Genomic DNA, 72089 nt, shown 5'->3' with positions numbered 1-72089 from the left:
AAAAAAGGATGGTGGCGCATATAATGGTTCATGTATAATGTAAATACATATGAAATTAGTTGAGTTTTTTTTAATGGTTATATGCTATATGTTATGGAATGTATATAATCATCATATAAGTCATATTATGGAGCCATCATATAATATATATGTGACGAGTGGAAGTTTATAGCTTTACATTAAAGTATTGACTTTGTATAGTGGAGAGTGAAGTTTTTAAATTAATTTTGTAAGAAGGCAAAAAGTAAGGTTCTAGTTATTTTGGAAATCAAAATCACATAGTTCTTTTTGATGATTCATTCACTAATCTCCATTGTGAGAGTATTCCTCTTTGTCAAAGAGAGCTATCATGAGTGGTCGAGGGAGATAAAACACACCCTCATATTCAATGAACTTTAGAAAGGAATTTGTGAAGGAGAAGGAGACAATGCACCTGAACAGCCTACTTTAGATAAGAAGCTTGCCATTTGGGAAAACAAGAACAACAAGGTCTATGCCTTGATTTAAATGTCAATAAATGAAGAGGTGAGTCATCATATTTCTACATTATTAAATGCTTTTGAAGCTTTAAATAAGTTGAAAGAATTATATGACTCACACTCTGAGCTTGAATTTGTTCAACTGATGATCAAGTTGTTCAATCTTAAGTTGAAAAATGATTACCCTCTTACCTTAGCATTAGAAATAAGATCCATTATGCATGCCATAGATGTTCCTCTCACAAAATATGTCAAGGAACTATATCCACTTATTCATATTATATTGAGTCATTTTAGACAAGTGGAAAGGAGATTTCTTTTGACTCCCTTGAGAAGATGTTTGTTGAAAGAGAAAAGGATTTTCAGAAAAAGATAGCAGCTCGATCTTCTGAATAAGTTGTGTGCCTCACACATAAAGAGAAGAATCATCCAAAAGATTCTTCTAGAGAAAGAGGTGGTTGAAGAGGAAGAGGAAAGAAGGATTTTAGAGGTAGGGGGGATAAACATTTCCAAGGAGAAAGGTCTAATCTTCATTACATAGTGTGACAAAAATGGACATGATTCTTCCACATGTAAGATGCCTTGGGAAAAAATTGAGTTGGAAAGAAATGAAGAAAAAGGTAAAACACATACTAAATGGAAAGGAAAAGCACCCGATTCTGCTCATTACATTGTGGTACATTGCAACATTGGAGTAACTGAAGACTTATTCAATGCTTCACTTGCTTCATGGAAATATTATTGGGTTCTTGGTTGAGGAGCATCTTCCCACATAAATTTAAGAAGAGATTTCTTTGACGAATTATTGAAAATGTTGATGGAGTAGTCTACTTTGCAGACAAGTCAAACTCAAGCCATCAGGGCTTGGCACCATCAGGCTCAAACTGCCCAATCTTGCATACTTTCTTCTACATGATTTTTTATACCTCCCAGAGTTGAGGAGAAACTTGTTGTATTTGGTTCACATCTGCTAGTAAGGACACTCCATTCACATATTTGATGGCAAGGTTGAGGTCAGAAAAGCATAAGATCACTCACTTGTCATGACTGAGATAGAAGAAGAAATACTATTGAACTGCAAGGAACCTCTACTCATGCAAAAAAAAATTCATACAACTCTCACTATGATGAAGGAACACTTCCATCAAGTCTTTTATGACATGCTAGATTTGGACACTTGAACTATGACAACCCGCATTTGTTGAAGAAAAATGGTGTTACTAGTTTGCCAACTATTCCTAGGAAACTTAAGCAATGTGATTCTTGTATCTTAGGAAAGCACAATAAAAAATATTTTCATGATTCCCATTCCAGAGCACATAGAAAGATTGAACTCATTCATTCTAATCTATGTGGACCAATTCCTATTCCTTCTGCAAATGGTAAAAAATATATGGTGACATTTATTGATGACTACACTAGAATTTGTTAGTTTTATTTATTGAAGAACAAATCTAAAGCCTTTGAAACATTCAAGAACTTTCATACATGGATTGAAAATGATGCACAATCTCATATTGGATCCACTCGTACTGATAATGGAGAAGAGTACACTTCAAATTAATTTGAAAACTATCTTCACCAACATAGAATCAAACATCAAGAAACTGTGCCTTATAGTCACCAACAAAACATAATAGTTGAAAGAATGAATAGGGAAATCTTAAATATGGTACGCTCAATGATGTTTTTCAAGAATGTTAAGATTTTGAACCAATTTCCTTCAAAGAAGTTTCTTCTCATGATGCATGGAAAGAAGCGATGCCGAAAGAATACAATGCTTTGATAAAGAATGGAACTTGGAAGTTGGTTGATCCCCCATTGGGAACCAAACCAAGTGGGTCTTCAAGAACACGTATAAAGTAGACGACTCATTTAACAAGCACAAATCTAGGATTTTGGAAAAATGTTTTGCACAGAAGGAAGGGGTTGATAATGAGGAGAATTTTTCCCCCACAACAAAATGGGCTACCATTCAGACCCTCTTTTATTTGGCAGCTCAGAACGGTTGGATATTCCATCAAATGGATGTAAATTTTTTTTTCTTGAATGGAGATCTGAAAGAGAATGTTTTTATGTCCCAACCAAAAAGATTTTTTGTGAAATGTCAGGAACACAAAGTATGCAAGCTTGTAAAATTTTTGTATGGCCTCAAGTAAGCACCGCGAGCTTGGTATGAGAAATTGACTCAGCATATTCTGAAACTCAATTTCAAACACTAAGATCTTGATGATGCAACTTTCTTTGTCAAGAAAGTTGGTAAAACAATTGTATATCATGTGGTGTATGTAGATTATCTTCCAATGATAGGGAATAATGAGAAATAAATTGCATCAATAAAGAAATATCTGAGGAAACGTTTTGAAATGATAGATTTGGTCTATGTTCACTACTATCTTGGTATTGAAGTAACTCAACATCTGAAGTTTATATTCCTCTCTCAGAAGAAATACATTGGAGATATGTTGAACAAGTTTAGCATGGATGAGGGAAATCCTTTGATTACCCTAATGGAACAAAACTTAAAGCTCACATCCATTGAAGGAAAATAATTTGAGGATGCAACAAAGTACAAACAAATCTTAGGAAGTCTCAACTACTTGACTACTACCAGACCAAACATTTCATTTGTTGTTGGAATCCTCTCCAATTTTATGCAAAAGCCTTGTGAGGGTCATTGGTATGCTACAAAAAGAATTCTAAAGTAATTTAAGGGAACTCAAGACTTTGGACTTAAGTATACACAGGTGGGTGACTTCATCTTGATTGGATACTCTGATTCATATTTTGATGGAGATAAATAAACTAGAGTGTCTACTTCAGGCTATGTTATGAGTCTTGGATTTGGAGTTGTAACCCGGAGGTCACACAAACAAATAAGTTCGAACAGATTCCACAATTGAGGAAAAATATGTGGAAGCAGCTGAAGCAATGAATGAAATTGTGTGGATCATGAAAATTCTCGAAGATTTTCATGAGAAACAAGTGCATCAACTCATCTTTTGATTGAAAACACTTCAACAATAAAGTTGGCGAAGAACCAAAAGTTTGATGATCAATAGTGCAACGGTTAATGGAGGGAAAAGAAATAATAAGTTTTTCCATCTCTCTTTGATCTAATATAGGAAATATAATAGGATTTCTTGTGTCAAAGATCCACAAGGAAAAAAGTTAGAAAATCATCAAGATATGGAAGAAGAACTTATATCCCTTTATAAGTAGCTACTCACTAAGCTAGTTATAGATTGAAGACCTACAATAGAAAAATCATTCAAAATATCCCACCCTAGTCACTCTTGAAAAAAACATGTTCTTACTTACTAAAACATCCCCAATGGAAGATGAGATTGAAATGAAAAATGGAAAGTCCCTAGGGTCGGATGTATTCATGGCATATTTCTTAAACGTGTGGTAAATCATAGGAAAATATGTGTGGGACCAAGTTGAAACTTAAATAAGGTTAGCTTCAATATACTTGGCTTTGGATGCAATCTTATTAACTCTTGTTCCTAAAGAAAACAAAAGTGAGAACCATTCTTCTTATAGAACCATTATATCATGTAATGTCATTTATATAATTATATCGAATGCCATAGCAAATAAGTTTAAACCAATATTATCTACAATTAGATCTCTTGAGTGAATCAAGTGTGTTGAAGGAAGGCATATCTTAGACAATGTTATGCTTTCCCATGAGCTCATCCACTTTATGAAGACTACCAAAAAATCTGGAATGTTTATTAAGCTATACCTTTCCAAATATTTGATAATATTCTAAGTTGGAAATATATGTATCATATTCTCAATGCCTTTGGCTTTGCATAAAAATGGATCCATTGGGTTCTTGCTCTAGTCTCAATTTTTTTCTCAATTCTCATTAACGGTTATCCTTTAACAACTTTCTCCCCTTCTAGAGGATAAAGACAAGGGGGTCCACTCTCCCCTTTCTTATTTCTTTTAATGGTTTAAGTTCTAGTATATGCCATCACATATACGATAGTTATTTAGAAAATAAAGGGACTCAATCTCCACAATGAAGATTCAACCTTAACCCACTAGTGATTCAATAATGATATCCTTCTTTTAGGATACCTCTTGGCAAGAGAAGCCTCATATTTCAAATGAATCCTAGAATACTTTCAAGAAACATCAAGTAGTGAGAGAAAAATCTTAGTTCTTATTTTTAATACCCCTAAAGCAGTTCATTTGCATATTTCCCACACTCTGAATATTCAAATGAGTTCCTTTTGTCCAAATATCTCGGTGCTCCTTTATTAGAGAACTCTCTTAGACATGCCTCCTAAGAGGAACTATTGCTTAATTTTGAGAAAAGAAACTTTTCAGTTGGAGCTTTGGAACATTGCAAAAATGTTGACTGCTCTTAAATCAATTTTGCAAGAAATGCCTCTATTCTTATTTTTCATCCCTTTTGACCCCAAAATAAATTATCAAGAAAATCCATAATATTTAGAGAACATTTGTTTGGGAAGGAGCTAAGATGGAAATGAAATGGGCACTCATGACCTACGACAAAATCTACGGAGAAAAAATGAAGGGGGGCTGGGTTATGAGAGATCTAGAGGTTCTAAGTAAAATATTAGATGCCAAACTTGGTGAACATGGATAAACCATCCTAGGTATATCTAGAGAAAATTATGGAGGATGAAATATACTCCCAACATAGAAGAGCAGAACTTAATAAAAATAGAGGGAGACATCAAAGGTTCATAGAAATGGAATATTGCATGGAAAAAACTACTTCCTAATATAGGAACACAACTTGTGGGAGGTAAGGGAAGGCCAAAATGACTATTTTTGGGAAGATTCATGGAATAAAATTCCAAAATGTTAGGATGAGGAAAATATTCAAGAAATTAAAAATAGCCTAATCCGACAAAGAAAATTTTACGTTGCAGACTAATGGTAGTCTCAAGCTGAATAATAGAGGTGGAGATCCCTATTTCCTAAAGAATTATGGTATAATTAGGTATAGATGACATAATGGATAATCTCTATATTATGTTCCAAGAATGAAAAATATAATTCCAATATGGTATAGATAAGTTAATATGGTGGCATACACAGAGTGGAATCTACAACTTGAAGGAGGCTTACAACATAGTCATTGCGGCCTCTTGACTTCCAAATGATAAAATATGGAGAAAATTTTGGAAATTGGACATATGGATAAACGTCTCTTAGTTTCTTTGGTGGGTAAAATGTAAAAATACTAACTTGAGACAAGTTACAAAAAAGAGGCTTTCAATGCCCCACTCTTTATCACCTTTGTCCACAATATTCTAAAAATTCATAGCATTTACTCACCACTCCTCCTTTGTTTCAACTCAATCGGATAAATGGGATATTATATTTCATGAATTAGATGAAATAATAAAAAACATTATCTATACAATTTTAGAATGGAGAAGCTTTTCTTTCCCTCATGCCATAATCAATAGGGCCTAGAAATTACTTCCATACTTCATTCTATGGGAAACATGGAAGGGATGGAACACGGGTATTTTCAAAAAAATCATGCAATCTGAGGAAGATTTATGGATCAATATCATCAAATGTACTAACACAACTATTTTATCCTCCAATTTGACCACGAAAAAATTTAGGAATCCCCCTCCACCCCCCCAACCCCCACGACAAAAAAAAATTAAAATTATATGTATAATAAATGGGAGAATCCCATGGTATATTGAAAAATGTTTAGGTTACGTTTTAAATAATATAATATGCATATATAATTTTTTGGCAAATATTTTGTTGAGTTATAAAATTTTGTTAATTCTCGACTTTTTTTCTCTAAGTTATAAAACATTACAAATTGTCGGCTAATATTTTACAAAATTAGAAAACATACTAAAGTATTGGCTAATCCTTTGTATACAAACATATGTAATAATAAGAAAAAAAAATATTTAAACTATAATATACTCTTTTTCCATGTTTGAGAATAGAAACATCATGGGTTATGTCGATTGAGGTTCTAACTATACACTGTTGCAAATAATTTTGCATGTTTTTAGCATATTTTACCACAAAGGTATTATTACTTGTGTCCTAGGGGAAGCTATTAGGAGAGGCACCCCGAAAGGGCTGTGATGTTGAATTAAGGAGTTTCCTTTACTTAAACTTGGTTTTGACACATCCAAATAGCTCTATCATATGTAATTCATATTCTAGAGGCTTCACATGAAAATAAGGTCTATGAATAACTATACCAAAATCATGAATATTTACATCAAATTATTTTGGTTTCTTATACATTGCTTCTCTAAAAGGTAGATACTTCTCTAATTCCTTGGCTTTAGATAAAACAACTTCTTTAATAATTGGTGCTTCCTCACCCTCTATAGGTATTTCACCTCTATTTCATATCGTAACCATTGTAGTATCTATTGCACTGTATTCTATAGTTCACAACTCTAATAATGTTCAATTGACAAACAATTCCTTGAAATTGCACAAAATGAAAAATGAGATTGAATGGAAGATAAATCTACATTGAAACTTAATTTCCTACATGATAAACAAAAAGGTAATAACACAAACTTATGAAGAATATATAATTGGTGATTTAAAAATATAACGCATAAATTTAAACAATAGTCTCTGCATGTTCATTACTTGGAAAAACATGTCACAAAGCAATCATCATCAAGGGATTTTTCACTTCAAGAATGATAATGCACTAAACAATCTATCATTCTCAACTGATTAAATGTGATGCTCTTTTAGTCTTGGAATCAAAGGTATAACTACATTAGAGGAATGTTAGTCTCATGATAATAGGTCTCCTACAATGAAAACATAGGAACCTAGTGCATAGACCAATTTTCTCCACTTAGCTAAGAAGAACTAATTTTCCCTTCTTAATAACCAATTTCAAATAAAATATAAAATACACATAGTATATTCTAACAGGTGAAGATTATTTAGTCACGTGATAAAGTGAAAAGGAATTAGAAAGAGAAAAAACACAACTTTCCTTGAATAACCAAATATATAAAGAAAATAATGATTATTGTGGAAAACATATTGAATGCCCAAAGAATAATTGAAGTCATTCATTAAGCCTGATACCATATCTTTCTCAAATAAACATGACAAAAATATAAACAAAAAGATTTCTTACTCAACAAAGCTCTTTAACTTTAACCAAAACCCTTAAATAAATAAAACTAAGATGAAACAAATCATGCCACCAATAAAAGGTTCAATTAAACATCAAATGGGAACTAGATGCATTCAAAGATCATAATTATTAACCAAAATAAACCCAAAAATTTAAAACTTGGAAGAATGCCCCAAATGCAACAAATAAAAAATCCATTAAGAGTGACCAAGATATTAGATATGAACATATAAAAGAAATCATTTAATTCAAATGAGCCCATTCTTACGTAGAAAAAGTCTTGTTAAATTAGTTATTTATCCTTTAATACTAGGACACTATCTATATGAAACTTTATAGATCCCCACATCATCAAATTCTAGCTTCATTTGCTATCACAGATAAGAAAGAGATAAAGTAATATTTAACTATCAAGATTGTATCAATCATAAAATATTTTGCATCAAGGAAATGTGGCTTTAATGTTACAATGAAAAATACAAACTATAGAACATGTTATTACCTCAAATGCAATGTTAAATTGGCATATAGTAATATTGTTGTGATAAATAACTTTGAACCTACATCATAAATAGAGGAACAACAAATTCAATCAGATAAAATTAATTACATCATTCGTAATATTCCATTCATTATTTCTTACATTACCAATGGAACATGTGTACAAAAATGAGTGTCCCATGGGCCTTCATATATATTGGATTAGATAAAAGCTTGCAATATAACAATTTCCTAGTTTTCATTTTGGTCCTCATTTTCTTCATTCTGAATATAACATTTTGTAGATGGACTATCATTTTGACCCTCCAAACTATTATGTTCCATGTCAAGTTCATTAGAGAAATTTGTTATATCATTTTCACTCTTTCTATCACAAACTAATCGTCAAAGGGCTAGTGCTCTTTAATATGAAAAATTGTTAATGCCATACTTTGTTACAAATAATATTAACATATATCCATATGTTTATCAATATTATTCCTCAACTTTGACTTTAAAAATGATAGTGCACTAAACATCCTCTCATCCTCCACAAATCCCAAAATAATGGTTTGACACAAATGTACTAATTTGAAATATTCTAATATATTTTCTTGGAAGTATCGGCTAGCACCTAAAATAGGGGCCATAATATTGTATTATACCATATTATATAAGGTTCTCCAAAACAATAAATTGCTTCCACATTCTTTCAGTGAAGCGTGTTTCTCGTTGAAACAAATTTGATGAATTAAAAATAGCTTGAATTTATTCTCCATGGATTTGGACCTTATGGAAAATGAGGTGCACCACAATTTTTAATTTAATCAAAAAGTCATATTTTAAAGTATTTCGACATTGTTGATTATTCCAATATTGAGGATAAACCATAGATATGGTCTCCAATAATTCATCTTGAGGAAATTGTTCTCTTACCTCTGGTGCTAGTGCCTATGCAATTTTTGTCAAGTTGTGTCTCATTGAAATGTCAAAATTATTGAATATATCTCTTGAAACAAAGAATTCTTTGGTGAACCATCCCATGTTATCAATATCTTGAAACAAAACCATTTACCCATGCACTGCCATACATAATATCACTTTTTCAGCAAAATTTAAAAAAAAAAATAGTATTTTTTATATTGTTGATTTTATTCCAATTTGTAAATCGTGGACCTGTCAAGGAATCCAACATCATATACAAATTATTCAATGAAAGACATGTTAATTTTCTTGCATTTGTCTATTCCATAATGTACATTGCATGACCTTGAGATATTTTCACAATATTATTCATTTCATCTAGCATAGGAAGAATTCCACTCAATTTTAATAATGTCTCTATGTTAGTTAATCGAAAGAGAAGATCTTGAGCTTTGTCTACACTGAAGTGATGTTCATACATCACCCCTACCAATGATTGGTACTCACTACATAGTCTTTGAGTTGGTCCATTCAATGAGATCCATCTTGTATCAACATATTTTAATAGCTTGTTTCATTCATAACATCGTTAGCAAATTTTAGAAACTTTAAAAATCATTTGGGACTATGAAAACATTACGCATAAGCCTCTCTTTCAAGATATTCAACTTTTGAAATCAATGAAAAACTGCTTACTATTTTAAATGCAAGATTCATCCTATGAGTCATACAATGAATACTTAGCATATAAAGTGAACCTTATAGTTGTAATCTAACAAAAATGCAATTTCTTTATCCTTGCATTACTAATTCTCCATCTGCTCTAACCCATACCAAACTTTTTGCAATCATTAAATTATCCATACCACCAATTTCCTTCAAACTATTAATAACAAGTTTATAAATATTTTTAGCTATAGAATTCTCCCTCGTTATATGTATCCCAAGTAGATACAAATGCCTAATATGGTCATTAACCATATAGATACTCATGCAGATCCATGAAGTATTATCAATTATTGCAATCTCACCAATAACATTGAAAAAAACATAGCACTTGAAATCTTCTATTTTATATCTTCCCTTTCTAATTGAGCTAAATATATTTTCCATACTCAAACGTTTATTATAGGCCAATGTGAAGATGGAAAATTTGACACCTTAAGAAAAGATAGGTATTTCATGTAATGTGCATAATCTATCATTAGACGACCTTTCGATAAGATGTGAAGTACAATTCTTAATTATGTCATCTTGGATAATAAATTTCTTTTCGTTATCTTTCCAAATAGAGATTTGATGGTTCCTCCACCTTTATCAAGCTTTCTTTTATTAAATATTTCTTATATTCATATTCAAATTTGACTTGTCAGAGTTCCACAGAATGTTTCTGTCTAATAATTCTCACTATTTAATTTTATTCTCATACACCTTTCCTGCATGCTTCTCTATTGTATCTAGCTTATTTTGAAATTTCACTTCCTTTCCCATTTTTCAACTACATGCATTCCATCTAACTTTTCATGAACTCTCATTCTCATTTTTGGAGGTACTTTTTGAATATATGTAAATCTTGAGACCCAATATTCTTGGAAGTTTCTCCCTATGTCCCACAGGCTTTTTTTCTTTTCCGTGAATATGTTTTTATCCTTCCCTATGGAAAAAGCTTCAACAACTTAATTGTCAATTTCTAGTGAAAATGAATTTATATCATTTTGATCACTAGAGGAGCCTATTCTCTCATCTGTTATTTGAATATTAGATGCATTTTGTAAGACTTGCATTCTCCTTCTGTGATAGGTTGTTTACATGACCTTGAAGCATGAATACATTGTGGATCTTTTAATTGAGGCCTTTGAAAGTATGATAATACATCTTTTTGTTGTAATATTTTCTTCCCACAACTGGTGTTTGACATCTCATTGAAATTTCCAAAATTGAAGTTTCAAATTGATTTAGAAACCAAAGATGTAACTTGCATGAGAAAACAATATAAAATTAGTATGATTCCTACCAACTATGGAGTATTTGTGTCTATTTGTATTTATTATATTTTTCATGAAACCAAATACTATGATAAAATATACATAACAAAATAAAAAACAAAAAATAACTTTGCATCAAGGAAAGTCGTTAAAACAATGGCTTGTTGGTAGATGAATTAAGGAAGGAAAAATCAATTACAAATAATATATACTTGCCTTAAGATACATATTGTTTCTTAAACTCTTGCTGAAGGAAACGTTCAGTCCCATAAGCAATAGTGGAGGGGCAACTACTAGGCAAGCCACCCATTGTCACCCAGGTGGCCTTGCCTCACACATTTAGGTCAAATAAAAGAGCTAAACCTAAAGGGTGAATCCAAACATATTAATAATTCATATATATTGCCTTATATTGAAACTTTTTTACATATAGATTGTTCTTTGAAAAAGTTTTTTTTTTTTTTAAAGATATCTTAAAATAATAATATTTTTTTACTTGAAAATCTAAAATGATATATTTAAAAAAATAATTTGTTTATATACTTAAAAAAATTTGTTAAATAACCATATTAGTCATATTAAAATTATATCTAGATTTGAGGTCACTAGCTAAATTTATTTTAATGACAAAGATTCTAGTGTGAGAAAATAGCGTAGCGTAACAATAAATACAAAAATTAGCTAAATAATAATAATAATAATAAAAAATCCTAAAAACTTAAAAATCATATATATAGTATCTTAACAAACTAATATAATACAGTAATATAATATTATTAATATATAATTAGTATAATAATTTATTTTTAATATATTTATATTATAGTAATAAAATAATATAATATTTCATAATAATATTATTATTAAAATAATGTAAATATAATACATTGCAATAATATCAATGAAGTAATATCACTTATAATAACATTAATATATTATTGATAATATTTTTATACTAGTAATATAATAGTAGTAATATAATAATATAATAATATCAATAGTAATATAATAATATATTTTGATATAATAGTAATATCAATATATTATAATAGTAATAATATTATAAAAAAATATATTAATAATAATGGTATAATAATTTTGTTATTTTTCTTCTAATCAATAATAATATTATTATATAAATATTTATAATAATAAATATTAATAAAATAATAATATCAATATATTTTATGTTATTATTATAATCATTGTAATATTATTATTAGAATAATGTTAAAGTAATAAAGTGTAATAACACAATAATATTAATATTAATATATTATAATATTATTATTAAAAATAATGTTAATGTAATAAATTTTAATAATATTATTAAAATTTTAATATTAGTTTATGAAGTATTATGTAAATTATGAGATTTAATATATATATATATATATATATATATATATATATATATATATATAAAGCTTAGGAGTTGTCTTTAGTATGACTTTTTGGACTTTCCAGTGCTGGAATTGGACGGAAAAATTTGAGGTGAAATCTTGATTTGTGTTATTTAAATTGGTTTGTTTACTGTATATATGGATTCAACACCTTGAAAAACCCTAGGGCACTTGGATGGGTTACCCCTCAAACTTGTGATTTAAATAAATTCCTACCGATTTTAGAGAAATTAGACTGGAAAACCCATATGAGACTAGCGCTCCGTGATGCAAGCAGATCGAGAAAACTTCTCGCAGATGTAGAGCAGGGAGATCTCGTCTCGTCTAAAACTCAAAGAACTCAAACTTCACAATACAGACTATAGAGTTAAACTCCGTGATGCAAGCAGATCGAGAAAACTTCTCGCAGATGCAGAGCAGGGAGACTTCACTCAGACTACAACACTACTCAGACTACTCAGACTCTCTCAAAACTCTCAAGACTCCAATGCCCCTAATGAGCTTACAATGCTAGTATTTATAATATCCTAGCGGGTCATCCGGTGAAAGGTTTTACCGGGAACTTGAAACTTAAAAGATTCGTTAGATCATCATGCAAGATGTCTATCACGAATCACGAAAGAACTTTGTACAAAAGTAATGAATAGTCCTAAAGATTCGGGCAAGTGGGTACAACCACTTGTTAGCTCATCCCTTGGAGGCTAAGCCATATGGGGACCGAATCATGACATCTCTGAAGTGAAAATATGGCCGGAATCTAGGACGTCGGCTCTTATACAAAAGTAATTACACAGTGGAGATTTTATTCGGACCAAATCCCACGCAAACCAAAGAACAACAAGATAAAGTAATTACACGGTGGAGATTTTATTCGGACTAAATCCCACGGAAACCAAAGAGCAGTATATGTACAAATAAAGCAGGATATGAAAGGATTTCATTTGATTGATCCCTTCAATCAGTCGCTGTTAGCCCTGTCGTCATAATCATGTGCATGAGTATCTGGAACAACTGGATTATTATGGCCAAGTCTGATTTGATCTTGTTCTATTAATCCTTCAATTAGTTCTTCATTGTTTGGAGCCAGCACTTCGTATGGGACAGATTCATCTAGCCAATATGGTGCTACATCTCTGGTACAACAAAAGAATGGAAATGTGAACATGAATGTTGGCCTGTCATGTGGGTCCACTGATATCAATCCTCTGAATCTGACAGAAAGCTTAAAGGACTCATCTTCTTCATTAGGAATGACAGTTGTGTGTTTGTGGATGAATTCAAACTCTAAGACGAAATCATTTTGGACAGCTACATGCATTTCCCAATGAAAGATTCTGACAAACTCAGCAAAAGTCCTATCAAAAATGCTTTTAGCTCTAGGCAAATATCTAAACATGAATAGCTTAAACCATGGACTCCACCAATTGTTAGAGGGATCTATAGCATTAGCATAAAATATGACCTTAACCGAACCATGTATCCTAGCTCTTTGGTGAATGGAAAAGTAGTCTGACCATGTCCAGTCAGTATTTTGAATACACCCAAAATAAATAGGATCTGGTTCCCTAGACAATGCATAATAAACACGCCATGGCCTAATCCTATATGGTAACTCCTTTGTATATGACCATCTAGACTCCTCGGAATCAAACCATTTTTGCAAAATGATTTGTCTTAAGCATAATAGCAAGACTCGGACCTGTTTTGATAGACATTCTAGACAAAACTCATAATGACAGTTACTACAGACTGTAACATACTTAACTCTTTTAGACTCGACATGAATGGACTGACTTGTGGAAGCTTCGTGCTGGTTAAGTGGTCTGAACATCTTGATCTCCTTGGTTTCTTGAGCACCCTCTCTGGTAAGCATATCAGCAAGATAATTTTCTGCACCAGATTTGTAAACAATATCAAAATCAAAACATTCTAGCCATAGTGCCCATCTTAGTACTCTGGTACTACCTTCTTCTAACAATCTTTTGTTTGCCAACATCTGTTTCATATGCTTTAGATCTGTTCTGACAATAAATTTAACACTTTTCAAGAACAAGCGAAATATTTTTATTCCTCTCTTTACTGCAAGTATTTCTTTATGAGAAGAAGGATACTTTTTCTCTGTATCATCAAAAGATCTTGAGGAATAGGCACAAACCAATTCTTTTCTTCCATGCTTTTGTAGCAAAACTGCAGCCCAAGTGTGATAAGAAGCATCTGTTTCAAGTATAAAAGGAAGATTAGTATCAGGAAGCTTGAGTTTTGGCAAATCATTAAGCTTACTCTTAATACTAATTACTGCTGCTGTCATTTCATCTGTCCAACTGACACCTTTCTTCTTTAGTCTGTTCTGCAGTATATTTGTATCCTCTGATTGTTTAGCATAAAATTTTCTTATATAATTCAGACATCCAAGAAATCTCTGCAGGGTCTTTACATAGGCAATTATATCAGGAAACTTTAATAGATGGGTTAGCACATGTGGCTGAAGTTCTACATGTCCTTTTTCTATGTGTAAACCCAAGTAATCAATCTTGACTTTTCCAATCTGAAACTTCTCTTCTGAATCTGAAAGTACTAATCCATGCTTATATAAAAGTTGGTAGAATTGTTCTAAATGGATCTTGTGCATATTTACATCTATGCTAAATACAAGCAAATCATCAATATATACAATAATGTACTCTACCCCACCAAAAATGTCTTCCATCCTTTTTTGGAATTCAGATGGAGCATTTTTCAAATCAAAGGGCATCACAGTCCATTGATATTTGCCATGAGGAACAGTGAAGGTTGTTTTATACCTGTCATCAGGAATAATACCAATCTGCCAAAATCCACTTTTAAGATCAAACTTGCTAAACACATTAGCATTAGCAATCTTGGCAAGTAACAATTCTTTGTTAGGCAGAGGATATCGAATAGGAAGAAGAGCATCATTCAAAGCCTTATAATTAATCACAAGCCTTTTCTTGCCTCATTTCTGCTCACTATGCTTATTGACATAAAAAGCTGAGCAGGCCCAAGGGCTCTTGCAGGATTCAATAAGCTTTTGTTCTAACAATTGTTCAATTTCTGCTTTGGATAATTCTTGCTCTTTTGGACTCATATGATTTGCACTGGCTTTTTGTGGCCTAGGAATATATCCTTCTCGGTAAGGTAGTGCAACAAAATACTTTTCTCTTGCCCAAAAGGCATCTGGCCTATTTGAAGTGCAATCTGCACGAAGTTTATCAGAAATTTGTTGCAAAGTTTTGGGACCATGTAACTCTGCATTTTTTACGATCTTATTAATCTTGGTCAGATCTTGCAGACTATACTGGAGAGGATCCTGATCTTCAGGTTGCACATTAATTTTATAGTCACTAGAAGCAGGGACTGTGATAGGACCAGCAGTGGTGGAGAATATAACATAATCTTGTCCAAAAGTGACTGGCAAATATTTCTTCAGAAAATCTTTTCCTAACAGAACATCAGCACCAGTATCAAAACTGTACAAAGTGACAAAAACCTGGACATCATTCAAGAAAATAGGAAATTCAGGAGCTATGTGACTTATTTCCATTAAATCACCAGTGATAGCCCTGAATTGGAGTTTAGTAGGCTGCCAATAATAATGAGGAATAGCTTTATATTTGCAGCAGCTACTCATAGCACCAGAATCTATTTGAGCATCCAAAGTATACGGTTTAATGCTAGGGACTTTAATTCTTATTGGAATAACTACTCTATCTCCGATGCCCATAACATTAAAAAGCTCAACATTTTTCTTTGGGGATATTTCTTCAATAACTGGCACATTTTTCATCAGTAGGCTGGTTAATTTGGAATTACAATCATCATAATCAGAAATAAGTATTTGAAGTTTGGAAGACAACTGTATCATTTCTGACCTTGTATGGTGAATTGACGATTCCAAATCTGTGATCTTCTTTTTAAGAGCATCAATTTGATTCATACTTGGAGATACTGAAATCTGCAAAGGTCTGAACATTGAATCGAACTCTTTTTCGATGAAGTCATCATCATCTATTTCTTCCTCTGAAAATTTTTCTTTCCTTTTGGATGGCAGTTGTTTCTCAAGATTTTCAAGTTTTTCAGTCAATCTTCTTCTTGCCGTAAACTGAACTGGATCTAACTGTGCTAGATCAGCTTTGACTGCTGCAATCTTTGCTTGTATCTCTCCTGAGGAATTCAAACTAAACATTTTAATATCAGGAATGAATGTTTCATCAGAATCAGCTGATTCTGAATCAATTGTTAATTTCCTGATTTCAGGAATTTCACTATCCGAAGATTCTGAAGAAGAACTTGAAACTTCAAAATATTCTCCATCAGAGTGGGATATGAGATCCCAATCTTGTGGATCATGTATTGTAGAAAAGATATTCATTATCTTCATCTGCTTTTTATCCTTTCTTTCTCTGCAAGTGTTAGCATAATGACCTTCTTTACCACAAATAAAACACACACCTTTTTTCGAAGGTTTTGATCTTTTCCTAAATACTACCCTTCGTCCTTTAAATGATCTTTTGGAAGGAAAGTATTTTTTCTTTTTAGGAAAGTATTTATCAGCCTTGCAGGAGCAAGAGTTATCAAACTTTGCCTTTTTAGAAACCTTTCTTTCACTTTTCTTGTGACAACCAAAATTATAGGTTTCTTTGAAATTATTGCAAAGCTTTGTGCTAAAGTGCATCTGTTTTGAAAAATTCTTCTTGGCTTTGCTCTCTGCACATTCTTTCTGCAATATTGTGACAATCAATTGGTGAATAGCTTCAAATGATTGTCCTTCCAAATTTACTTTATGATCTGCTATGTACTGGTTAATTAGATCAGGAATTTTTCCAGGCATAGACTGGATGTAATATCTCAGATAGGCAACATTATGTGGATCACTAGCCTGATACAGAATTTTTTGCATAACACAAAAATACTCTTGCAAGTAATCAATGTCGCATAACTTTTGGGAGAGAAATAGCTGTGAATGATGGGCTAAATCTTCAGGGACTAATCCAACAAATTCATGTTTTAAAGCTTCAAAAAGTGCTCTTAATGGATCAGTACTATGTTCAACTATTTGATCTTTCTCTTCCTCTGCAATCCTTTCCCACCATTGCTTTAGTATGCTAGTAAAAGAGCATACAATCTGAGTAACTACATCAGACCATGACACTTTGGCTTCAACTTTCCTCTGTAATGCCCAAGCATGGACATTATGCAAAACATCAATTACTTCATTATAATCAAGGCAATCAATATTTACTAACAATGAATTTCCATATCCTCTGGAAGCAGGATTGTCTAGCCTTATAGGTACAGATTGCAGATTTTCAGTATATCTGCTGAACGGGCTGGATGTTGATGCTTTATGTGCATTGGTATCACCGGAACCTCTTTTCCCTTTGTTGGAATGGAAAAATGAATCACTTCTGTCTCTTTTAGAACCTGATTCACCTTGTGTTTGCTCACCAGTTACTCCTGACATGGCCATTATTGAAGGAGCAGATGGTTGGCCATTTTGTTTCATCAAAGAACTAAGGCTAACATAGTTCTTTGGTAGTCTTAGACTTTCAATAGAAGGAAGATCAACTAATCTATTCTTCATCAACTCTGTCTTTTCTCTAGCTAGATTGATTCCTTTCTTGATCTTCTTAAGTCTGGCTTTATCTATATTCTCTATCCCTTTAAAAAAAATCTGCTTTGGTTCATCAGAATTGGAGGAGAATTTCAGCTTTGAACTTAAGACATCTACTTCTCTATAATGAGGTGGAGAAGCAGGAGTGGGGAGTGCATTTGTAAGATGTTCCAAAGACTTGGAGTTGATACCCATGTTTGACTGAATATTATTTAACTTTTGTGTGTGTGCATCTTGGATTCCCAATGTCTCAATATAACCAGTATGCATCTTTTTGATGTGCTCTTTAATTTCTAAAACATCTCGGGCTATATCATCAATATTTTGAAGCATACAAACTATTTGGTAGTTTGTATAATTATGCAGCTTTTCATTTTCATTCTGATCTGGATCAGAAGTTGCCCTCATAGATAACCATTGGAAATCTGCTTTCTTCGTTCCATTGCTAAATGTCCTTCTAGAATTTCCAGATTCTAAATATCTTTCTGGTATTTTTGCAGTAACTTCTGACTGAGCTCTAGGAAGTGAGAAACTTTTGATATCAGGTATAAAGACTTCAGAGCTAGGGGATTCATCAGTCTGGAATGTAGAAGATGAAGATGGAACACAAAACTGACACTCATCAGGTTTATGAGAGGTGGATTTTCTATGATCCTCTCTTGGAGCAGATTACTCAGATTGTATGGTCTTTTACTGGCATACTAAAGCAATGGTGGGAAAGGCTTGCAGAGGAAGAGAAATATCAAGCTTAAAACATTAAAGCCATAAAAACTGAATATAAGCATTCAAGAATTCATTGATATAAGGGTCTGTCAACGAAACTTGATACCTAGGGATAACTGATGACCAAACAGGGCCATTATTGAGGGGACTTTGGAATCCTCCCAATAAAGCGTCATCGAAGTTATTCATTCTTGTATCAAGGACACATGTCAAGCATGAAGTATTTAGGCCTGGACGAACTAGAGGATTAATTCCAAATTGTACGATACCGATATGGATATATCTATAACCATTTTCTAAACCCCATTTGATATCTTCTAGTTGTATTAGTGGGATTTGATATACAGACTGGCCAGTGGAAATAGGAATATTCACAGATGTAAATCTAAATAACTGAGCAGCTCAAAACTGGAAAACAGGAATTTTATAAAGCTTATCAATATCAATCTCTGGCAATGTCCAGTTAGGCTATGGTTCAAATTCTTGTACTAATACTTTTTCATCATAGAGAACATCTTCATTTCTGGTTTTATTTAAAAACTTATTCATAAAAACCATCGATTCTTATGAGCTATCTTTCTGTCTTCGGGCTTCTGAAGAGAAAACTCATTCATATAACCAGCCATTGAAAGAAAGTATGAGTAAGCACCTGAATAGAGGAGAATCAAAGCTTTTGTGCGCCAAGAAAGCAAACACAGTAGTCCTTCACCTTCACAGCTCTCTACCAGCGCCTTATCGCAAACTTAGACTCGTGGACAATAGCTCAGACAAATACTACTCAATGGAAGAACCAGACAATTTAAAACAGCTCTTGGACAAAGAACCAGATGGCTCTGATACCATAAATACAAAGAACCAGATGTGCAGCCAAGATATATTTGCTTCTCAGATAATTACAAAATCCAGATATGAGACTAGTATAAATACAAAGAACCAAATGTGCAGACAAGATATATTTGCTTCTCAGATCATTACAGAATCCAAATATGAGACTAGCGCTCCGTGATGCAAGCAGATCGAGAAAACTTCTCGCAGATGCAGAGCAGGGATATCTCGTCTCGTCTAAAACTCAAAGAACTCAAACTTCACAATACAGACTATAGAGTTAAACTCCGTGATGCAAGCAGATCGAGAAAACTTCTCGCAGATGCAGAGCAGGGAGACTTCACTCAGACTACAACACTACTCAGACTACTCAGACTCTCTCAAAACTCTCAAGACTCCAATGCCCCTAATGAGCTTACAATGCTAGTATTTATAATATCCTAGCAGGTCATCCGGTGAAAGGTTTTACCGGGAACTTGAAACTTAAAAGATTCGTTAGATCATCATGCAAGATGTCTATCACGAATCACGAAAGAACTTTGTACAAAAGTAATGAATAGTCCTAAAGATTCGGGCAAGTGGGGACAACCACTTGTTATCTCATCCCTTGGAGGCTAAGCCATATGGGGACCGAATCATGACATCTCTGAAGTGAAAAGATGGCCGGAATCTAGGACGTCGGCTCTTATACAAAAGTAATTACACAGTGGAGATTTTATTCGGACCAAATCCCACGCAAACCAAAGAACAACAAGATAAAGTAATTACACAGTGGAGATTTTATTCGGACTAAATCCCACGGAAACCAAAGAGCAGTATATGTACAAATAAAGCAGGATATGAAAGGATTTCATTTGATTGATCCCTTCAATCAGTCGCTGTTAGCCCTGTCGTCATAATCATGTGCATGAGTATCTGGAACAACTGGATTATTATGGCCAAGTCTGATTTGGTCTTGTTCTATTAATTCTTCAATTAGTTCTTCATTGTTTGGAGCCAGCACTTCGTATGGGACAGATTCATCTAGCCAATATGGTGCTACATCTCTAGTACAACAAAAGAATGGAAATGTGAACATGAATGTTGGCCTGTCATGTGGGTCCACTGATATCAATCCTCTGAATCTGACAGAAAGCTTAAAGGACTCATCTTCTTCATTAGGAATGATAATTGTGTGTTTGTGGATGAATTCAAACTCTAAGACGAAATCATTTTGGACAGCTACATGCATTTCCCAATGAAAGATTCTGACAAACTCAGCAAAAGTCCTATCAAAAATGCTTTTAGCTCTAGGCAAATATCTAAACATGAATAGCTTAAACCATGGACTCCACCAATTGTTAGAGGGATCTATAGCATTAGCATAAAGTATGACCTTAACCGAACCATGTATCCTAGCTCTTTGGTGAATGGAAAAGTAGTCTGACCATGTCCAGTCAGTATTTTGAATACACCCAAAATAAACAGGATCTGGTTCCCTAGACAATGCATAATAAACACGCCATGGCCTAATCCTATATGGTAACTCTTTTGTATATGACCATCTAGACTCCTCAGAATCAAACCATTTTTGCAAAATGATTTGTCTTAAGCATAATGGCAAGACTCGGACCTGTTTTGATAGACATTCTAGACAAAACTCATAATGATAGTTACTACAGACTGTAACATACTTAACTCTTTTAGACTCGACATGACTGGACTGACTTGTGGAAGCTTCGTGCTGGTTAAGTGGTCTGAACATCTTGATCTCCTTGGTTTCTTGAGCATCCTCTCTGGTAAGCATATCAACAAGATAATTTTCAATTCTTTTCTTCCATGCTTTTGTAGCAAAACTACAGCCCAAGTGTGATAAGAAGCATCTGTTTCAAGTATAAAAGGAAGATTAGTATCAGGATTAGTATCAGGAAGCTTGAGTTTTGGCAAATCATTAAGCTTACTCTTAATACTAATTACTGCTGCTGTCATTTCATCTGTCCAATTGACACCTTTCTTCTTTAGTCTGTTCTGCAGTATATTTGTATCCTCTGATTGTTTAGCATAAAATTTTCTTATATAATTCAGACATCCAAGAAATCTCTGCAGGGTCTTTACATCGGCAATTATATCAGGAAACTTTAATAGATGGGTTAGCACATGTGGCTGAAGTTCTACATGTCCTTTTTCTATGTGTAAACCCAAGTAATCAATCTTGACTTTTCCAATCTGAAACTTCTCTTCTGAATCTGAAAGTACTAATCCATGCTTATATACAAGTTGGTAGAATTGTTCTAAATGGATCTTGTGCATATTTACATCTCTGCTAAATACAAGCAAATCATCAATATATACAATAATGTACTCTACCCCACCAAAAATGTCTTCCATCCTTTTTTGGAATTCAGATGGAGCATTTTTCAAACCAAAGGGCATCACAGTCCATTGATATTGGCCATGAGGAACAGTGAAGGCTATTTTATACCTGTCATCAGGAATAATACCAATCTGCCAAAATCCACTTTTAAGATCAAACTTGCTAAACACATTAGTATTAGCAATCTTGGCAAGTAACAATTCTTTGTTAGGCAGAGGATATCGAATAGGAAGAAGAGCATCATTCAAAGCCTTATAATTAATCACAAGCCTTTTCTTGCCTCTTTTCTGCTCACTATGCTTATTGACATAAAAAGCCGGGCAGGCCCAAGGGCTCTTGCAGGATTCAATAAGCTTTTGTTCTAACAATTGTTCAATTTCTGCTTTGCATAATTCTTGCTCTTTTGGACTCATATGATTTGCACTGGCTTTTTGTGGCCTAGGAATATATCCTTCTCGGTAAGGTAGTGCAACAAAATACTTTTCTCTTGCCCAAAAGGCATCTGGCCTATTTGAAGTGCAATCTGCACGAAGTTTATCAGAAATTTGTTGCAAAGTTTTGGGACCATGTAACTCTGCATTTTTTACGATCTTATTAATCTTGGTCAGATCTTGCAGACTATACTGGAGAGGATCCTGATCTTCAGGTTGCACATTAATTTTATAGTCACTAGAAGCAGGGACTGTGATAGGACCAGCAGTGGTGGAGAATATAACATAATCTTGTCCAAAAGTGACTGGAAAATATTTCTTCAGAAAATGTTGTCCTAATAGAACATCAGCACCAGTATCAAAACTGTACAAAGTGACAAAAACCTGGACATCATTCAAGAAAATAGGAAATTCAGAAGCTATGTGACTTATTTCCATTAAATCACCAGTGATAGCCCTGAATTGGAGTTTAGTAGGCTGCCAATAATAATGAGGAATAGCTTTATATTTGCAGCAGCTACTCATAGCACCAGAATCTATTTGAGCATCCAAAGTATACGGTTTAATGCTAGGGACTTTAATTCTTATTGGAATAACTACTCTATCTCTGATGCCCATAACATTTAAAAGCTCAACATTTTTCTTTGGGGATATTTCTTGAATAACTGGCACATTTTTCATCAGTAGGCTGGTTAATTTGGAATTACAATCATCATAATCAGAAATAAGTATTTGAAGTTTGGAAGACAACTGTATCATTTCTGACCTTGTATGGTGAATTGAAGATTCCAAATCTGTGATCTTCTTTTTAAGAGCATCAATTTGATTCATACCTGGAGATACTGAAATCTGCAAAGGTCTGAACATTGAATCGAACTCTTTTTCGATGAAGTCATCATCATCTATTTCTTCCTCTGAAAATTTTTCTTTCCTTTTGGATGGCAGTTGTTTCTCAAGATTTTCAAGTTTTTCAGTCAATCTTCTTCTTGCCGTAAACTGAACTGGATCTAACTGTGCTAGATCAGCTTTGACTGCTGCAATCTTTGCTTGTATCTCTCCTGAGGAATTCAAACTAAACATTTTAATATCAGGAATGAATGTTTCATCAGAATCAGATGATTCTGAATCAATTGTTAATTTCCTGATTTCAGGAATTTCACTATCCGAAGATTCTGAAGAAGAACTTGAAACTTCAAAATATTCTCCATCAGAGTGGGATATGAGATCCCAATCTTGTGGATCATGTATTGTAGAAAAGATATTCATTATCTTCATCTGCTTTTTATCCTTTCTTTCTCTGCAAGTGTTAGCATAATGACCTTCTTTACCACAAATAAAACACACACCTTTTTTCGAAGGTTTTGATCTTTTCCTAAATACTACCCTTCGTCCTTTAAATGATCTTTTGGAAGGAAAGTATTTTTTCTTTTTAGGAAAGTATTTATCAGCCTTGCAGGAGCAAGAGTTATCAAACTTTGCCTTTTTAGAAACCTTTCTTTCACTTTTCTTGTGACAACCAAAATTATAGGTTTCTTTGAAATTATTGCAAAGCTTTGTGCTAATGTGCATCTGTTTTGAAAAATTCTTCTTGGCTTTTCTCTCTGCACATTCTTTCTGCAATATTGTGACAATCAATTGGTGAATAGCTGCAAATGATTGTCCTTCCAAATTTACTTTATGATCTGCTATGTACTGGTTAATTAGATCAAGAATTTTTCCAGGCATAGACTGGATGTAATATCTAAGATAGGCAACATTATGTGGATCACTAGCCTGATACAAAAGTTTTTGCATAACACAAAAATACTCTTGCAAGTAATCAATGTCGCATAACTTCTGGGAGAGAAATAGCTGTGAATGATGGGCTGAATCTTCAGGGACTAATCCAACAAATTCATGTTTTAAAGCTTCAAAAAGTGCTCTTAATGGATCAGTACTATGTTCAACTATTTGATCTTTCTCTTCCTCTGCAAGCCTTTCCCACCATTGCTTTAGTATGCCAGTAAAAGACCATACAATCTGAGTAACTACATCAGACCATGACACTTTGGCTTCAGCTTTCCTCTGTAATGCCCAAGCACGGACATTATGCAAAACAACAATTACTTCATTATAATCAAGGCAATCAATATTGACTAACAATGAATTTCCATATCCTCTGGAAGCAGGATTGTCTAGCCTTATAGGTATAGATTGCAGATTTTCAGTATATCTGCTGAACGGGCTGGATGCTGATGCTTCATGTGCATTGGTATCACCGTCACCTCTTTTCCCTTTGTTGGAATGGAAAAATGAATCACTTCTGTCTCTTTTAGAACCTGATTCACCTTGTGTTTGCTCACCAGTTACTCCTAACATGGCCATTATTGAAGGAGCAGATGGTTGGCCATTTTGTTTCATCAAAGAACTAAGGCTAACATAGTTCTTTGGTAGTCTTAGACTTTCAACAGAAGGAAGATCAGCTAGTCTATTCTTCATCAACTGTGTCTTTTCTCTAGCTAGATTGATTCCTTTCTTGATCTTCTCAAGTCTGGCTTTATCTATATTCTCTATCCCTTTAAAAAAAATCTGCTTTGGTTCATCAGAATTGGAGGAGAATTTCAGCTTTGAACTTAAGACATCTACTTCTCTATAATGAGGTGGAGAAGCAGGAGTGGGGAGTGCATTTGTAAGATGTTCCAAAGACTTGGAGATGATACCCATGTTTGACTGAATATTATTTAACTTTTGTGTGTGTGCATCTTGGATTCCCAATGTCTCAATATAACCAGTATGCATCTTTTTGATGTGCTCTTTAATTTCTAAAACATCTCGGGCTATATCATCAATATTTTGAAGCATACAAACTATTTGGTAGTTTGTATAATTATGCAGCTTTTCATTTTCATTCTGATCTGGATCAGAAGTTGCTCTCATAGATAACCATTGGAAATCTGCTTTCTTCGTTCCATTGCTAAATGTCCTTCTAGAATTTCCAGATTCTAAATATCTTTCTGGTATTTTTGCAGTAACTTCTGACTGAGCTCTAGGAAGTGAGAAACTTTTGATATCAGGTATAAAGACTTCAGAGCTAGGGGATTCATCAGTCTGGAATGTAGAAGATGAAGATGGAACACAGAACTGACAATCATCAGGTTTATGAGAGGTGGATTTTCTATGATCCTCTCTTGGAGCAGATTACTCAGATTGTATGGTCTTTTACTGGCATACTAAAGCAATGGTGGGAAAGGCTTGCAGAGGAAGAGAAAGATCAAATAGTTGAACATAATACTGATCCATTAAGAGCACTTTTTGAAGCTTTAAAACATGAATTTGTTGGATTAGTCCCTGAAGATTCAGCCCATCATTCACAGCTATTTCTCTCCCAAAAGTTATGCGACATTGATTACTTGCAAGAGTATTTTTGTGTTATGCAAAAACTTCTGTATCAGGCTAGTGATCCACATAATGTTGCCTATCTGAGATATTACATCCAGTCTATGCCTGGAAAAATTCCTGATCTAATTAACCAGTACATAGCAGATCATAAAGTAAATTTGGAAGGACAATCATTTGCAGCTGTTCACCAATTGATTGTCACAATATTGCAGAAAGAATGTGCAGAGAGCAAAGCCAAGAAGAATTTTTCAAAACAGATGCACTTTAGCACAAAGCTTTGCAATAATTTCAAAGAAACCTATAATTTTGGTTGTCACAAGAAAAGTGAAAGAAAGGTTTCTAAAAAGGCAAAGTTTGATAACTCTTGCTCCTGCAAGGCTGATAAATACTTTCCTAAAAAGAAAAAATACTTTCCTTCCAAAAGATCATTTAAAGGACGAAGGGTAGTATTTAGGAAAAGATCAAAACCTTCGAAAAAAGGTGTGTGTTTTATTTGTGGTAAAGAAGGTCATTATGCTAACACTTGCAGAGAAAGAAAGGATAAAAAGCAGATGAAGATAATGAATATCTTTTCTACAATACATGATCCACAAGATTGGGATCTCATATCCCACTCTGATGGAGAATATTTTGAAGTTTCAAGTTCTTCTTCAGAATCTTCGGATAGTGAAATTCCTGAAATCAGGAAATTAACAATTGATTCAGAATCATCTGATTCTGATGAAACATTCATTCCTGATATTAAAATGTTTATTTTGAATTCCTCAGGAGAGATACAAGCAAAGATTGCAGCAGTCAAAGCTGATCTAGCACAGTTAGATCCAGTTCAGTTTACGGCAAGAAGAAGATTGACTGAAAAACTTGAAAATCTTGAGAAACAACTGCCATGCAAAAGGAAAGAAAAATTTTCAGAGGAAGAAATAGATGATGATGACTTCATCGAAAAAGAGTTCGATTCAATGTTCAGACCTTTGCAGATTTCAGTATCTCCAGGTATGAATCAAATTGATGCTCTTAAAAAGAAGATCACAGATTTGGAATCTTCAATTCACCATACAAGGTCAGAAATGATATAGTTGTCTTCCAAACTTCAAATACTTATTTCTGATTATGATCATTGTAATTCCAAATTAACCAGCCTACTGATGAAAAATGTGCCAGTTATTGAAGAAATATCCCCAAAGAAAAATGTTGAGCTTTTTAATGTTATGGGCATCGGAGATAGAGTAGTTATTCCAATAAGAATTAAAGTCCCTAGCATTAAACCGTATACTTTGGATGCTCAAATAGATTCTGGTGCTATGAGTAGCTGCTGCAAATATAAAGCTATTCCTCATTATTATTGGCAGCCTACTAAACTCCAATTCAGGGCTATCACTGGTGATTTAATGGAAATAAGTCACATAGCTCCTGAATTTCCTATTTTCTTGAATGATGTCCAGGTTTTTGTCACTTTGTACAGTTTTGATACTGGTGCTGATGTTCTGTTAGGACAAGATTTTCTGAAGAAATATTTGCCAGTCACTTTTGGACAAGATTATGTTATATTCTCCACCACTGCTGGTCCTATCACAGTCCCTGCTTCTAGTGACTATAAAATTAATGTGCAACCTGAAGATCAGGATCCTCTCCAGTATAGTCTGCAAGATCTGACCAAGATTAATAAGATCGTAAAAAATGCAGAGTTACATGGTCCCAAAAGTTTGCAACAAATTTCTGATAAACTTCATGCAGATTGCACTTCAAATAGGCCAGATGCCTTTTGGGTAAGAGAAAAGTATTTTTTTGCACTACCTTACCGAGAAGGATATATTCCTAGGCCACAAAAAGCCAGTGCAAATCATATGAGTCCAAAAGAGCAAGAATTATGCAAAGCGGAAATTGAACAATTGTTAGAACAAAAGCTTACTGAATCTTGCAAGAGCCCTTGGGCCTGCCCGGCTTTTTATGTCACTAAGCATAGTGAGCAGAAAAGAGGCAAGAAAAGGCTTGTGATTAATTATAAGGCTTTGAATGATGCTCTTCTTCCTATTCGATATCCTCTGCCTAACAAAGAATTGTTACTTGCCAAGATTGCTAATGCTAATGTGTTTAGCAAGTTTGATCTTAAAAGTGGATTTTGGCAGATTGGTATTATTCCTGATGACAGGTATAAAACAACATTCACTGTTCCTCATGGCCAATATCAATGGACTGTGATGCCCTTTGGTTTGAAAAATGCTCCATCTGAATTCCAAAAAAGGATGGAAGACATTTTTGGTGGGGTAGAGTACATTATTGTATATATTGATGATTTGCTTGTATTTAGCAGAGATGTAAATATGCACAAGATCCATTTAGAACAATTCTACCAACTTGTATATAAGCATGGATTAGTACTTTCAGATTCAGAAGAGAAGTTTCGGATTGGAAAAGTCAAGATTGATTACTTGGGTTTACACATAGAAAAAGGACATGTACAACTTCAACCACATGTGCTAACCCATCTATTAAAGTTTCCTGATATAATTGCCGATGTAAATACCCTGCAGAGATTTCTTGGATGTCTGAATTATATAAGAAAAATTTATGCTAAACAATCAGAGGATACAAATATACTGCAGAACAGACTAAAGAAGAAAGGTGTCAGTTGGACAGATGAAATGACAGCAGCAGTAATTAGTATTAAGAGTAAGCTTAATGATTTGCCAAAACTCAAGCTTCCTGATACTAATCTTCCTTTTATACTTGAAACAGATGCTTCTTATCACACTTGGGCTGCAGTTTTGCTACAAAAGTATGGAAGAAAAGAATTGGTTTGTGCCTATTCCTCAAGATCTTTTGATGATACAGAGAAAAAGTATCCTTCTTCTCATAAAGAAATACTTGCAGTAAAGAGAGGAATAAAAAGATTTCGCTTGTTCTTGAAAAGTGTTAAATTTATTGTCAGAACAGATCTAAAGCATATGAAACAGATGTTGGCAAACAAAAGATTGTTAGAAGAAGGTAGTACCAGAGTACTAAGATGGGCACTATGGCTAGAAGGTTTTGATTTTGATATTGTTTACAAATCTGGTGCAGAAAATTATCTTGCTGATATGCTTACCAGAGAGGGTGCTCAAGAAACCAAGGAGATCAAGATGTTTAGACCACTTAACCAGCACGAAGCTTCCACAAGTCAGTCCAGTCATGTCGAGTCTAAAAGAGTTAAGTATGTTACAGTCTGTAGTAACTGTCATTATGAGTTTTGTCTAGAATGTCTATCAAAACAGGTCCGAGTCTTGCCATTATGCTTAAGACAAATCATTTTGCAAAAATGGTTTGATTCCGAGGAGTCTAGATGGTCATATACAAAAGAGTTACCATATAGGATTAGGCCATGGCGTGTTTATTATGCATTGTCTAGGGAACCAGATCCTGTTTATTTTGGGTGTATTCAAAATACTGACTGGACATGGTCAGACTACTTTTCCATTCACCAAAGAGCTAGGATACATGGTTCGGTTAAGGTCATATTTTATGCTAATGCTATAGATCCCTCTAACAATTGGTGGAGTCCATGGTTTAAGCTATTCATGTTTAGATATTTGCCTAGAGCTAAAAGCATTTTTTATAGGACTTTTGCTGAGTTTGTCAGAATCTTTCATTGGGAAATGCATGTAGCTGTCCAAAATGATTTCGTCTTAGAGTTTGAATTCATCCACAAACACACAATTGTCATTCCTAATGAAGAAGATGAGTCCTTTAAGCTTTCTGTCAGATTCAGAGGATTGATATCAGTGGACCCACATGACAGGCCAACATTCATGTTCACATTTCCATTCTTTTGTTGTACCATAGATGTAGCACCATATTGGCTAGATGAATCTGTCCCATACGAAGTGCTGGCTCCAAACAATGAAGAACTAATTGAAGGATTAATAGAACAAGATCAAATCAGACTTGGCCATAATAATCCAGTTGTTCCAGATACTCATGCACATGATTATGACGATAGGGCTAACAACGACTGATTGAAGGGATCAATCAAATGAAATCCTTTCATATCCTGCTTTATTTGTACATATACTGCTCTTTGGTTTCCGTGGGATTTAGTTCGAATAAAATATCCACTATGTAATTACTTTATCTTGTTGTTCTTTGGTTTGCGTGGGATTTGGTCCGAATAAAATCTCCACTGTGTAATTACTTTTGTATAAGAGCCGACGTCCTAGATTCCGACCATCTTTTCACTTCAGAGATGTCATGATTCGGTCCCCATATGGCTTAGCCTCCAAGGGATGAGATAACAAGTGGTTGTCCCCACTTGCCCGAATCTTTAGGACTATTCATTACTTTTGTACAAATTTCTTTTGTGATTCATGATAGACATCTTGCATGATGATCTAAAGAATCTTTTAAGTTTCAAGTTCCCGGTAAAACCTTTCACCGGATGACCTGCTAGGATATTATAAATACTAGCATTGTAAGCTCATTAGGGGCATTGGAGTCTTGAGAGTTTTGAGAGAGTTTGAGTAGTCTGAGTAGTGTTGTAGTCTGAGTGAAGTCTCCCTGCTCTGCATCTGCGAGAAGTTTTCTCGATCTTCTTGCATCACAGAGTTTAACTCTATAGTCGGTATTGTGAAGTTTGAGTTCTTTGAGTTTTAGACGAGACGAGATCTCCCTGCGCTGCATCTGCGAGAAGTTTTCTCGATCTGCTTGCATCACGGAGCGCTAGTCTCATATCTGGATTCTGTAATTATCTGAGAAGCAAATATATCTTGGCTGCACATCTGGTTCTTTGTATTTATAAGTTGTCTTTAGTGCGACTTTTTGGACTTTTCGGTGCTGGAATTGGACAAAAAAATTTGAGGTGAAATCTTGACTTCTGTTATTTAAACTGGTTTTTTTAAAAACCCCTAGGGCACTTGGATTGTGTAGGGGTTACCCATCAAACTTGTGATTTAAATAAATTCCTACCAGATTTAGAAAAATTAGACCGGAAAACCCCACAGAAAAAGCTTTCAAAAAGTCGCACTAAAAACAACTCGTAAAATTTATAGTAAAACAAAAAAATTGAAAAACAATAAAAACATTGTAATACTTAAAATAAAAAAATTACAATTAAATTAAAATTAAATAATATTTAGTATATATAAAAAGAAAAATAACATTAATATAATATAATATTACTAATATTATTAAACTAGTATTAATATAATATATAATAATAATATTATTAAGGTAATATAATAATAATAAATTTATCCACTATAAGATAGTAGCATTGGTATAAGATAATAGTATTGGTATATATGTAATTTAGTAATCAAATAATATAATTAGGAATATTATAATATATTATTAATATAATAAGATACATTAATAATATTATTTTAATATCTTGGTTAATTTTTTTATAATAGCAATATAATATAAGCATTTATAATAATTTATAATAAAAGTATTTATTATTATTATTAGCAATTAGAAATTTATTTTAATCCTAGATTTACCAAGCACCAAGAGTGATCAAGATGTAAACTTTTTTTTGGGTGCAAAACCTTGGAAAGGTTTGCACTTCGAGAGATTTGATTCTTCTTGGTTCTTGGCAGATCCAAAGTTGAGATGGATCTATACTAGTTTTGACCAACACATTAAAAAAATGTTTTAATTATAAGCTTTTTTATTTTCACTTGTTTTATTGATTATATACATATTTGACATTGAAATATTTTATTTGTGATTCACATTATCCACATTAAAATGTCAATACATGCCCCCTAATATTTGGAAATAGAAAAAATATATCCAAAAGATATAATCTCTCTTTCTCTCCATACATACACATTGAATTATCTTTGTTATTAATATCTTTTGAAATGTTAGGTATTTGTTTATCTATGTATTGTGTGAGAGAGAGAGAGTTACATATCAACTACATATTAAAGATTGAAATAATTACAAATCTACCCAATACCATGAATTGCAAAGGACCTATTACTAGAACAAGAAATATCAATCTCTCTATATATAATGTTAAAATATTTTAGTCAAGATGTGTGTATACTAAAATATTTGATTTATAACCCATGTTTTTTTTGGTTATTAATATTTTTTAAAGGTTATGTATCTAATCCATAAAATGAAATATAATTTTTTTTAACTTTTTTTTTTTTTCCTTTCTAGTGTTGATATAAAATTATGCTATTTAATATAGACATTTAAATATTATATTTATGGTTGACACTAAAATATTTTTTGCTACTAATGTATTTATGTTTTAAATATTACATGTCAAATTAACATAGAATGATTTACACATCATACAATATCAATAATATTATTTTTACATGACATTTGTAACATTAGATTAAGTAGTGAAGAAATTATATATCTCCCTCATCCTAAAAAAGTAAATTATTTTTTTTAACTTCCAAATTCTTTATCTCTATATATAAAGTTGATCTAAAATTAAGGTGGAAATTGAAGTATTTTATTTATGTCTGAAATTAAGTGTTTTTTTTAATACTATTTTTTAGTTTGTTAATGTAAGTATTATTTTATTATTTTTAAATGGAATGTTATGTGACATCAACTCCCTCATGAGGGGAAATCGTTAGGCAAGCCACCCACTATCACCTAGGTGGCCTTGCCTCACACATTTAGGTCAAATGAAAGGTCCTAAACCTAAGGGGCTAATGCAAACATATTAAGAATTCATATATATTATCTTGTATTGAAAATTTCTTACATATAAATTGATGTTTGAAAAAAAATAATTAGTTTAAATTTGCATTTATAATGGAAGAAGTGTCCTCAGACACGTAATTTTATTAATCAGAAAAACAATTACATCTGGAATTTTGCAAGAGTTTACACCTGAACAACCAAACACTCTTGCAATGAGCTATTTATAAGCTCAATGTCCTAACTACCTCTAATTATGGATCACTTATGCAATAACAAGTGTCCACTTACAATAAAAGCTATTCAAACAATCTTACTAACAATTCTCCTAAAATAGAGCCTAAGATACGACACATTTGTAGAGTCATATCTTTTACAACAATATACTAATTCTAAATGTCTCCATTAAATAATTAAATATTCTAGATTAATAATTATTAATTTAATATCTTAAATTAATAATTATTTTATTCTAACTTAATAACCTATGATAATATTTATTTTTGGATCATCTAACATTCCCCCTATGATCCAAAGATACATTACAACAGATACCAAGTTCATCCCTGAACTTAGTAAATTTTATTCTGCCAAGCGGTTTCATGAAAATGTCGGAGATCTGATCTTCTGAAGGACAATAAATTGGCTTGAGGACATCTTTGGTAATGAGAGATCTGATATGATGATACTTGGTGTCCACATGCTTTGTCTTTGAATGAAAAACTGGGTTCTTGGCAAGTTTGATGGCTGACTAGCTATCAATGAATAATGATGTAGCTTCTACCTGAGAAATGCCTAAGTCCTGCAAAATTCTGCGCAACCAATCAATTTCACATGCTGCTTCCCATGCTGAAATGTACTCTGCTTTTGCTGAAGAAGTGGCCATTGTAGCTTGTTTCTTACAACTCCAAGACACTGTTGGTGACCCCATGTTCATTAAATAACCTGATGTTGATGCTCGATCATCAATACTTCCAGTAAAGTCGGCATATGAATATCCACCAAGTATAAATTTTTTAGTCTTTGTGTAAAGAAGACCAAAATCTTTTGTTCCTTGGATATATCAAAGAACTCTTTTGGCTGCATTCTAGTGGCTATCTCGTGGTTCCTGCATAAAACGTGAAAGAATATTGAATGCATAAGATAGATCAGGATGAGTGTTTGTTAAATAAATCAAGTTGCCAATCAAGTATCTGTAAGTAGTGTTGTCCACCTTTCCCCCCTTCAAATTTTGAAAGTTTCAAGTTTTGCTCCATGGGGGTAAGAATGGGCTTGCAATCCTGCATTCCAAATTTCTTAAGAACCTCTGCTACATGCTTACTCTGAGAAATGAAAATATGATGTGGACGTTGGAAGACTTAAACTCCAAGATAGTAGTGAAGTAATCCCAAATCTGTCATATTAAAACCTGCATGTAACTCCTTTTTCACCTAGGCAATATGATCATCATTGTTTCTAGTAATGATCAAATCATCTACATACATAACAAGAATCATCGGATATTTTCCCTGTTGTCGCACATACAAAGTATCATTAGATTCACTTCATTGAAAACCAACTTTCCTAAGGTATTCATTCATTTTTGCATACCAAGCTCGGGGAGCTTGTTTTAATCCATATAAAGCTTTGATCAATCTGCAGACTTTATGTTCTTGCCCTTCAATTCCAAAACCTGGTGGTTGTGTCATATACACCTTCCTGTAAATCCCCGTTGAGAAAAGCACTTTTCACATCCATTTGATGAACTTTCCATCCTTTTTGAGCAACCAATGCAAGTGTTAATCAAATGGTGTTCCATTTAGCTATAGGAGCAAAAGTTTCCTCATAATCAATGCCTTCCTGCTATGCAAAACCTTTAGCGACAAGTCTTGCTTTATACTTTTCAAGTTCGCCCTTTTGGTTGTACTTAATTTTGTAAACCCATTTGCATCCTATGGGTTTAACATTTTGAGGACAATCAACAAGTTTCCAAGTGTTGTTATCAATTACTGCTCGATATTCTTCAATCATAGCCTGTTGCCATTCTTTATGTTTTACTGCTTCGTTGTATGTGGAAGGTTCAGTAAAATCATGTGCTATCAGTGCAAAATTGCCTTCACTTCTGTGTGACTTCCTTGTTCCTGTTTTATTCTGCTCATCAGGCCTTACATCTTTCAAAAGTTGAACTACCCATTTTGGTAGTTGATGCTCACTTGTTTGAGATTCTGAAAACTCACCATCATTGTAAAGTGGATTAATATAAACTGACGTTCGTCGATCAGTTGAAGACTCTAGAGGTGGAGAATCATTATCTGAAGAACTGCTGCTGCTTGAAGATGTGGATGAATTGCTAGAAGATCCTGATGGTGTTGTTGAAGTAGATGGACTGGAGGAATCATCTTCAGATGAAGGAAAATCAAGTTCATACCAATTTGGTGAATTTGGTTGACTTTGTATATTTCCTTTTCTTTGACTGCCTTTAATTTATAACTTTTGAAGAAGACTTTCAATTTCTTCAGCACTCTTACTCTCTGTTTCATAAAAAATTACATCCCTGCTCACAATAAATTTTCCATTGGTCAAAAGACGGTACCCTTTCTTCTCATCAGAATAGCCAATCATTGTGCATTTCAAACTTCTTGAGTCAAGCTTAGTTTGTTTTTCTTTCGGAACTAAGGCATAACATATTGATCCAAAAACTCTAAGATGTTTAACTCGAGGTTTGAAACCAAACCAAGCTTCATAAGGTGTGATTCCGTCTAAAGAAGCAGTTGGAGATTTGTTTCTTAAGTAGACAACTGTATGAATTTCTTCTGCCGAATATGTTAGACTTAACCTTTTAAAAGTTAACATAGATCTCGCAATTCCTAACAAGGTGTGATTCATTCTTTCTACTACTCCATTTTGCTGTGGAGTGTAAACATTTGTAAGATGTCTTCTTATGCCATTATCACTGGAATAAGTTTTGATTTCATTTGAAGTGAATTCCCACCCATTATCTTTCCTGAGAGTACCTATCTTTTCTTTGACTTCATTTTCAACAAGTCGGCGAAAACTTTTAAACTTTTAAAATGCTTCTAAATTTTGCTTTAAGAAATAAACCCAAGTCATTCTAATGAAATCATCAATGAATAGTAAGAAATATTTGCAACCACCGAATGAAGTTTGTAGTGGTCCACAAACATCACTTCGAACTAGTTGCAGCAGCCTGTTTGCGCACCATGAACTTGTTGGAAAGCTTTCTCGACTTTATTTTCCATAAGTGAAGGCTTCACATTTTGCATTTTCCTTTTTGAAAGTGGGAAGTCCTTTAACCATCCCTTGTTTCTACAATTGAGAAAGACTATCAAAATTTAAATGTCCATATCTTACATGCCATAATCTTATAGGTGAAATTCCTGTAGTCACTACCCCTGCAAAATCAGAATGCCTTGGAATAACTGTCCCTTTCATCCTTAACAATTTTCCATCTTCATAACCTGTCATCACAGTTTTCAAGCTCTGTTTGATTGAATTAATCTTAACTAGGCCATCTTCCATAATTACCTGATGTCCTGCTTGTCAAATCGTGACTAAAGATAATAATTTTTTCTTAAAGGTTGGTACATACCATACATTTGAAATCATTTTTCTCCAATGCTAGGGAGAAAAACTTTAACTATTCCTTTTCCATAAGGAGTATGTTTTGTATCATCTGCAAGAAAAATGGAATTAAGTTGGCAATCTTGAAAATTCCAAAAAAAATCACGTCGACAAGTCATGTGTTGAGTTTCCCTTGAATCCAAGATCCAAGCATCTTCATAATCACTTCTAAGATGGGATGAAAGTTGTAATGTCGGTGAAGAATTAAAAACATATTTTGAGTTATCATCATCTTGATCATTTGCAAATTGTGCTGAGTGCTGATGAAACTTGGGAATTTTATTAAGAGAAGTTTGACAATCTTCAACATAATGTCCAACCTTGTTACATCTTCAAAACACAATTTGACTTAAGTCTCTTCCTCTTCCTGGAGATTGTCCTCTACCTCTGCTTTGATTTCTGTTTTGAGGTTGTTCTCTTCCTTGATTATTATTTACTCTTCCTTGAAAATAGCCTCTTCCTTGATTGTTTCTTCTGCCTTGAAAATTACTCCTGCCTGAATTGTTGCCACTATTAAAGTTGTTTCCTCTACTTTGGCTTCTACCTCTACTTTGTACATTATGAGCTGCTTGATTCTGATTGAAATTCCCTTCGCCTTTGTTTCTAGAACTGTCGGTTGATGATTTATTAGTGCTGGCCTTTGTGAAAAAGACATATTCACCAACTTTCTTTTTCTTCCCAAAAGTTTTATCATGATGGGTCAACATTTCGCAGAGCTCATCAAACTTGATCTTCTCTAACTTTCCAGTTAATTGTAGAGTCTCCAAAAAATGTGTGTAGGAAGAAGGAAGTCCAGCAATTAAAATTGTGACCATAAAACTATCATCTACTGCTTGAAAACCAGCATTAATGATTTCCTGCCTAATATTCTAAAGTTTGGAGATATATTCAAGAACATCACCTCCTTCAGTCAATTTTTGTTGCAACAATTTTAATTGTAGATCAACTTTCTTTGATTCAGGTTGAGTATCAAAGAATTCTTTAAAAGTTGTCAACGCAGTCCATGCATCTGTAGCATTGGCTATATGGACATACATTTCATCATTGACAGAAGATTTAATGAGAGCTAATGCTTTGGCATTCTTAACTTCCAATTTTGCTAGTGCAACTGCATTTATGGGGTTTATTTGGCTTAATATCACCATCACATATACCCTGCCACAGTTCATTATAAATGGGAGTGCTTTCGATGAGGCATTGAAATGTTTTATAAGATTTTGTACCTTCAAGTTTGTCGAAATCAGAAAACAAATTAATCAACTTTGACATTGTAGTGTTGAAGCTTCACACCAAGAATCTGGCTCAAAAAAAATATCAAGATGGGCAACACACCATGCAACACCATGGAAGTGTTTCTTCTCCTAGCCTTCCACAACCTACAAGGCTTACACCACAACAGTTGGAAGAAAAAAGAGAAAAAGGGCCTTGTTACAATTGTGATAGAAAATGCACTAAAGGTCATAAGTGTGCTGAGAAGAAATTATTTTACATAGAGTATGAAGAGGAGGAAGAAAAGGATCAAGAAACATCAAAAGAAGAGGATATACACCAGGACCCAACCCCAGAGAAAGAAGAAATGAATCTGACCATATCTTGTAAATCAATGGCAAGAATTACCACTCAAACTCTCATGATAGAAGGACATATCAAGAAGAAAAAGGTTCAAGAAGTGAAAGATCACATCGAGAAAGAAGAAATGAATCCAACCATATCTTGTAATGCATTGGCCGAAATTACTACTCCTCAAACTATCAAGATAGAAGGACATATCAAGAAGAAAAATGTTCAAGAAGTGAAAGATCACATCAAGCATCAAGAAATGAATCTGACCATATCTTGTAAAGCATTGGAAGAAATTACCACTCCTCAAACTCTCAAGATAGAAGGAAATATCAAGAAGAAAAAGGTTCAAGTAGTGAAAGATCACATTGAGCATCAACAACAAGTTCTCCAACTTTTAAAGGATAACACCACTTTGGTGCAGAATCGAATGAAACAACAGGTAGATGAACATCAAAGTGAAAAAAGTTTTGATGTATGCGATTGGGTATTTTTACGGCTACATCTCAAGCAAGCTATTTATGAGAAGGAAATATTGGCAATACTACATGCACTTAAGAAATGGCGACCTTACCCAATGGGAAGACACTTCAAGGTAAAAATGGATCATGATAGTCTTAAATACGTTTTAGAACAAATATTATCTTTAGAAGAATATAAAAAATGGGTCACAAATATGTTGGGTTATGACTTTGACATCATCTACAGAAAAGGGAAGAATTTTTTTGTTGCAGATGCACTCTCAAGAAAGGATGAGGATGTTGAAGCATTGTTTTGTGCTATTTCTATTATCCAACTAGATTGGATAAACAAAGCAAGGGATGAATGGAAGAAGGACAAAGAAGTATGGCCACTCATTCAAAAGTTGCAGAATATCCCAATTCAAACAATACTACTAGAACTTGAAGAGGAAGGAAAAATCATATTGGAACCTGGAGCAGTCACAGAAACAAGAACCCGACAGCTAGGAAATCGATCAATTTCAGAGTATCTCATCAAGTGGAAGAACTTACCCGCTAAAGATTCCACACGGGAGGACAAAATTTTTATACAAAAGCATCAAAAACTACTCAAGCGTTGAGGACAACACTTTTTGAAGGAGAGGGGCATGTTAGGCCCCTATACTACTAGTGTAACCCCTTATTGTTATTAGTACAACCCCCTTATCATATTGTTGTGCCCATGTAGTCCCCATATTGTTACTATTGTGCCCCATAGAAGCCCACTATTATTATTATTATTATTCCCTTACATTATTATTGTTATGTCGGCTTTGATTATATTATGACCCCTTAGACTCCTATATATAGAAAGGAGGTATTTTCATTTGTATCATCTAAGAATTGTTCATTTGTGTAATGTAAAGGAGGTTTCCCCCTCGAAGAGGCTTGTTTCTAAGGTGTTGATCTATCTTTTCTATCTTTGTGTGAGTTGGTTTCATAACATTCCTCCTAACCCCTCTAAGCCAAGCTACGAAGAAAACCTCTCTAATAAGTGCAAGAAGATGCTAGACAAGGATGTTGAGAATCTCTGCAAAGGAAACCAAGGTTTCCTAGAGACCGGGAGTGTAAGAGGCACAAGAAAAGCAAACTTGATCTAGGAGAAATCAAGTATAATGTCGATATCCTTCTTCTCTTGTTCTCTTTAGGCCTACCCAAGGGGTGTATATATACCACCTCAAATTGGTTATTTCATTTAAGCCATGGGCTCCTGTAGGTGGGCTCTCGGTAAAACCTATAAACCCTGCCCAAAAAATAGCATTTTAATTTATTTTTTCATATTTTAAAATGTATACACGGGTATAGTATTATGGGACCCGCATATGTACGTGATTTTGTATGGGTAGAGTTGCGTATGGATTTTGAAATACTTTTTTTAGTATAAAGTCAAGTATGCATGTGAAAAGGGACTGCCTAGGGCCATAAAGGAGCATCAGGTCTACAGGAGTGTTAAATGGTCCAATAACAAGAGAAACTACAACAAGAATATTTTGCAGGTAATAGGTTACATGTGTGATTTCCTTGTTGATATTTGAATGCATGGTGCATGCATTTGGTTTACATGATTACTTTGTTGTAATTGGCATGGGTTTTTCCTAGATTGACAGTGGTTACATACTTGCTTTCTCATTTCCTAGATAACCATGGTGTCTTGGGATTCATTCTTGTTTGAGATTTGGATTTCTAGAATATTTTGGATCCCAATGAGGTGGTATTTAGAAATACCCAAGAGGGGTGGAGATGGTTTTCGTTGGGAATCCCTTGACATTTGGGTGGAGACAGGAAAATTCCTCTGGGTATGGTGAAGAAATTTTGAGACATCTAATCTTGTTTTGGTTTGGTGATTTCTGCACTAGTTTAGGTGAAATCATTGTGGTTGAGTGTTAAGGTGGTTTAGCCTCTAGATTCTCTGGTTTTTTTTTTTTATCCCATGAGATCCCATATTCATGCTTGGAACACGGCACGAGGGTGATTGGTTGAAAGAGAGATTTGGTTCAACCCAATCTATGGTCGGGTGGTATGTGGAATTCTCTGACTTGGTTGGATTTATTTATATGTTATTAAGTGTTATTTATTATTTAGGTCAAAGAGCATAGGTATTGGTTATTGTGTTGATTTTATGATTGGTTTGTCATGGCTTCATTCTTGTTAAATGTCGGTTATAGGCATGGTTAAATGATGCGCTCTTGTTATGGATCTTGTTCTTGATTTCATAAGTCATTGAATGGTTATATGAATACATGAGCTAACAAGTGTTCTTGCAGCTAGCTTGCGAGGGCAGTAAGCCTTCTTGATGGTGATCTAGTGAAAGAAATGAGACAGTGGTCAGATATGCATTCATGACCTATTGCTACCATATTTAGAATATTTTTATCTAAATGTTTATAATGTGAATGCCATGTTTGGGAAATATCTAAGCTTAAGTATAGGTTATGCATACTTTTCATTATATCAGACTTGATTCTCGGGAGTTTTGGGCAATTCTAAGTAGTGCTATGTAGGCTAGACTTGAAAATTTGGCAATGATTGCATAGTCATAGTCTCTTAACTAAGAAATATTGGTTGTAGCTGCAGAGACGAAGGATTGTGCATGCAGATGGAGTCTTTTGGCTGCATGGATGGCTTGGAAAATGTGCGGTTGAGCTATGAGGTCAGGTGAAAAGATAGGTCCAGCTTAGGGTAAGATCCTCAATAAATGTTGTTTGGCATCTAAGTGATCTAGTTTCCCTTGTAGAAATTTTGAATAATTTAACACATATTCAATGGAGATTATCCTGATCATGTACTATTGTAGAATACATACACAATACATAAGCTCCTCTAGTTGATCATCAATTTAGCAGCATCAATAACAATAAAACATCAAGAGCATGCACACATTAACACAGTATGTAACCTGGGGAAAGCTTACAGCTGAAAACCCCACACTGTCTGTATATTAATGATTGAGAACATGTAACATTACAAAGTACAATGCTTATCACAAGCAATCCAGTACCAGCTCCACTTGTTACACACAATACAGCTCAGATCTGATCTCCAAATCTATTCCACTGCTTTCCTGCCTCCACTGCTCAATACCTACTCAAGAATCAATGGGAATGGATTAACCAAGCTCGTATTTACCTCCAAAGAATCGCTCACACTGGGAAGGACGTGCACAGAGGCTATAATACTGGGCAATTACTGGGCAATACTCATTGGCATACTCAATCCCTTGATTGTGCAAATCCTCATGCACAACTATAGTCACAACTGATAGCAATCTGATCCTCTAACACCTGTCCCTGATGAAATAAACATGCACTGACATGCAACTGAGTTAACTGATGTATTCTGTAGTTGCATTGTGAGTTAATAATTAGTTTAACAACTCATCATTAGTCTATTTGCAGTTAGACTAATTACAACTAGTTTAACCAAGTCAAACTGAACACAACTCCATCAACTCCACAACCAACTCCACAACCAACTCCACCAAACTCATCTGATTGAGTTCTAATTGAAGTCATACATGCAACAACTCAACTGACCCACAAAGAAAGCATACTTCCTTCTGATAGCTGCATGTGCCACATCTGTAGCTCAAACTGAAGTGCTCCAAAAGAATAAGATCAAGTTTATAGTCCAAATATTATTATGAGACAATAATATTTGACTTTTCTATTTTTGACAACTAGTCTAAAAATAGACTTTGATCACTCCTGCTGTGATCACTCCTGCTATGATCACTCCTGCTGTGATCACTCCTATTGTGATCATCCCTGCTGTGATCCAAAAATAGAACTTGCGCCATAATTTTCTTGCGGGCCCACTTTGTGAAGGCGACTCTTTTCACTAAGCTCCATCATCTTGTTGCAATCTCAACACTCCATCTCGACAAGATATGGATTATCAGCAACCCCTATCCTGCCTCGGTGGTATTCGAATTGGCCCCTGGTGAGAGCCTTCGTTAGAATATTAGCATCCTGATCCTTCGTTGGAATGTATGAAAGCAACATGATCCTCCGCTGCACACAATCTCTGATATGATGGTACCTAATGTCAATATGCTTAGATCTATCATGAAATACAGGTTTAGCCGAGAGTTTAATGCAACTCTGGTTATCACAGTAAATCACAGTAGGATCCAAATGAGAACCGAACAAACCAACCAGGATCTTTCTCATCCATATAGCCTCGCATGCAGCCAAACTTGCTACCATATACTCGGCCTCTGCTGAACTGAGTGCCATGGATCTCTGCTTCCTGTTGTACTAAGAAACTGCTGTCGATCCAATACTGAAGACACTTCCTGATGTTCTCTTTCTATTCGTTGGGCTCCCTTCCCAATCTGCATCTATGAAGCCACATAGCTTCACCTCATCCTCCTATCTGTACCACAATCCATATCCCAATGTGCCTCTCAAATAACGCAATACATGCTTTCCCGCCTTCCAGAAGAGCTTGGTAGGCTTAAGCATAGCTTGTGAAAGCTGGTTAACTGCATAGCATATATCAGGTCGTGTATTGACCAAATACATCAGCGACCCCACCAACTGTCGATAAACAGTGGCATCCACTTCTTCTCCCGAAGTGGCATCCTCCTTCCTCCAACCTCCAGGAATAGGAGTATCAACAGGCTTGCAGTTGTGCATGTTGAACTTCTCCAGTATCTCCTGAGCATACTTGCCCTGAGAAACAAACAGTCCACCACTACACTGCCATATTTCCAATCCTAGGAAATAGTGAAGGAGGCCCAAGTCCTTCATCTCAAACTCCTTAGCAAGATCATCCTTGCATGAATGTATCAACAACTCATCACCCGTTAGAATCAAATCATCAACATACAGTACAATGATAAGCAACTTACCCTCCACCACAATCTGGTATAGGCTAGGATCCGCCTCGCTCTTGGAGAATCCAAGTCCTATGAAATAGCTATCTATCCATGTGTACCAAGCACGTGGTGCTTGCTTCAACCCATACAACGCTCTCTTGAGCCTGCACACATGCGACTCGCTGCTGAAGACCTCAAAGCCTTCGGGCTGCTCAATGTACACCTCCTCCTCAATGACTCTGTTGAGGTATGCAGTCTTCACATCCATCTGATGAATGTGCCATCCCATCTGTGCTGAGAGAGCAAGAATCGTCCGTATGGAAGAATACCTTGCGACAGGTGCAAAGGTCTCCTCATAATCGATCCCCTCTATCTGTGAAAAGCCTCGGGCAACAAATCTTGCCTTGTACTTCTCCACACTCCCGTTAGCTGCCTGCTTAACTTTGTAGATCCATCTCGAATCCACCACTGATTTCCCTTCCGGTCTAGGAATAATCTCCCATGCATTGTTTCTGACAATAGAATCATACTCTTCCACCATGGCGTCTACCCATGCGGGATCCTCCACAGCTTCCTCGAAAGAGTATGGCTCAGTCACAACACACTTGCTCATAAGAGCCATGTATCCAGTGTACCGATCAAGTGACTGTCTCTACCTGCGTTGGGCTGTAGGTGGTCCTACAACTTTCTCTGCATCTTGAGCCAGTCGCTCAGCTTCTGTCAAGCGCTTTCGCCCTCTGATGGTTGGTGCTGCATGAGTGGTCTCTTCCACTACATGAACCTCGTCCTGTGGCTGATCCACGTCCTAAAGCTCATCCTTAGGAACTAATAGCTCCTCATCTGCATGCAAGTGTAGCTCCCTCTCAAGTGAACACTTCATGGCTTTCTCCTCCTGAAATTTTATATCCCGTCGCACAACAGTTTTACCACTGTCTAGCAAATACACACGATAGTTGTGGGGTGCATCAGTGTACCCCACAAATATCCCAACCTCTGTGGTCAGCTCCAACTTCTTCCTAGCATCCTTCGTCACATGCATGTAAACTTTAGCACCAAAAATCCTCAAATGAGAAAGATCAGGCTTCTTACCAGAATAAGCCTCCTCGGGTGTACTCATGCCAAGTATCCTATGAGGACAACAGTTCTGCACATAAACTGTTGTATTGCATTCTTCCGCCCACAAGTGAAGGGGTAGGCCCTAATCATGCAACATTTCCTATGCAGCACCCACAATCGTTATGTTCTTCCGCTCAGCTACCCCATTCTGCTGTGGGTTATGGGGAGCTATGAGCTCTCTTCGAATCCCTTCTGCCTTGCAGAAATCCTTGAACTCGTCCGAGATGTATTCACCACCATTATCGCTCCTAAGAGCCTTCACCTTCTTCCCCGACTCCTTCTCGACCAGTGCTTTGAATTTACAGAACTTTGAATATGTCTCGTTCTTCTTCTGCATGAAGAAGATCCAGCACTTACGAGAGAAAACATCAACAAAAATCACATAATACCTGTGTTTTTCTGTCAAAGCAACTGAGAAAGGTCCACACACGTCTGTGTGAATTCTCTCAAGGATTGTCGTGGCACGACTATCCTTCTCGTGAAAGGTAGCTTTCACAAACTTCCCCAAATTACACCCCTTGCACTGATCTGACTACACAAGAGTTCCTTTAGGAAGCCCTGTAGTGATCTGTTGTAGTATCTTCAAGGCTCCATGGTGAAGGTGACCCAATCTCCTATGCCACAACTCACCATCATCCCGGCTCACCAATCCTTCTACCTTGCCTACCATTGCTGCACATCCATCTACATGCAACTGATAAAGGTTCCTCACTCGAACCCCTATCTTCCGGGTCTCACCAGTTGTCTTGCTGCGCAGGAAAGCCTTTCCCTCGCTGAAAACAACATCATACCCCTTGTCTTCTAACATCGCCACAGAGATAAGATTCTTCTTCAATCCTGGAACATGCATGACTTCCTTCAATACGAAGGGTTTACCAGACTCCCTCTCAAAGGAAATGGTACCGATACCGGTCGCACTGTATCTACCATCATCGTCCATCTCAATGTGCACTCCAAGATCTTTGTCCTCCAGATCATAAAACAAATCTCGATCTCTCATCATGTGAAAAGACGCACCACTGTCTAAGAACCACACCGATCCCATCACACTTGAAACCAAGCATGCGATATCAAGCTCAAACTGCGAGGCTAGAGCCTCTCCTGCTGCAGATCCAGCAGCCTGCTTGTTCTTCTTCTTCTGCGGACAATTAGTGGCATAGTGTCCGTGCTGGTGACAGTGAAAACACTTCACCTTGGACATGTCCTGCTTCTTGCCTTTCGCACCGGAATGAGAAGCTTTCTTGTTCTTCCCCTTCTTTCCTTTGGCAGCCAAAGCGCAATTCTCTTCATCAGATACATGTGATGAAGATCCATTCTCACACTTATTGTTTCTGAGTTTATCCTTGAGCGTCAGGTCACTCTTGCTTTGGAATAACATTTGCAATCCGTTGAAAGACATTTCAACAACACTGCTGCAAATTCGATTTCCACCAGCTCAAACTCAACTGCTTCCGATCTAAAATTCATGAGAACAAAATATTTCTCGTACAGAGATCGACTATATGGGCATTCACCGGATATCTCACCTTCCAAAAGAAGGATGAATCTAGAGGCTACTTGGCCCGATTACAGACTCTGCCTGAAGAAATAGAATGTAAACACTTCCTGAATAGTAGATCTGATGATCAACAGCTATGATACCATGTAGAAGTTTTGAATAATTTAACACATATCCAATGGAGATTATCCTGATCATGTACTATTGCGGAATACATACACAATACGTAAGCTCCTCTACGTTGATCATCAATTTAGCAGCATCAATAACAATAAAACATCAAGAGCATGCACACATTAACACAGTATGTAACTCGGGGAAAGCTTACAGCTGAAAACCCCACACTATCTGTATATTAATGATTGAGAACATGTAACATTACAAAGTACAATGCTTATCACAAGAAATCCAGTACCAGCTCCACCTATTACACACAATACAGCTCAGATCTAATCTCCAAATCTATTCCACTGCTTGCCTGCTTCCACTGCTCAATACCTGCTCAAGAATCAATGGGAATGGATTAACCAAGCTCGTATTTACCTCCAAAGAATCGCTCACACTGGGAAGGACGTGCACAGAGGCTATAATACTGGGCAATTACTGGGCAATACTCATTGGCATACTCAATCCCTTGATTGTGCAAATCCTCATGCACAACTATAGTCACAACTGATAGCAATCTGATCCTCTAACACCTGTCCCTGATGAAATAAACATGCACTGACATGAAACTGAGTTAACTGATGTATTCTATAGTTGCATTGTGAGTTAATAATTAGTTTAACAAATCATCATTAGTTTATTTGCAGTTAGACTAATTACAACTAGTTTAACCAAGTCAAACTGAACACAACTCCATCAACTCCACAATCAACTCCGCCAAACTCAACTGATTGAGTTCTAACTAACGTCATGCATGCAAAAACTCAACTGACCCACAAAGAAAGCGTACTTCCTTCTGACAGCTGCATGTGCCACATCTGTAGCTCAAACTAAAGTGCTCCAAGAGAATAAGATCAAGTTTATAGTCCAAATATTATTATGAGACAATAATATTTGACTTTTCTATTTTTGACAGCCAATCTAAAAATAGACTCTGATCGCTCCTGCTGTGATCACTCCTGCTGTGATCACTCCTATTGTGATCGCTCCTGCTGTGATCATCCATGCTGTGGTCACTCCTGCTGTGATCATCCCTGCTGTGATCCAAAAATAGAACTTGCGCCATAATTTGTCTGTGGGCCCACTTAGTGAAGGCGACTCTTTTCACTAAGCTCCATCATCTTGTTGCAATCTCAACATCCCTGAGAGGTTTCATTAAGTTTATTGGTTACTAAAACCCACTTCCATAACTAGAACTTGTATGTTGGGCCATGTCATAGTAAATATCGACTCATTTTTACCTTGGAGAGCTTGTAAAAGTGGGTAAATGTGGGGTGGGGTGTTACACAAAATAAGCAAAGCCATTCTCATTGATGTTCAAATCCATTTATAAGATGCATAGGAGAAAATATAGTTTCTCCAGCTTAAATCTCAGCTTCATTGAGATGAACTACAATAAAAGACTCATCATTCTGAACTAATCTCTGTTCGAAACAATTCTTTGTTTGAGATTGATTTCCATCAACCTCCAACACTTAATCAGATCTATGATGCCACGTCAGGTGTAGATTCACATGAATATGTAGGAGTTCAACTTGCATTTTCGAAGCCCATAATCATACCTTGGGAAGAAGTCATTAAAAATAAGTAGAGAACTGATCTTGGATACAAAAAGGAAGTAAACTTTGACATCATCGACTACTCCAAACCAATCTTGTTTGAAAATGTTGGGTTTATCTAAGAAATTCCATCTTCACCTGCTCCACTTCCACATCACATTCTCAAATGTCAACATTGTCATCAAGTTGGCTACATGAAAGATCAATTTTTTGATCTTCACCTTTGTGAGCATTGTGGAAAACATACTCATAATTCAGATAGATGTTCCAAAAAATAATCCTACAAGAGCAAAGATTCACCTTCGATCGATCATTTCTTGGTAGTGGTCTTCAACAACCAAGAATATATATTTGTCATACAGTATAATCCATTCCCAAGTATTGACACATCTTGCAGAAAAAACATTTTCATCTTCTCCCCTTCTATTTGATAGTGGGGGAATTAATAGCTAGCTGCTAGCTCGAATTCATATCAAGCGAGACTGAGCCAAATATAGAATTGGAGCCTAGAACCAGAGTTAGCCAAAGCTAGAGTCAAAGTTGTAGCCATTGAAAAACTATGTTCCACAAGCATAATTTGGTTTATGGTCCTCCTTAGCCACCACTTGGTAGAAGACTTAATAATTTGCTAGATAACAATTTGTGGTAAACTTCAAACCACCATTTTAATAGTTCGTGGTTATCTTTAAACCATCATCGGTGAGCACTTCAATTTAACAAAAGACATCAACTTCTATCCATATTCAAAATTGTTCCAAGAATTTCTTCAAGTAAAGTTCCAAAGGTGGGAAACCTTAAACCACCACTAGTAGAAGACTTTAGCTTCTGCTACCAATTTGGTTTGTAGTCTTAAACCACCATATTCAAAGAGCACATCCAACCATTGGTTGTAATCCACCTCCATATTTTAGCACTCTTATTGGGATCACATACACCCCTTTGGATTAAGGCACGGGGGGTGTCGGAAACGTAATCCTTAGGGATTATGTAAATTGTAGCATTCACTTGTGTGGAAGGTGAAAAGCCACAAGTGAACATAAGAGTCATGAGAAATCCAAGAGATCTCTTCCAGTATGAAACCAAGGGTTTATAAAATTGTATTTATGTGTATCATATCAATAATACTTGCATTTCATGCTTAGCAAATTTATTCTTCCATTTACATGAGCCTAACATCTTCAAATACGACACCATCCAAGTAATCAATGAGCTCTGGGTCATCCTCCTTATTGTACCAAGACTAGGTGACACTTGTAAGTCTCCATCAATGATCGAAAACCATCACCCTAAAGAAAATACCTGAACATTAGCTGCAACATACATCTTGAAAATGTAGACCCCCATTCTCTATCCATGATTTACTGAAACAAGGTTATTTATTTAGATCAAATAACTACTTAAAATTGAAGTGACTCATTCTTTTAAAATCTTATTTTCCTACATAAGAAATCACCACTAAGAAACAATGTTTTAGCATATGCTTTTGTAGAAATGATTTTCATAAGGTCCCATTTGTGGAGTAAAGGCAAAGAATTTTGTAGAAATTGAACTTTGGTACACAACATTATCTTGGTCATTATCACACAATTCATAGATTGGTACATCAGTGCTCCATGACTTGTGCATTGTAGGGTTACAACATAAACAACAACTTTTTGATGATGGCACTCTTAGTGGAAGTAAGCACCATACTAAGAAAAGCGAGTTTTAAAACATAACATACCTGTGTGTATTAGTTTAGATGACACACATAGATGGTGCTCTATTACTTAAAGTGCACCAATTACATCATCCATGTTGCACATTCAATATCAGACATGTGTGCAATGCATCTAATATTTATGATGCACCATTATACCTTTCAATAGAGCAAGTTATGCAAAACTTTCCGTGCAACAATATACAACATTGTGCATTGAGGTAAAGATCAACATTAATTAAAGCACATTGCTTCAAGTGTATATTATATAGATAAATTCAAGTGTCAATCATACACATTCATTATATTATATGATTACAATGCTCCTAATTTTTTATGGTGCAACAAATTTCTCTTTAATAAATCAAATATCACTTCTTGGTGCATTTTATTTGAGTAGAAGCACCATTTCTCTCTCAGTGCATTGCTGCAGATCACATATCATTATGTTGATGGCATAGGTGTACCACTTTGTTTGTAAAGAAAAAATAAAAAATTCTTGCAGAAGAACCATTTCCCCTATTATTTGTTGTTGGTGGTGACACACCATTGTGTTTATGGCATAGGTGCACCAGGAAAAATAGAAATTTCCCAAATTTCCATGGCACTTAGGCACCAAAAAATTATGTTACATGAATATCTCTTAGTTCAATAATCAACAAATGACCCTCCAAGCTTTTTCAATAGAGATCATACATTAGTCGGGTGTTAAGCCATGGATCAAATGTCATTAATATTGAGTAGACGTTTGAACCGTCAAATCACCAATGTATAAGAGATGATTATGACCCTTAAAGTATGAAAGTACACAAACGCACTTAAACTAAAATCACATTAGACCAAATTGAACTTAACCTAACTCCTTAAGTCAAACTATAGAGTATTCCCACTTAAAAATAACTTGGAATATAATTAAAAAATATATAACAATAACAAATTCCATTTAATTAAAAATGACTAGGACCATTTAATAAATTCCAAAAACATGATACACCCCACATGCACTTTCAATGATGACAATCTTTCGTATAAACGACGAAAACACACTCAAAAAGGAAATTATTAAAAAGAAAAAAGTGATGAGGAAATTATAAAAAAGAAAAAAGTGATAAGGCTAATGATAAACACAATAACGAAAGGGAGGTGGCCACATGTCAAATAATGACAAACGAAATCCACTCCACCAAAGTATGATGACATCGGTTGCATCTTGACATGATTTTTGTGTTGACACACACTTTTTATGCTCCAATGAATGGAGATGGTTACATGTAGGCAAGGATAATTATTATCTAAATTAATTTATATTGTTTATATAGTTTTAAAATTTTAGATTTCCATTAATTTTTTAATAACTTTTTGTTTTTATTTGAAATTTTTCCTCATGTGTTTGAAGTTGATTGAAAAATAATATAAATTCTAAGTTTTTTTTATCTAGATGGTTTAAAAAAATTTGGTATATTTTTATATTGTATGTATTTTGATAGGTTATTTTAGAAGTATCACATGTATGTTTAGCATCATCACTTATTGCCACTTTACGAATAAATGAATATTTTATCTCTTATAAGATAAGTCATAATGTTTGTGAATTTTTCTTTATGTTTATTTTAGCAATAATTTGTCTCTATGGTTTTGTTATTGTTTGTAAGGTTTTTTTGCTAGTTTTATGAATCTACTTACTACATTATCCCCACAATTTAAAAAGCAAATAATTTTTTTATTTTGATTGATGAGAGGTCATAATTTGTATTTGTGATTATTTTTTACTAATATTAGATATCATTAGCTTATTTTTTTTGTCAAATTCACCACAAGACTACATTGATCATCTTCTTTGATTTAATTATCAAGCTCCCTTTCAAACTTAGATTTTTTTTAGTTCCTTTAACTTAATGTGCACAACTTTATTTCCACAACATTAACCCTTTCTTTTCTTGTAAATCAACCATTTTTTACTATATTAAAATATTTCGTTTCTTTTTAAATAAAGAAACTTTATATCTTAACTAGTCCATTTTTCATTGTTCTTAGTACATAGATCATAATATTTACATGCCCTTTAACATGTCTTTGACAATTAGCATGCCTTTTTGTTTTTTTTGTTTTTTCTTAAAGACAAATCTTCATAATTTAATTTAATTAATGTAGTATGGTAGTTAGGTAAAATATTTCACACCATGTTTAATATTCGCTTCTTCCTACATGTAGAAAATCTACCAATGGTGTTGACAGTTTGGTGAGTTGTGGCTCCTTTTTGCAATCGACTCAGATTCTACTCAATTTGATAAGGAATCAAACAACTCTATTTTAGGGCAATTGGCTTATCTATATCTTGTTCATCGTCCCTTATTTTTAGCTAATTTATTCCCACACAAAACTCCTTCCTCTCTCACACTCAAACTCTACGTGTTGTCAAATATCTGACTCAACACCTGCATAACATTCTCCACATAATTGAAATGATCCTACTTTCCTATATTCGAAGAGACTTAAGCTTGCTCTACCATGAAAAAAATCAAAGAGATCAACCAAACACTAAGATAATCAACTAATAAGATGATCAATCCAAAAAACGATTAACCTAGAAAAATAATGATACTTGATTGATTCATAAAGCACATATTTATACATATATTTATTTTAAAAAAAACTTAGAATATCTCTCTTGAAATATATGGAGATTAACTATCTAAATCTAATTGACATAGTCAACCATACCAACTAAGCTCTTTTAGAGTTTTCTACATATCACTAACTAGCAAGAGAAGTTACACTATCTAACTTGAAAAGTATACCCATTTTAAATTTCTTTAATCACTTACAACGAGAATGTCATACAAAACATCTTCACGAAGACAACCAGTGTAACACTTATCATATATTGAAAATTTTCACTACCATAAAAACTTTAAATTCAAATGCTTATTTATAAATTCTAGAACAAAATGAAAGAAAACTTATTTGTGATTAGTAACAAATCAAGAAAATTAGCTAAGACCAAAAAATTTCCACCTAATTTTACGTAATTCATTATAGGACTCCACCCTCTACCCAGGCCATGATTCCATTGGGGCAAAGTAGGAAAAATGAGACCTTGAATTCAACCTAAATGGGATATGAACCAAGACAATTTTCATTGCTAAGTTTTATTGAAGATAAAGCAGATTTTTAGGCACTGACATTACCTTAGCCACACAACACAAGGACTTCCTTCTCTGCTTGATAGTCCCTCAGAAATTCCTCCCTCCAGTGCTCTTCATTATGGATATAGAAAGTTTCAATTGATATCTCAAGAGTCTTAAATATTTTCTTAGTTTCTTGACTCTTTTAACACGTGTGTAAGTTCATCCCCATGGCTAATTTGATTGATATGCCAATGACTCTTATTTTTCTCTATTCTATCATTCTAAAACATCTTTCTCCTCCTTTTTTCATCCTATTCTTTTTGAGATTCAATTTTTTCAATACCATAATATTTAATATAACATAAATAATACAAAATTTTAACAAATTTATTTACACATATTTCAAGATAAACATATTTATATATTACACAAAAGAACCATTATATAATTTTATATTAACAAAAACATTAAAATGTAATATGGTATTTAATGTTATATATATATATATATATATATATATATATATATATATATATATATATATATAATATTTTTTATTGACTAGTTAGTAATAAATGACATGGGTTTCTTAGTCAAAATTTGAAAATACAATTTTTAGTAAGATTATGATTTCATGTTGTTTAAAACGCACTTTTAAATGTATAAATGCATTCCACGGCCTAAAAAAAACCTCAAAATTTATAAATTAAACAACATAAACTTACAATTCTTAAACATATCTACCAAATTTTAAACAAAAATGAAAAAAAAAACTATTTTATTTATTAATTAAATTATACATTTTCTATTATTCAATAATACTTTACAATACATCATATAAAAATAAAAATAAAACAATAAAACAATAATACTCTTTTTTTCATATATAAAGACTAACCATAGTAGTTAAATATGGGCGTGGTTCAAATTCTTATAAATATAAAACCTATATCTATAAGAGTGTTTAATTTTAAAAATTTGGGTTAATATATATTTAACATTAATTAATATAAATATTAATAATAATTTATTTTTTTATTATATAACTATTTTCATATATTTAAATAATAAATTCAATACATTTTTCATAATTTTAAATTTTAATCATTAATAACAAATTATATATTTATATATATATAACTTATTGTATAAATGAGGTTTTCTCAAAACATCTTTTTATAGTCTCTACAACTGCTTTAAATTTCAACCATTTCAAAATTTGGAGTCCCCCTTTACTCAACTCCCTTTCTTTCTTTTCTTACGATTTCCTAAGACTTGACTCCTCTTTTGACCTGAATTTGATTGCCTTGCATCTTGGCAAGCTTTGCCTTGCATCTTGGCAATCTTAGCCTTGAAGCTTTGAAAACTTGTATTTTTTACGTTTGTCGTAGGTCGTAATCACAACTTGCAGTGCTAGTATGCCTAGCCTCTAGAAGTACGATTTACGACCCACACCATGAAGCTCATCTTCTTAAGTCACTAGTCATACATCTAATGTATAATAGCTTGACCTCTGCTATCTAGTAATGTGATTTGCACAATTACTAAGCCTTCATATGTTGAAGTTGCAAATCACACATCTAGTGACTAGTGGCTTGTTGACTACTGACTAAAGTGCAATTTTCGACCACACCTTCCTCATCACATGCGACAAACCCAAGTCACACTTTTAAACTACATACTCTTTGCACATGTCCTTCACTTATATAATGAAATCTCATCCCTCTCATTTCATTCTACACTCCAACACTTGACGAGTGAGCAACCTATCTATATAGGATCTGCAAATGTGACTTCCTCGTAAGTAACACACCGCCTTACCATCATTACTTATTTTATCACTTGTTGGGTATCCAATCGATTCATGTACCCTCTTCATAAACATTTATATTATAAAACATGCCTCCTCTCACTCCTCTCTGCACCTAGCCTTGACATACGCTCTCTTTCTTAACTGAACCCTTGCACAAGCATCTGAATCTCCTATTAATTCTTAGTTATAGCCTATATTCTCTCAAACCCTCGCCCTTTATCTCCTTTTGCAACAATTCTTGCCTTTGAATTTAACCCACAAGGTTGTGTTTCAATTTCCCAATTTATATAAAGTCACATTGATATAATCACATGAATCCTTTACTTGAATTTACAGGAAATTGTTGGGTGAATTTGCATAAATCTCTTTGGGTGAAATTGTATTTATTTGTCAATGGAATTACTTAGTTGAAATTATTGTTGAATCACATATTCCATTACAATAGTGCATTCGAAGTCCTAGGCCTTCCATTTGAACTTGTGAATTTCCAATAGAAAATCCCTTATCCCCAATCACAAATTACAACTCTAATTGATACTTAAAACACTATGATTTGGAGATGTGATGGGTGATTTAGCTAGACATCCTCCTTCCCTTTAGTCGCAAATCAGGTTTACATGCCCCAATGACGATGTGATTCAAATTTTTGACTAGAGAGGGATGGCTTTCTTCTTAAGTTGTAGGTCGCAATTATAGTCTCTAGTGCATCTAGGAACTCAATCTGCAACTAGTCTTGCATATTTTTCCTTCATGTCACAAATCATAGTTATAATTTACAGTGACACTGAGATCTAAATATTTGAATCAACTTGGTTTTCTCCCTTCCTTAGGATTCAATTCGTATTCCTAGTCCTCACTGACACTGTGATAAAAAAATGCGACTTGCGCTAGAGCTTGAAGGCGCGACTTGCACTAGAGCTTGAAGGTGCGACTTTCATTGTACCTTGAAGTTGCGACTTGCGCTAGAGATTGTTAATATGAATAGCCTGTCTTGGTAATTGCTAATATAACATGTGAATCAACCTTGCCTTCTCATAATTGCAACCTAAACCTTGCATTTTTTCTTTCTGATTAGCATGGAAATCATCTCATGTTTTATGTCTACATTGAATATTTTTGAGATGTCACGTACAATTGATTTGGATTTCCTTAGCATGTCCTCTTATTCTAGATAAATGGTTCCGCCCATCATAAGAGGATCCAATGGAAGTTTTGGCAGGATTGAAAATAGCATAGAGGGAGTTGTGAACAACCCTCCTAAATTGCTCATATAAGGTGACACTGCTTGCTATATTAACAAGAAAACAAAGCTTACATGGGGTGATATTTACTCAAATTTTTCCAGGAAGTACATCCCATATGAAGAAGAAGACTTCCAAGTGTATATCAATGTGAAGAAGTCTTGGCTACATATGGTTATCGTACACCCCCCTAGCCTTCTCGTGTGCAGAGGCTATAGAGTGGATTCTTCATCATATAGATGAGGAATAATGTATGACAAAAAATTATCAAGGAGATATTGTGGCATACTTTACAATATTAGATATTGAAAATTATTACAAGCTTCCTAGACACCAACAAACTTTCAGTAGCAGGTGGTTTCCTATCTTTGATGGATCAACTAAGGACATGTTAATGTCTTGGTGGCAAGAGCCAAGCAAATTGAAGTATAGAGTAGATGGGATTTACAAGACGAAATGACTCAGGAAGGTTTATCAAACATTAACTTCCATGATAAACAACCTCTATGCCAAACCAAGTGAAAATACCTTTAAGGAAGCTTGGGTTCCCTTGATTCATGCATGTGCCACTAAAGGGATGATCTTCAACTGGGCAAGTATGCTGACATCCTCCATCAAATCTAAAACCCATGCAACAAATAATCGAAGAGAGGGGGAGAAATCATAATTCTATATGGCATCTATTGGATGTTGTGAGTGAAAAATGTGACTTTGAAGGTCTAGGTTTGAAGTGGAGTCCTAGATAATAATTACTTGTGCACATATATTTCAAAGGCTTGTGGAACACAGGGTACAAAGGAATGTATGAGAGGATTGCAAAATAATTCATCTCCCCTTTTAATCATGTACTCTTTAGCACAAAACCTCCATGCACATATGACAGAGCTAGGGCCTCTCTACATGATATTTCATATTGGTTCCTTCTTAATGATTCTACCTACATCAGAGTGTTCGATGCTTACAAGCCTCCATATGCTATGGCTTCATTTATTACAGACAAAGTGGTGTTGTAGGAGGTGGCTTGCCAACTTACCTTAGGTTTTTCCAAGACCTTATTTAAAGACAAGTAATATCCATGGCCTATCTTCCCACTAGATATTGGAGCTTACTCTATTAAAAGTTTTAAGAAGGATGAAGTAGAAGTTGAAGAATTGCAGTTTTTCTGATTTGGTGAGTTAAGTTTTCATAGATATGACCCAAGGAGTGTTGCCATGGGACATTGAAAAGAAATTGGATATATTTGGGTATATGCTTCAGCCATCAAAGTAGGAGAGGAAAAGGTAAAAAAAATTACAACTCTTCTAGGGCACTGGAATAAGCTTTACAAGTTGAAAAGGGAGAGAAGTCAGAGTATGACACTCAAGAAAATATAATCTTGGAAGCAAGGAAACTATTATTAAAATAAAACAAGGGAAACAAAAAGAAACAAAAATTGATAAAGAAGAAGCCCAAAAGAAGCAAGAGGAGGAGATAAGAAAGAAACAACAACAAGAAGAGAACATGAAAAAGCAAGAAGAGGAGAGGAAAAGAAAAGAGGCCATAGACAAGAAGAACACAAAGAAAACAAGGAAGAGGAAAGAGGAAGAAGTAAAGAAAAAGAAGAGGAAGAACTAAAGAAGAAAGTAGAAGAAGAACAAAGGAGGAAAGAAGAGGAAGAAAGAAAGAGAAAGGAAGAAGAAGAAACCAAGATGCAGGAAGAGGCCTTAGCCAAGTAACTTGAACAAGATTTTCTCAATAAGTTGCACGATGATTAGTTAGCAGAGGATAACAAGTTAAAGGGTCCATAAATGTAGTTGGAGTTTCCTACCTTGAATGTCCCACCACCTACTACTATCAGTGGCAGACATTTCCCATCTCAGGAATTAGGCATCACAAAATGTTTTTAAGTGGAAGAATCTACAACTACAAAATGAGACGCAAACGTTTTTGATCTCACACTTCATAGATGAAAATTTGTAGGCATTTATTCATGAAGAGCTTAACGTGCTAGAAGAAGTTATGGATCTTTTCTATAATGAGATTTTTTTCGTACATCAAGTAATGGATCCATTTCTCAACATGGAAGGTGAGTTAAAGGAAACAAGAATGTTAATTAAACTAATATCCTCAACAATTAATCTCATATATGAATGGAGCATGAAATACCCTAATGTGCCTATGGAATTGCCTAAAAAAATGGATAATCATGGAAAATAATAAATTTGATGTTAGAATCAAGATGCAATCACATGAGAAGTTGAGCAGATACATGGACGAAACAATGGGTACTTATAATACCTTGAATATTGGGTTGGAATATCTTGTCAAGGTACAAAAAATACGTTCCATTGGTGCATTAGGTGAAACAATATTGAAAGAATAAGTAAAGTCAGAGGTTCAAGGAATTTTGGATCCAATAGAGCAAGTTGTTGCACAAGAAAATCTGGAGGCCACAAGATAAGTGATTGTGCAATATGTGGTTGAGCTCGTGAAGATGCACACAAAGCTCACAATGTTGTTTAACTAGGTGTAAGCTAGAAAGCCAACCTTAATATCATATGCATTAGAATGCCTCATGAGGTTTGGAGATGAACTACAACACAAGATCTTGACGATCGTGAGTGAATAAATGTTTGGCAAGCATATTTGGTGGGTAGAGGATTCGGATCTTTCCATCACCAAACTATCTGAATGAGGATGTTTTGTTTCTTTACTTTTGGCGTAATTTGTATTTTACTAAAAGTAAAATAGAATTTATATTAGAGAGTCATATAGAATGTGAAAATTCATGTGGAAATTGAAGAGTCATGGTATGTGTAAAGTCACTCTACTTTCTATAAATAAACCCTCATGTCCAAATGTCGGGGGCCTTCAGTTTTGGACTTGATCTACAAATATTTTTTATAGAACTTATAGATCTTTTCGAGAATTCAAGTGGTATCTTTGCATCTCCACTATTAGATTTCATGGGCATTGCATGTGATGGTTTTAAAGAAATTTCAACTTAATTTTCAGAATCTCTTTGAGCCTAATCATGCAATTCCTTACATGTGTTATTGAGCATTACAATAATCTTATTGCAGTGATTTTACTATATATGTTTATGTTAACAAACTAATTTTGATTTAAGCACATATCATACTTGGGATTGTATGTAGTTTATGATTTCGTGTTTGTTATCAATTAGGAACTAATTCGTAATTCATGAACAAATATTTCTCTTTATACATGTGTTTTAATTGAAGTGTTGCTAACATGCTTTTATAAGATTCATGCCATGTTACTTAGGCATTGTTATGTCCATAGCATCTCATATGTAAAGTTTCCATAAAGCTACTTGAACTTGCATTTATCAAAACATTTATTTGTTTTCCAATGTTTGTTTCTTGTTCCATCCAAAATGAATATAAAAACAACATGGTGGCTATCGGACCCACATACTGAATGCGACTCCTATCTCAAATGATGTAGATTCCACTTGGGATTTTGCACCAGGGAGATCCCCTGACTGTTAGCGGAAAAATTTGGCCCATCAACGCATCCTAAATTTACCCATTCCTCTAGGTTATACATGATGTAGAGGCATATAAGCTCTCCACCCTACGTAAAGCACTACCTTTTTTATAAAACTAAAATCAAGGTATCTCCCTTGTCATATAATAAATTCTAAAACCAACCTTTGCTATTTAATTAATCGTTTATAACAATAAAGTCATAAAAAAACCTTTAAAATGGTAGAAAACTATTTAGAAGCATTTTAAATTGTTATATCAAACACTCAAATTCCTTTCCCTTGATGCGTGTGTTACTTTGGAAAGCACTAGTTCCCTCTTATTGTTGGGGTGCTATAAACCATGGTCTTCATGGAAATGCAATTTTTATTGATTACATCAGTTAGGTTTTAATTTTCTTGTGGGATGATCAAGTGTTTGGGACAATTAGATGTTATCCCTTCCACTTGGTTTCAAATTCCATGAGGGACATCTTTGGCCCATTGTGATCAAGTTTAAGGAGTAGGATTCCCCTCCTTCATGGAGTCTTGACTCTTGCGAAGTCATAAATTTTTGGTATATATAGCTTACAGGTTGTTGGATATACTCATGGTGTTATAGTTATAGTTGCTAGGTTTGATCCTGGGTCTTTGCCATATTACTCCAATGAGTTACCAATTGACCATGGTTAAAAAAAATACAAAAATAAAAAGTGGTTCTAAGTTTTAAGTGAAATTGACAGAATAAATATTTGAAAGTCTTGATGTTGTAATTAAATTTGGGTTCATTTCTATTTTTATTTATTTATTTTTTAAAGATAGTATAATAATATTAAAACATTTATGAAAAATTATAATATCAAAATTTATATGGAACTTTTTATATTATCAAGCATCTTGGGGCATGAGAAAAGTATGACTTTCTAGGGTTTCTCAATGATAACAACTAGGGTTTTTTTATGATGGTTATATACATGAGAGGAATCCCCCTCCCACTACAATGCAAGGGAAAGATGAAGCTCTCCATGGCTCCCATGGAGATCCAACAATGCCAACACTAGTAAAAACCCTGTGGGTGACTCCACAAATCGTAGCTTGAATAACCCCTCTTTGCAGATTGAGGGGATTGATCAACATGAAGTGGGTATGGATTCAAGGCAATAGATAAAACTATGTTGTTGCATTCCATATATGGAAAAGATTCCAAATTTCGATATAACCTCGTCAAATATTGTGGAAAAGATCCAATAGATGCAAATGTCATGCTATGATTATAAAATGTTTAGGTCTTTAGCCCAAAGAGTGAACTTTAGTCGAGTGGATCAGGAAAAAATAACATCCAAAGTGAGATGTGGAGCTGACGAAAACAATTTTTGGTGGTCCATCGTTTTCAATTTTTCTTATGGTCTCGCTCCAGGACTATGGGTTATGGCCCCACTATGCTTTCATTGTGCACTATGTCTCGTGCATGCATGCAACATTAATTCCTCATGCTTGGCTCACACAATTGTTACAAGCAATGTTGATTCATCGAACAAATTCAACACATCAAATAACCATGAGCACAAACGAAATTAAATAATTGGGCATTAACTTAGTTTCTATACTATAGCATGGCGCCTCAACTAGCCATATATTTATTCTAATGATTGCCCTTCATACACACAAAGGTTTACAATTTATATTAGAAAATTACAATATCACGGATTATTTCAAGATCCACGATCTTCTACATAAATATTTCAATACGATCTTCTCCACAAAGCTCTCAACATGATATTCTCCAAAAATCTCTCAATGAATTCCTAAGATTTCTCATAGATGTGATTTTTCAAGCTTTTAATCCTTTACAAATATAGATATTATCCTGCCTTTTTGACAGTTGTTCCTTCTAAAACTCATTCTTGTTGACTTTTCAGAGGATGGGTCAATGTTCCTACATCGGACTCCCAAGGTACTAAAATTTATGACCTCTTGGTCATATACTTTCTATTCTTCTCGTGACAACTTCAACTTGTGAGTTGCAACACACCTTTGTAGTAACAAGTATCCATATTTCTACATGATACCTCACCAAACTTTCTCTTGAGTTTGGGATTTTGGAATATTCCTGGTTCTCTTCTCTATAACCCTTCAATCACTCCTTTCTCTAAGCTATTTCTAATATTCTCACCTTCCTTTGCTATCACCTACATAGAGAAAACAAATCTCTTACTAGGTCTTCAATCAATTTTTACCTTCTTCCACTGCTTCTCCTCTAGACTACACATAGGAATATTTTGAGCTTTGATACCACTTAATGAAAATAATTTAAGGGGTTTATCATTTTCAAGTTTTCTTGTCGTCTTGCTCCAGGACCTATGGTTTATGGCCCCACTATGCTTCTGTTGTGCACTTTGTCTTGTGCATGCATGCAACATTAATTCCTCATGCTTTTCTCACACAATTATTACATGCATTGTTAATTCATCATAAAAATTAAACTCAAATCACCATGCACAATTTTTTTTACATAAATTGGGAATTAATTTAATTTCTATACTATTACATGGCACCTCGGCGAGCCAGATATTCATCCTAATGGTCGCCCTTCATACATACAAAGGTTTACAATTTATATTACAAAATTACTATATCATGGATTATTTCAAGATCCACAATCTTCTCCATAAATCTCTCAACATCATCCTCTCTACAAATCTCTCAACATGATCTTCTCCACAAAGCACTCAACGAATTCCTAAGATTTCTCACAGATGTGATTTTTCAAGCTTTTGATCCTTTACAAAATAGATATTATCGTACCTTTTTTATAGTTGTTCCTTCTAGAACTCATTCTTGTAGATTTTTTAGAGGATGAGTCGATGCTCTTGCATCATGAGCTAAAATTAAGATTAAAGGGTTTTTTCACAACAATCTTTAAGAACTTGGAGGACATGAATAGAATATTTTAGAATGGGCCATACTTTTTTAACTCTGCAAAACTATATATATGTTTCTAGAAGGAAATATTTAGTCCAAATAGAGGGATTTTCCACTACTCTAGTTTGAATACAATTATATTCTCTTCCCCAATAGTTTTGGGATCCAAAATGATTGGAAGGTATTTTTAATGCCCAAGGTTCATATGTAATTTTTTCAGAGGCAACAAGGAAAAGGAAGATATACCTCATATGCACAGATCTGTGTATATATGAATATATCACAACCGCTTCTAGCCAATATTTTCCTTAGTTATCAAGATAATGTTTGGGATCAACCAATAAACTATGAAAACATTCCATTTAGATGTTGAAAATTCCATGAATATGGCCATCTATTTAGAGGATGTCCTTTGAATTCCTATAAACAAGCTCCAAAACCCTAACTAGAGAAAGACTAGGAAGGATTTGAGTGATTCTCTAATAGGTAAAAAACTAATAGAATTTCCTAGGTAAACATATCAATGGACAAAGTGAAGAGTGATAATAGATATTTGGCTCTCTCAAATCTAGAAGACAACCCAATGAATAATGATGAAGAAAAAAAGGGGGAGAAACATAACCAAACCCATGTCTCCTCATGGGATGACCGAGTGGTTGGCATAATGGGATGTTATCCCCTCCACGTAGTTTCAAATCCCATGGGGGGATGTCTTTGGCCCGTTGTGATAAGGCTCAAGGAACAAGCTCACCCACCCTCATGGAGTCTCAGCTCTTGTTAAGTCATAAATTCTTGGTATATCTAGCTTACGGTTCTTTGGATATGCTCTTTGTGTTATAGTGGAAGTCATTAGGTTTGATCTTGGGCCTCACCTAGATTACTACAATGAGTTATCGATTCACAATAGTGACAGAAAAAACATAACCATGCTCGTAACTCAAGAAGTAAACAGGAAGTGTCAATTCAAAATGATGGAGAAACTAAACAAAACAAAAACAATAATTCAAAGGATGTGGAAATGATATTAGATAAGGAGGATCTTATCAAGCCAAAATAAGTGGCGGAATTGAATCTAGAAAAATTTAGATCTCTAATCATTTGCAACGACTTGGGAAAATCAAGACCTTTTAAAAATTCGAAATAAGGAAGTGGAATTAATCTCAATGGGTTACATTCTAGTACTCCAAAGGTAAAGAAAACCTTCGATCCTCTTCCTTAGGGGTCACAAAAGTAAAAAATAAAGAAAACATAAAGTCTAATTTAGAGGAGAAAAAAAGAGGAAGAAAATCTAACAGATAACTGATATAAAAATGGGAGAAAAATTGATAAAATTTGGTAGGATAAGTTTGATGAAAAATTCCTACCACCCTAACCCCCATCATTCAACAATGAAAAGTATCTCATGGAATTTGAGGGGTCTGAAAGGTAAGTAGAAACACAGTCTCTTGAAGGAAAAAATTATATTTGAGAAACCAACAATTTTTATGCTTCAAGAAACTAAATGTATGGATGGTCAAATTTCCAAAATTTCCCAGATTGTTTGGGAAATTTTCTAGTGTATTGTAGTGGAAATTAAAGGAGAATATAAGGATCTAGCAATCTTTTAGGAATCCAAAGGGACCACACTTTCAGACTTCATAGTGACTCAAATAAATCTTACATCCAAGTTTATAAGATTGGGTCAGAAACTTTTGGGTTCATTAGAAATGTATATGGACCTAATCTTTAGGGGGGAATATATTTTCTTAAGAAGCTTCCAAAATATTTATGATTAGTTTGGAGAGGTTTTCTGGATATGTTTGAAAAAAAGGGGGGAGAGATACATAGACTAGAGGAAGACTGCTATAACTTTAAATATTTGATTAAGAACTTCAAGTTGGTAGACATAGAAAGTGGCAACAGGATTTATACCTAGAATAATAGGAGATGTGGAAACACATTGGTGACATTCGTTTAGATCACTTCCTATTTCCAAAAACCATAATCATCATAGGAATGTCAATTCAAACCTAAATTCTTCCAAGTTTTGGGTCAAATCATTAGCTTATAAGTTTAAAAATATATTGGAAAGGAAGACCAATCAATAGACTAGTTAAATTTGAAGCCTTTTGATAAGGCATCACTCCTTCAAAGAAAATATAGAGAAATGGTTGCTAGAAGCATCCATAATCAAAGGATCAATTATGCATAATTTTCAATAACAACTAAAGTATATTAAAAGCGTATTGAAAGAATGCAATACAAAATTATTTAGCAATATACATGAAGTCAAAGAACAAATCTCTAAAAAAATGGAGCAAATATTGTTGACATCTAATCCAAAAGGATTTGGATTATTGTAAATATTGTAAACAATTTTATTTGTGAATTAGAGAAAACCAAGATACCTTGGAATTAAAATCCCAAGAGTCTCTCCACTCATCTATATATTGATGATTTGAATAATGCAATAAACAAGTTATTCATGGAGTTATCCTCCCAGCCTAACATGGTATCAGAGCCAGCGCCCATTTTGAGTTTCCCTATATATTATAACTCCTATTTTCTTCCATATTTTGTTACTTTGTTTTTTTGTTATTTTGTTACTTCGTAATATTTTGTGCATTCAAATCCCTTGGAGCTACGTTGACTGTCCACTGTGAGTATTTTTTTTAAGCATTGAAACGATTGTGTCGTGGTTATGAATTCAATCTCGCGCTAAATATTTTCCACTTCATAACCTAGGTGCTACGTTGAGGTGTGGCTGCATAACCGAGTGCTATGTTGAGGTATGTCGTAGTGGAAAAGAAAGTGTGGTTATTGGGATGTGAACCCAAGTCTCGTATTCTACCTCTGTTGGTGCGTATGATCATTGGTTCTGCGTTTGTGTGGTTGAAGACTGATGCATTATGTGTTGAATGGTGAAAGTGTGACTTAACTGTTGCATTGAAACACTGGTTGAAATCGAGCCCCGTGTTCCCTCGGCCCCCGTCGAGCCCGTCATGCATTTGGAGGAGCACTGACTGTGTGTTTGACTGTTTAAATTGGGCATTAAAGTTTGCGTTAACCGTGACTGTGGTGGTTGTTCGTTGAAAATGGCATGTATTTTTTTGTTGGAGGCCATGTGATGGTGTCAAATATACTTTGAAACTGTGTATGTAATCTGATGGTACAGAAATGCATTAATTTTGGTTGTATATGGGTTATAATAGACATATGGTAAATATATATGTTGAAATTCCTTTCAAAAGCCATGGCTCATTGTAGTGTATTTAAAGTCTGTTAAGATTTTTTGGACGGTGGTATATAATGGTTTTAAATGAAAAAAGGATGGTAGGGCATATAATGGTTCATGTAAATACATATGAAATTAGTTGAGAATTTTTTAATGGTTATATGTTATATGGTAGGGAATGTATATAACCATCATATAAGTCCTATGTTGGAGCCATCATTGTAATATATATTTAATGAGTGGAAGTTTATAAGCTCACATTAAAGTATTATTGATTTTGTATAGTGAAGAGTGAAGTTTTTAAATTAGTTTAGTAAGAAGATAAAAATTAAAGTTGCAGTTATTTTGTAAATCAAAATCACATAGTTCTTTTTTATGATTCATTCACTAATCTCCATTGTGAGAGTATTCTTCTTTGGCAAAGAGAGCTATCATGAGTAGTCCAGGAAGATAAAACACACCCTCATATTCAATGAACTTTGGAAAGGAATTTGTGAAGGAGAAGGAGACAATGCACCTAAAAAGTCTACTTCAGATAAGAAGCTTGCCATTTGGGAAAACAAGAACAACAAGGCCTATGCCTTGATTTAAATGTCATTAAATGAAGAGGTGAGTCATCATATTTCTACATTATTAAATGCTTTTGAAGCTTTAAATAAGTTGAAAGAATTATATGACTCACACTCTGAGCTTGAAGTTGTTCCACTGATGATCAAGTTGTTCAATCTTAAGTTGAAAAATGATGACCCTCTTACCTTAGCATTAGAAATAAGATCCATTATGCATGCCATAAATGTTCCTCTCACAAAATATGTCAAGGCACTATATCCCACTTATTCACATTATATTGGGTCATTTCAAACAAGTGGAAAACTTAAGGAGATTTCCTTTGAATTCCTTGAGAAGATGTTTGTTGAAAGAGAGAAGGATTTTTAGAAAAAGGTAGCAGCTTGGTCTTCTGAATAAGCTATGTGCCTCACACATAAAGAGAAGACTCATCCAAAATATTCTTCTAGAGAAAGAGGTGGCCAAAGAGGAAGAGGAAAGAAGGATTTTAGAGGCAGGGGGGGTAAACATTTCCAAGGAGAAAGGTCTGATCTTCATTACATAGTGTGACCAAAATAGACATGATTCTTCCACATGTAAGATGCCTTGGGAAAAAATTGAGTTGGAAATAAATGAAGAAAAAGGTAAAACACATAATAAAGGGAAAGGAAAATCACCTGATTCCGCTCATTATGTTGTGGTACATTGCAACATTGGAGTAACTGAAGACTTATTCAATGCTTCACTTGCTTCATGGAAATATTATTGGGTGCTTGATTCAGGAGCATCTTACCACATTAATTTAAGAAGAGATTTCTTTGAAGAATTATTGACAATGTTGATGGAGCAGTCTACTTTGTAGAAAAGTCAAAACTCAAGCCATCGGGGCTTGGCACCATTAGGCTCAAACTGCCTGGTCTTCCATACTTTCTTCTACATGATTTTTTATACCTACCAGAGTTTATGAGAAACTTGTTGTATTTGGTTCACATATGCTAGTAAGGACACTCCATTCACATATTTGATGGCAAGGTTGAGGTCAGAAAAGCATAAGATCACTCACTTGTCATGACTGAGATTGAAGAAGAAATACTATTGAACTACAAGAAACCTCTACTCATGCAAAAAAAAAATTCATACAAATCTCACTATGATGAAGATACATTTCCATCAAGTCTTTTAGGACATGCTAGATTTGGACACTTGAACTATGATAACCTTCGTTTGTTGAAGAAAAATGGTGTTACTGTTTTGCCAACTATTCCTAGGAAACTTAAGCAATGTGATGCTTGTATCTTAGGAAAGCACAATAAAAAATATTTTTATGATTCCCATTCCAGAGCACATAGAAATATTGAACTCATTCATTCTGATCTCTGTGGCCCAATTCCTATTCCTTTTGCAAATGGTAAAAAATATATGGTGACATTTATTGATGACTACACTAGAATTTGTTAGGTTTATTTATTGAAGAACAAATCTAAAGCCTTTGAAACATTCAAGTGTTAGGATATTCCGACACATAGGAAATAGTTAAGTACAACTTGGTCTAGTATAGAGTTAGGTATAGAGTAAGGTATAGAGTTAGGTAAAGTGTGTTTCTTTACGATGTACATTTTGTAACTTACAATCCGACGGTTCATTCTCTCCTCGGTATTACCAACACTTGATCCGTGGCTTAACACCCGATTGGTCCATGATCTCTATTTAAAGAGCATGGAGGGTCATTTGTAGGGTAATCCATCTATGAGAGAAGCTTATGTAAATTTTCATTCTTTTATTAATAAATTGCCTGAAGTGGCCGCGTTGGCTCAGGCCGTGGACTGTTTCCCTCTTTGAGGGTTTTAACCACGTCAAAAGTACTGGTGTATTGATCTGTGATCTGTTTGTGAGCAGTGTCCTTTGGTGTTATGTCTGAGGAACTTACCTTGTAAATTCCTACATGGTATCAGAGCTATTTGAGGGCCGCTTCCGTTGGTGATCCAAATCTGAAGCCGGTAGAACTGCATCCGACAACCGTTTCCTATATCTACTGTTTCTGATTGCTTTCGGGCCGAGAGGACTGCTCTGTTGTGTTGGGAGCATCTGTTCCAGTGAGTAACCCCTTTCGTTTCACGCGAAAAGGTTTCCGGTAGCCCTAGCTGCGTCATTTTTAAAATCTGGAGGTATTCAGTGTTTATTTGTAGTTTACAGTCATTTTATCTCTGTTTATTTCGGTTTCGGTTTATTTAGCTTTTTTTTATTACCGGATCTATACCTTTCATTTCTGCATATTCTCTTTTCCCTGCGACTTTGTGCGATCTGGGCAAATCAGAAACAGAAAGGAAGGATTTTTCTCATGCGTATGCTCTTTTCCGTTGCGCCTTAGTGTGATCTCGGAAAATCAAAAACATTGAGGAAAATATTTAGTTTCCGGCTAAAGCTTGCGGCTCGTTTTTGAAAATATTTAGTTTCCGGTAAAGCTAACTTCGAGCTGTAAGGTTCGTTTTTTTTGTATGTCCATGTTGGGTTTTGTGTTTTTTGTTTTGTAGGGAAAAAGAGCTTTCTCAAAGCAAGCACGCAACCCAAAGCATCAACCCCCCCTCTCTCTCTCTCTCCCTCCCTCTCTCTCTCAAACTTTTTGTATAGCTCACTTGGTTCAAAGCTAATTTATGAGAGTAGAGGTCTTGGGTTCAAGTCTCCATTTTTTGGGGGCGGATTTTTCATTTCCGCACATTCCCACACTTTGTCGGCGACTTAATCAAATTTTCTTCAAAAAGCCATAACTTCTTCATCCGGAAGCCATTTTCAGAACTGTTTTTTTTTAAACAGCCTAATTTTTCGAGATCTTTCCATTGAAACACTTAGTTTCAGCATCTATAGCTTCAGTTTTTTTTTAAATGGAAAGTCCATGACAAGTTATTCTTGACAACACCAACTACTTTCAATGGTGGTCCTACATTGTGGATTTACTTAGAAGTAAAGGTCTTTACAGAATAGCCACAGGCCAAGAGACCAAACCGAAAGATGGAGACAAGGCAGCTAAATGGGAAAATAGACAAGACCAAGCACGTGGGTTGATAGGGATGTCTATTTCTCCAGATCTTAGATTCCATATTGCAGAACTTGATACTCCTGATGAAGCAATGAAACAGATTACTAAAGTCTTTGGAATTAAAAATGAACTTAAAACCTATCAACTTGAAAATGAATTGCTTACATTGGACCCCAATAATTTTTCTTGCATTGAATATTTTTTGTCCAAGTTCAAGACCCTTAGACTTCTCTTGGAAGGTGTTAAGGTTAAGAAAGAAGATAGTAGCCTTATCTACTCCATTCTTACTAAGTTGGGACCAGCCTATTCTGTGTTTGTTTCCACATTCCATTCTACAAGAGAAGCCTCCATTTCTCAAGGACAAACCTACAAGTCCCCTTCCTTTGATTCCTTTTTTGATTCTTTAATAAGAGAACAAGAAAAAATCTTACACCTTGGTCTTCTTCATCTTGGAATCTCTTCTAAGAAAGCGTTAGCCGCCCAGCAGCAACCAAATCCAAAGAATCCTAAGAAGTTGTATCCTAAAAAGAATGGTCCTAAACCAAACAAGGGTCCTAAGCAATTTCAGCCTCAAAATGAAAAATCATTTCAACAAAATGATAAGACAAATAAAAACAAAGGGAAGAAGACTAATAGACATTGCAACTTTTGTAATCGAGATGGCCACTTAGAATCCAAATGCTTTAAGAAGATGGAAGCCTTGGAAGCAGCAATGAAGAAGCATAACATCCATTTGGAGCACTCTTCAACTTCAACTTCATCTTCAGGAATGGCACTTTCTGCATGTGGTTGTCAAGCATCTCGGTCTGGCTATGCACTAAATGTATCTTCTTCTTCTCATTCTTATGAGTGGCTCATTGATTATGGAGCTTCTTATCACATGGCCAAAAACAAAGCCATGTTTTCTTCTTTAAATGATTGTAACACCAAAAATATATATGTTGGTGATGATAGATATCTTAGTGTTGTAGGGACTGGAACTGTTCATATAGACAATGGTCAGTTTAATGATGTATTATGTGTTCCAACCTTATCCTGCAACCTTCTATCTGTATATCAGATAACTCATTTAGGTGAAGGTAAAATCGTTGAATTTTCACCTCACGATGTTGTAATTAAGGACCTAAGAGATCCTAGACAGATTTTAGCTACTGGAATTGCTGATGATTCTACAAGGTTGTATAAGTTTCACAACTTTGGGTCATTAAGTCTTCCCTCAGTATTTGTTGCTCATAATGATGAAGTGAGCAAACTTTGGCATGAGCGATTTGGTCACTTAAACTATCGCTCTCTTCAGAATCTATGTAAAGAAAACATGGTGACAGGTCTTCCAATGGTATCTTGCAGAGATGGTGTTTGTTCCGGATGTGTACTCGGAAAACATCATCGGGACAGTTTTGAAAAAAGTGCCTCTTGGCACACCTCAGCCCCTTTACAGCTTGTGCATAGTGATTTATGTGGTCCACTTCCAGTTGCTTCATTCTCTGGCTACAAGTATTTCTTAACTTTCATTGTTGATTTCTCCAGACGCACTTGGGTATACTTCTTAAAACTCAAGAGTGAAGTATTTAACATGTTCTTGGCCTTTAAGGCCTTTGTTGAAAAACAATCTGGACATCAAATTCTTAAGCTAAGATCTGATAATGGCGGAGAATATGTTAAAAACACATTCATCAACTTTTGCACTGAGAATGGAATTCAAATGCAGCAACATACTGTTCCATATACTCCACAACAAAATGGTGTAGCTGAAAGGAAGAATCACACCTTAAAGGAAATGGCTAATTGTATGCTTCAATCTAAAGGACTTAGTCTTAATTATTGGGCAGAAGCAATTAACTGTGCAAATTACATAATAAATCACACTCCTACTAAGGTTTTAAATAATATCACTCTAGAAGAAGCATGGAGCTTAATTAAACCAGATGTAAGTCACTTTCGTGTTTTTGGAAGTGAAGCATGGGCCCATATTCCAGATGAGAAACATAAATCTTTAGAACCTAAGAGTGAAAAATGTATTTTTGTTGGATATTCTGAAGATGTCAAAGGATATAGACTTATTCCACTTAAGTCCAAAAATGTTATCATTAGAAGAGATGTAAAGTTTGCTGAAAATATATCGACCTGCGAGCCTAGTTCGGCGGATGTGCCACCTCTTCCTATCTCTTCTACTTTTGAAAATATTTCTTCTTCAGATGATGAAAGCGAGGATGAAAATCCTCCCCCACCTTCTTAGGATCCTCCTTCAGCTCCTCAGCTTCCAAAATGGGTCCGTGCTACTCGGGATGCAGCAGGTGATCTTGCCGGTGATCCTACAGATCAGTGACACACACGTTCTCAGTTCGAGAGAGCCTCTTCTTTACTGGCTCAAGCTTCAGTGAATTATGATCCTGACACCTTTGCAGAAGCTTCAGGCCATCCAGATTGGGAAGAAGCTATGAATGAAGAATATCATTCATTATTGGCAAATGATACATGGGATCTTGTTCCTCTACCAAAGGGACGAAAACTTGTTAGATGCAAATGGGTTTATAGAACCAAGTATGGACCAGATGGGAAAGTTGATAAACATAAAGCTTGTCTTGTTGCTAAGGGTTTTTCACAAGTTTAAGGCATTGACTATACTGAAACCTTCTCCCCTGTTGCCAAAATGAACTCTATCTGCCTTGTTCTTTCCCTTGCTGCCTCTTTCAAATGGGAAGTCCATCAGATGAATGTTAAATCTGCCTTCTTGCATGGGGACTTGCATGAAGAAATCTATATGGAACAACCTATTGTCTTTATACAAACAGACTCTAGCCTTGTATGTCGGCTTAAGAAATCCCTTTATGGTCTCAAGCAAGCTCCTCGAGCTTGGTATGCCAAAATGGATAACTTTCTTTTAGAAAATGGCTTTTCTAGGTGTCATTCTGACAATACTGTCTACACCAAGAAAGTGGGCAAGTCTCTTATCATTCTTGTTCTTTATGTTGATGATCTTATCCTGACTCGTAGTGATCCCAACCTTATAAACCATGTGAAGTCTAGCCTTAAAAGGAAGTTTGAAATGACATACTTAGGACACTTACATTATTTTCTTGGTCTTCAAGTCTTGCAATCCAAGGAAGGTATTTCCCTTTCCCAATCCAAGTATGCCTGTGATATTCTACGCCATTTTCACATGGAAGATTGTAAGCCAGCCCCTTCTCCCTTTCAGTCTGGAGTCAAACTTTCAGTCACTTGTACTTCTCCTGAAGTTGATGCTACCTTATACTGTCAACTTGTAGGAAAACTTTTGTGTCTAACCCATACTCGTCTTGACCTTTCCTTTGCTGTTGGCCTTGTTGCTCGGTTTATGCAAAACCCACGTGAAATTCATTGGAAAGCAGATAAAAGAATACTTCGTTAAGTTTGAGGTACAGTTCAGTTTGAGATTCATTACAGTGCCAAAGCATCTCCTCTATTGGTTGGTTTCACTGATTCTGATTGGGCTAGTGACCCTGATGATCGGAAGTCTATTGCAGGTTATGTGTTCACTCTTGGTTCAGGACCTATTACATGGGCTTGCAAGAAACAAGGTGCCATTTCTCTTTCTTCAGCAGAAGCAGAGTATCGTGGTGCCGTAGAAGCTAGTAAGAAAGCCTTGTGGCTTCGTCAGATCCTGAGAGAGTTTGGCTTTCAGCAGCATCATCCGACTACACTTCGGTGTGATAATCAAAGTGCCATTCAACTATGCAAAGATCCAGTCCAACAGCAGCGTAGCAAACACATTGAACTGCACATTCACTTCATCGGAAA

The sequence above is a fragment of the Pinus tabuliformis genome, chromosome 5_2 (assembly GCF_031772625.1).
Source record: "Pinus tabuliformis cultivar Carrire ecotype Pingquan chromosome 5_2, CPIR1, whole genome shotgun sequence".
Classification (NCBI taxonomy): Eukaryota; Viridiplantae; Streptophyta; class Pinopsida; order Pinales; family Pinaceae; genus Pinus; species Pinus tabuliformis.
Note: the sequence above shows the minus strand (reverse complement) of the source record.